This window comes from Brassica napus, chromosome A3, assembly GCF_020379485.1.
Source record: "Brassica napus cultivar Da-Ae chromosome A3, Da-Ae, whole genome shotgun sequence".
Lineage (NCBI taxonomy): Eukaryota > Viridiplantae > Streptophyta > Magnoliopsida > Brassicales > Brassicaceae > Brassica > Brassica napus.
This window is the reverse complement of record NC_063436.1, coordinates 35,999,359-36,071,447: the sequence shown is the minus strand read 5'-3', so window position 1 is coordinate 36,071,447 and position 72,089 is coordinate 35,999,359. Positions and strand designations below refer to the sequence as shown.

Genomic DNA, 72,089 nt, shown 5'->3' with positions numbered 1-72,089 from the left:
CATCGAACTGCACGTACTTCCTTCTTCACTTGTGTTTCCTTCATGAAAATCCTCTGTTCAACTGCCTCTTCGAAAAACACATAAATAGCAAGCATTAGATATGTGCACATAAGCACAAGTTTCATCTGGATCCAGCTTCAGCAAGCATTTTACTACTCTTTCAGCCATATCAACGTTACCCTTTTTCCTGCAAGTAGAAAAAAAAGAGCTCCATATAATAGTGGCTTCTTCCATTGTTATGTTCTTTGTCATTGCTTCGGCTTCCTCCAATAGCTCTGCTTCACCCAACACGTTAAGAGTAGTGTTTTATTGATGGCTCAACAAAATACTTGTATCTCATCGTTATCAAATAAACAGGTGTCTTCTCTAATTCACGACAAATTCAAATTTGCAGTTATCAAATCTCTGACCACCTTCCTAGCAAGTGACCATTGTTCTGCATGACGCACACATATAACCAGGTAACAAAATTTAAATAATGACAGAACCAATACAAAATATGTGTGCAAACCATATGAAAATAGGAACATCTAGTAATACGCAAGAAGAAATTTCTTACTTAAGCTTCACAAGCGTACCCAATAACAAACAAACTCACTAATATGAGTATCATGAAGGTTTTGGTTCTAACAAAATGATGCAAAGACACTAATAAGTTATCAAAACCCATCAACTTATATATATACGATACAAAAGCTTAAAAAACTAAGCACACCATAAAAAGCTTATCCATAGAGAATTTATGCTTAGTTTTTTCTTAAAAATAACTAATTAGTAATATATGATATTCAAAGCCATTGAGTAGAACCAATAACTGATACAAAAGATAGTGATAACTATCCAAACAATTGAATAAGCTTTTCAAAGCTAGAAGAAAAGACATATGATGTAAGAGCTTATTCACTGAAAAGTTGGAAAATTTGATCAACTTTAACTTGTGAGCTTTAGAAAGTTGCATGAGGCGGCCTAAAATTGAACCAATTAAACTGTAAGTTAAAAAGTAAAGATAATACTTATTGTTGAAAGATGATTCGTCGGTGACATCACACGCAAGCGAGATACCCATTGCTCCACGGTACTATGCTGCAATAAGAAGAAACCACATAGGTGAGTATTACAGGTTCCCACCATAGTGAGGAAAGAGAGAGAATGCATATATAACGTTAAGATGAATCGAGAAGGAAAATCCGGGATAGTCCGGAATCGCTCTTGTCTGGTAGTATCCCAGATTTGCAGCTCAATTCTCTTCTAATCCAGATCAGTAGCCTGTCTATATCTTGAATTTAATTATGCGAACAACAAAAAAAAACTTGAGTGAGACTATTGACCACTAAAAAGAGCACTTACGAAGAGTGTCATGTATCAGAGAGATCATACTTGATAGTTGTAATGAAAGAAATCAATACGGTTCTTGTCGTAAGTTGCATGATCGAAGTGAAGCATGCTATTTAATTATGGCTATGAACATATAGAGATGTAACACCCACCATTGACGAAACTGGACTGAGATGCGGCGCCACAATAGATAGAAAGAACATGAAAACAAAAAAAAACTAAACAGAACATTTTCTATGATTCGACTTCCATTGCAGAAGAACACCCTCTTTAATAGAAGTCAAATAATATGAGTGTTTTTGATAGAAACCGAATCGGTTCATCAAGCTGAGGAAGATAATTGGTTTTGGTACCAAAATGTTTTTCGCAAAAAGATAGATTAAAATAAAAGAAGTAATTGCATATAATTTAATGACATGATCTAAATATTTTCTTCAAAGGAATGACATGTAATTAAACTTTTATTTGATTGGTTGATTAAACATGCTGATGTGGACACTCTAGATGTTGATTATTTTTCCCTTTTAGAATTTTTTAAGATACCCTTTTTCAGTTTCTGACAGATGATTTCTAATGTTTGTGTCCAGGGAAAAGTGGCTTTTGTATCGTCGTACGGTATGCATCAGCTGCATATATTCATTTTTGTTTTGGCCGTTTGTCATGTGATCTACTGCATTGTTACTTATGCTTTGGGAAAGATCAAGGTAGTATACATCCACAATGTGTTCAAAACCGGTTGAGGTTTTGCTTCTTTTCACTAAAATATGTTTTGTTTTAATGTTTCTTTGTCTAACCTCAGATGAGAAGGTGGAAGAGGTGGGAAGAGGAGACAAAGACAATCGAATATCAGTATTCACATGGTATATTTATATATATGTATAGCTTACGAGCTTGGAAATGAAATTGAATGTGAAGCTTTAACAAGGCATCTTTTCAAATGTAATGCAGATCCTGAGAGGTTTAGGTTTGCAAGGGATACATCTTTCGGGCGTAGACATCTGAACTTCTGGAGCAAGTCAACTATTACTCTTTGGATTGCATGTTTCTTCAGACAGTTCTTTGGATCTGTTACCAAAGTTGATTACTTAACACTGAGACATGGTTTCATCATGGTAAATCCTTTTTTTGATTTTAGTACTTTTTTTCATTGTTTGAAAACAGCTTCTCTCTCTCAAGAGAAAGTTCTTACTGCGAAAATGCTTCTTCTTTAGGCCCATTTGGCTCCTGGGAGTGACGCGAGGTTCGATTTCCGGAAGTACATTCAAAGATCATTAGAGGAAGACTTCAAAACCATCGTCGAAATCAGGTTTGGGAATAATTAGTAATATTTAACAAACTCTAAATCAGTTTACTAATCACCCCTTAATCTTATGATTCATTTGCTTATATCTTACAGTCCTGTGATCTGGTTTGTGGCTGTGCTATTCCTCCTTACCACCACACACGGTACACTCATTTTCAAGACATTGCTACATTGATATTTCCTATACAACAGTCAAAAACTAATATATTTTCTCTGTTTTTCTTATAAACAGGATTGAATTCTTACCGCTGGCAACCATTCATTCCCTTAGTTGTAAGCAACAAAAACATTATATACAAAGAAACATTTTCTTTTGATTTGGGTTTTTGTTACATATACCAATGTATAAAACAAACTGCAGGTGATACTTATAGTTGGAACGAAACTTCAAATGATAATAACAAAACTAGGACTTCTAATCCAAGAGAAAGGAGAGATAGTGAAAGGTATGCCGCTTGTTCAGCCCGGTGATCATCTCTTCTGGTTTGGTCGTCCACGATTCATTCTCTTCCTCGTTCACTTGGTCCTTTTCACGGTACTATACACATACCTTCACGATCTATTTTCCTTCCTTCTTACAACAACAAAACTAAACATGTTTAACAATTTACAGAATGCGTTTCAACTAGCGTTCTTTGCGTGGAGTACGGTAAGCAACCAAATGCAATTCCACATTCTCCACTACCAATTTCCCAAGCAACCTTCACTTGACATCACATTTTGCTATTTCTGCAGTATGAGTTTGGGATTAAGAACTGTTTCCACAAAAGTACTGTAGATGTGGTCATCAGAATTTCAATTGGGTAAGTAACAGCTTTTTTAATCTTTAACCAATTATAGAAACAGAGAGAAAACATCAAATTAACATCTTTCTTCCTTCTCTATTAACTTGCAGACTTATTGTACAGTTTCTTTGCAGCTACGTTACTCTTCCTCTTTACGCTCTTGTTACTCAGGTAAGTCACAAACACATACACACAAAGAGATAACTAAGCAAAGAGTGATTCTAAAAGTTTTTGAGTTTGGTGGAATTCTATTTAGATGGGTTCGAAGATGAAACCGACAGTGTTCAACGAGAGAGTAGCAGTAGCTTTAAAGAGTTGGCATCACACTGCCAAGAAGCAGATCAAACATGGAAGAACCTCAGAGTCAACGACGCCTTTCTCTAGCCGTCCAGCTACACCTACGCACGGTTCTTCTCCGATACATCTCCTTCGCAACGTCCACAAACGAAGCAGAAGCGCCGATGAGAGCTTCGCTAACTCGCTGTCTCCGAGGAGAAACTCTGACTTCGATACGTGGGATGTTGAGTCGCAACAAGAACCTTCTTCTTCTTCCATAAAGTATCATTCTAGGTTTAGGGAAGAAGACTCAGAGAAGAAGAAGGCTTCTTCTTCTTCTTCTTCTTCTTCAGCTGTGGAGCTTCCTCCTGGACCTGGAATAATAAGAACTCAGCATGAGATTAGTACTATTAGCTTAAGAGATTTTTCATTTAAGCGATGATTTTTATTTATAAAAAAATTTATTATTACTATTAGTGATGATTTTTTTAATATGTTTATAATTTTATATTAAAACAATGTCCTTGTGCACGTAATTATTTCTCGTTTATGTAGAATCTGAAAATCATCATTAGTAGTCCCTAGAAGTTGTTGGTCTTTTGTCAATTGAAATGGTCATTTCTTACAAAATACGAATTTGTTTACACAGGGTGTTACAACACGAAGAAGCTGGTGGTACCAAGAAAAAACAAAAAGACTATAGCATACAAGAGAACGGGAGACCAATCCAAAACACCATGGGATGATACGATATTATCATCTCAGTGGAACTTGAGGCTGGTCAAGACATTGTTGTTGACTGGATCCGCCAAATGATCAAGAAGGTTCTGGTAAGGCCCCACACCGGTCACTAGTCCCTGGACAAAGTAGCCTAGGATGGCCAGCATTGCTAGTCTACCGTTCTTGACCTCCTTGAGTTTCAACTCCTTCATCGACTTCTCGTCTTTTCCAAACCCAAGAGGGTTGAAAAAAGGTCCACCGGGGTAAGCCGGGTCACCTGAACCGGCAAAACCTTTCTCTAAACCCAAGAAGTACTGTTTACCCATAGAGCCTGGGTTGTACCAGTCCTGCAACCTCCTATGCTCAGCAAATCCCATCAAAGCCATCTCGAGGACAAAGCGGGTGTAAGGGTCTGCCCAGTAGCTGTATGTTCCTGCAGGTGGAATCAAACAGGTTTGAAACCAGGGAAGAGCAGTGTCTGCTGGAATCAGACCGACCTTTCCTAGAATCTCAGGTGCAATAGTTCCAGCTGCGCCCAACATAGCGAACCGCCCGTTGATGATCTCTCCGTAGGCTAACCATCTTGGCTCGATGAACCCTCCAGTACCCTCTGGGTCTGAAAGACCAAGCGGGTCGAATCCAAAGTCCCCAGGTAAGCTGCAGATTCACAACATCTCCTGAGTTACAAGTCGTTTACTATAAAGTCTACACGTTTTGGAAGATCATAATGCTTATAGAAATTAAATATTTGGAATTACCTGCCATCCAAGTAAGAAAGACTCTGTGATGATGCAAACCACAATTGCCTGTTTGCTCCTTGCTGAAACCAAAACACACACAAATCCACGATCAGATTATTCAGTACAGAGAGATATAGAGGGAGAGAGATTTGTGAAAAAAGTATTAGGTATCATGAACCTTGACAGGTGGAGTTGAAGCAGCTTTAACAACAAAGGAAGTCTTCCTCACAGACACAGCTGTTTTGAGCCGAATATCTGTCTAGCTGTCTGAGCAGAGGAGGTGAGTGAAGAAGACACAAGTGCTTGTGCTGCCATTTTTTGCTCTGTTCCTTGAACTCCTCTCTTCTGTCACCAAGAGACGATGATTGTTCAGTAATGGTCTGCAGGGAAGGGTTAAGAGTACAAGGAACACGGTCCATTAGAACTACTTGTGGTTTTGAAATAGCCAACTTGTTTTACTCAGATTAGATTAGTATCTGCTTCACCAACTATATCTGCCCACGTTGCAACATGGGTTGAATAAGAGATTTTGTTTTCGTGTTATTCCTTATCTGCCAAACGAGAACAAAAAAAAATCTTTACATCTGAACCTATTATAACATTTATCACATGTTTTATGGATTGGAAAATTCAAATCTATAATATAATAGTACAGATTTCTCTTTCCTGAAGCCACACGTCAGCATTTTGGGAGGTCTCACTTTTAAAAAGTATGAAAAAGTGTCAAGTATGTGGTTCGAATCCGGGTTATTGAGATATAAACACTAATATTAATTTATACTACTAAATTAAAAGCTTCTTTGTACACTGATGGCCGAAACTAATATATATATATATATTTATGAAGGTCGGAAACCTTTGCTTCTTCGGTTTTCTCTGTGGGCCGGGCCTACAAGTGTATTATGAGTTTCATTTTTAAATGAGGTTCTTCACGTTATATGAAAAAAACAACAATTATAGTTTTTCCATATTGTAAATTGTCTTCGTTTAACATGAGTTAGGAGGGTTCTTTTCATTATTGTCTTAGACAAGTCTGAGTTACAGAGTTACGCTGTGTATCTGTTCATAATCTATTTTTTCACATGTGAACTCTTCATCTCCCCATCTTAAATCTCTTGATCTTAAATGTTCCTGATTTGTAGCCATTCTGTAAACCCTATAGATATGATTCTTATCTTTGATGAACCCAATCTGTATCTCCACTAAACTCATTGATTCCTCTTAGCTTTAACGATCTTCTAAAAAATGTCTCTCTGCCTTTCTAGTTCCTCAAACCGGCGTTCCCGGCATCCTTCACTTAACCTTTGAGTCTCCCCGTGTTAGTTGTAGTAGTCAGAGCAAGCCTCTAACCTCCTCGCTTATAGGATTCCTTGAACTTCAAGAAAGACAGTGAGTTTATGGGAATCACGGTTCTCTTCCTTGATGAAAAGGTAAGTTAATCTTCGATTTATCACGCTTATTTAATATTATTATTTTTAATTGATTTCATGATTCTTTGTTAAATAATATTATTTACAGATTCCGTGATTCATAGGTTTATTCCTGCCGGACGTGCTAATCATTACATGCCATCTTTGAAAGTCGGTTCCATTGTGAAAGTCGATCGTTTTGAGGTTGCTAGGTGCTCAAGCATGTACAACATAATTGATCATCCATTCTTCATTAGTTTCATCTCACCAACTATTATTGATGAAGTCATCACGGGTGCTCCTGAGATCAATCTCCAATCATAATTAGACTGACAATTTTCAAGTGATTACAAACACAAACCTAGAATTCCCAGGCATATTATCATATTGCATCAGGGTTTATAATATGTTTTGTTATCATAACTGATATTTAAACTCGTAGATGTGGTTGGGCAAATCCGTTCTGTCCCAGGCTCTGACCTTAGCAAGGAAACAACTCGAGTCGTTATCCGTCTCCTCATTGATCTGTAAGAAACAATCAACACACAATTCCCTTTATATTATTATCTATGTTGTGCTAACATCAATAATCAAAAATATTTCCTACCCAAATTATGTGGTCGTCTATTTATCTCTCTTACTTATCAAACTAATTTTACACAAACCTTTATTAAACAGCTTAAAAGAAACCACAACAACCCAAACAATAAAAACACCAAAAACTAGAATTCCAAAAAAGATGAATCATTAATGATCACCTTTTTTTTCTAATCTTAGAAATAAACTTCAAAACAAATAAACCAAACCAATCACCTCAACTAAAACCCAATGACACATACATCGAGTCAGCTAAACAAATACAAACTACACGGCCAGCTATTTAAGAATTTGCAAACTTACTTTCGCAATGACACATACATCGAGTCAGCTAAACAAATGCAAACTACACGGCCAGCTATTTAACAATTTACAAACTCACTTTCACAATGAAGAAAACGAAGACGACAACCAAGACCAGTGAAATTACCTAAACAAAAAAGCAGAGTACGTTATGAACTCTGATAAATACAACTAAAAAAGATTTTTGTTTACATATTACCCATCAAATAAAAGATAAACAAACACATCCACAACAGAAGATACAAGAGACAATCCCGACAGACACAAAGGCGGCAACAACAGCTCCACATGCTCACTTCTCTTGTTTTATAAAAATAGCTTACATGCCCAATGTCAACATGCCAATGCTATTTGTCTTCTTATATGAGAAATACATAAATTCGTTTAAAACTCATTAAAGTCCAAATACTCAGAACTGTCACTCATTTTATAGTTATTTCTACAAGTCTTCATGTATTTGTTTTAAAGGTCCGGTAAGAGCAACAAGTTTAAAAATAAAATAAAAACATATAACAAACATAATAAGGATAATAAAAATTATTACTCAATACACACAACTTACACAACTAAACTCGAGAAAAAATATCCAAAAACAAAAGGTACTCTCAGCAACTTTAATATAATTTATGAATTCTCAACAGTACAATAAACAAATTAAAAAGACAAATAAACAATAAGTCTCAGTAACACAGCAAACAACAACATGAACTATATCAATCACATTACTAACACAGTTTAGTCCTTCATTAGTGGAGAACAATGCATACACAGTTCATCATCACAACTCTAACCCTATAACAATAAACAAAACTTGAAAAACAACTCAAAACGCAAAATTCACAACTACAATAACCCTAGCAAATATTGAGATGAAACAAGAACCCTGTCCACAACCCCGCGCTTGCGTGGAGGCAATGCCCCTAGTTGATGTTTAAAAAATAATATATCAATTCTTTATTTAATAAGTGATTTTGCTGTTTTATTATGTTTTTCACAGTTTTAGGTAATTTTTCTTATTTGTCAGGTTAAGAAGTGATTTTGCTAATTTGTCATATTTTTCTATAGTTTTAGGTAATTTTGTTTATTTGTCAAGTTCTCCATGATTTTAGATAATTTTTTTATTTATCAATTTAAATTTGATTCTGATTATATGTCATATTCTCAACAACTTTAGGTAATTTTTTCATGTTTTCCATAATTTAAGATAATTTTTCTTATTTATTATTAATTCATTAATTTAAATTTTAAATTTGATAGTGATTATATGTCATGTTCTCAATAATATTTTGTTCTCCATATGTAACATAATCTATCTTATATAATAGTTAAATAATAGTATATGATATGTAAGTGATATTTATCGTAATCTATCTTATGTTATAATAATACGTTAGTATTAATACATTGAATCCATCTTTTTTTTTATACATATATAATACTGATTACTGATTATATTTTAGTATACATATCTTAATATTATATTATAGTAATACTGTACAGACTCTATATTAGTATATACAGTTGTCATTATATATTTAATTGACAATACAAACAAAATTTACAAAACTTTCTAGCACAAATTATAACTATCAAATGATGTTTTTAAGAGAAAACCCATTTCTCTTGTTCTTATTGGAAATATTGATATGGTAGAGACTGTTACAAGATTAAAGTTAGAGTATTGAAATCTTAAAATACATGGAAAAATTCAAAAATAGTTTCGATTGAATTGGTATTGGTTGGTACCATTATAAGTATAGTGTTTTCTATTTTGTTATTGATTTTCATTAATTAGTTGATTTGTTGTTGGTCACTTGTTTTTATTAAAATAAAAATTAGGGAATTAAGATTCATGCTTCTATTGATGAAAGTTTTTTTGGTACTTTCGATCTAAGTTATCTCAAAGAAATATTTTTATTCTGAGTAATTTCACTATCAGTGAGTAAACCACATAATATAGAATATGCTTTTAAGATAAACTTCTATAGAACAACTAAAATCACTCACTTTCATGATTTTTTGAAAACGTTGGAAAATAATTATTTATTTAAAGAAATATTAGAACGAATATGAAAAAGAAGTCTTAGTCGGTGAGTTTTCTATTTATATCATATTGTATTTTTAATTGATGTATCTTATTAATGCTCTCTTTTTTCATCAGTTCTTCGTCCAAATGTTGTGTATTTTAGATATTAATGGTGAGGTTGTGAATGTTGGACCTTCAGAAAAATCTTATGACAAAAGGAAGATCTTTAACTAAGTTAAATTAACTATTCGTGAGATAATATAGATTTTAATCACCATTTAATTGTATACTATTTTATTTTTATGATTTAGTGATATGCGTTTAAGGCCATGTTCGGTTGTACATCTGAAAGATGCATCGAGATGGTCCATCTAGATGCCTTATCCAGATGCTCCATTTGGGTATTGTTCGTTTGTGTATTTTGTCTATGCATCCATATAAATCAACTGAATGCAACTATGTTTGTTTGCTTTTTATTATTTTGAACCTGCATTAGCATCCAAATGGACTTTTTTTTTGCTAAACTGTAAATATCATATTAATGAAAGAAGATTTACAATGCAAACCTAGTGTCTGAGCCATCTCGGCAAAAAGAAATAAAAACAAGATGGATCACCTAATTTCCTTACAAGGGAAAGATTCTATCTCAACCACATAACCATAAGAGAACAGAAATGCTTTCTTTGTTTCCTGGCTGAAATAATGGTTCTCATCTCTCTATCAATGCCATGGTACACAGCAACAGCAGAGAGAGAAATCTGGTTGTGGGTAAGGTTGTTTCTTTGCTTCCACAAGTGAAAAATGATGGTTTGAGTGGCTAGTTTCCTCAGCAACTTAAGCTTTGTAGACGCTGCAGCTCGAATCCATGAAAGCAGTTCAGACCAGTCCGAGAGAGGAGATAAAGGAGGGTGGCACCTAACGAAGATCTCTCTCCAGACTTGTCTACTGTACTCACACCTCAAAAATAAATGGTCCCTGGTTTCTAGGCATTTTGAGCAGAAAGGACAGTCTGTAGTGACCAGGAGGCCCCACGAAGCTAGTCTATCTCTTGTTGGCAATCTGTCATAGTTTGTAACCCACATCGTGAAGGAGTGCTTCGGGACCGCACCCTTGAACCAGACCACATCGCACCAGTCAACTTCTTCTTGTCTAGGCCTGAGAATCTCCCATGTACTTGATGACCTGAAACATCGCAGAGAAGAGTCACCAGCAGACCATTCATACACATCATCTATATTATTTGGCAAAGGCAATGAAACAGTAGTAGGATAGGAGTGTAGATCAACTTCCTGTTGAGAACGCGGGTGAGGGAGTGACCATACTAATCCTTGAATTGCGTCTGCCACCACCGCGTCCTTCCTAATGCGGAGGCGTCTGGGACCAGACTCTCCGAGATAGTTGATCAACCGACCCAACGGAGACCAAGCGTCGAACCAGAAGCTGGCTGACTTCCCATTTCCAAGAGACAGTTTGCAGAACTGGATGGCCAACGGACGAAGCTTTAGAAGATTTTTCCATGCCATGAGTCGCTGTTTAAGGTTCAATACACCAAAAGGACTTTTCCAGTAGGTGCCTGCTCCGGTGCCAGTCTGCCCATAGCGAAGGTCCTTTAGACAGTAGTATCCAGATAAATTTCAGGCACAACACTTGGTTCCAAGTTAAAAAGCTACGAAGACCCAGCCCTCCCTCTTCCTTTGGAAGACATACTGTTGACCATGCTACCTTGGCTATGCTTCTCTTATCGATGTTACCTGACCATAGAAACCGGGAGCATAGCGCCTCAATGTTCTTCACACAACCTTTCGGTAGCATGATTGCTGAGGTCCAAAAGCTAACAGTTCCAAAGATAACAGTTTTAAGCAACTGCAGTCTTGAGGCGAATGATAGTAACTTTACTGACCACGCCTGAAAGCTCCTCGTGATCTTGTTCATTAGGGGAGCATACTCCGAGATCTTGAGTTTTCGACTCATCAGCGGGAGACCAAGGTAGCGTATAGGCAGATTACCCGCTGGGAAGCCGTATGATGCAATTGCTGTTGATTCACTCTAGTTAAGGCCAGAAGTAAAAAGCTCCGTTTTGGATGGGTTCATGTGAAGTCCTGACCAGGTAGCAAAATCATCAAGGCATTCTGAGATACCGTGGAGACTGTCGCTCGATCCATCAATGAACACCATCACGTCATCTGCAAACATGAGGTGTGAGATCTTTAATCGTTCCAAATGGACTTATTACTAAAATTACCAAAATAGACTTGTTTTTACATGTTTGGCGGAAACTAATGTTTTTAAGGTTTTGGCGGAAAATGTGTTTTGTGGTTTTAATGGAAAAAATGTTTTATGGTTTTGGCGGAAAAGTGAGTTTTTACGGTTTTGACGGAAAAGTGCATTTTTGTGATTTTGGCGGGAAAGTGCGTTTTATCAGTTTTGACATAAAAGTGTGTTTGCGGTTTGCCGGAAAATGCGCTTTTTGTGAGTTTGACGGGAAAATACGTTTTAACGGTTTTGACAGAAAAGTGCATTTTTGTGGTTTTGACAGAAAATGTGTTTAAAAAAGTGCATTTTGCGGTTTTGGCGAGAAAATGCGTTTTTGCGGTTTTGACGGAAAATGTGTTTTTAGGTTTTGACAGAAAAATTTTTTTTACGGTTTTGATGGGTAATTGCGTTTTTGCGGCTTTGGGGGGGAATGCATTTTCAATTTTGATGGAAAAGTTCATTTTTGCGGTTTGACAAAAAATGCATTTTTACGGTTTTAATGGAAAAATGCATTTTCAGTTTTGATGGAAAAGTGTGTGTTTTACGGTTTTGATGGAAAAGTGCTTTTTTGCGGAAATACGTTTTTACGGTTTGGACAGAAAATGCATTTTACGGTTTTAGCTAAAAATTGTGTTTTACGTTTTTTTACGAAAAATGTGTTTTTGCGGCTTTGGTGGGAAAATAGAGTTTTGCATTTTTGGCGGAAAAATGTATTTTTGGGATTTTGGCGGGAAAATGCATTTTTGTTGGAAAATGTGTTTTTATGGTCTTCGCGAAAAATGCATTGTTACAGTTTTCCGGAAAAGTGCCTTTTCGGTTTTGACGAAAAATATATTTTCATAAAATAGGATTTTGGTTTGAAAAAAAAATATTTTGGTTTTAAAAGGTCATTTTTGTCAATTATGATTTTGGACTGAACTAGATGCATCCATATGCACCATGAAAACCCACCTTCTGTTGGGTAAAAATTTGAAGTGAGTTTTCACAAATACAGTTGGGTGATCCATCTAGATGTTGCATTATAATGCACTAAACGAACATTGATTTGCATCTTCACCCATGATCACCTGGATGAGCAAACAAATAACACCTAACATGTATGATGTGGTCTGAGTACGAAAAATAAGTATCAAATTTCTTTAAATCTAATGAGGAATCATGTTTTGTATGTTATGCTTGGTTGCTTTGTGTACGATAATACAAAAAGATCTTTTTTGTTATTGTTTCTAAGATCTAAATTGTTGATAATATAGAGTAAACATGTTATTTTTCCACGAGAACTATTATATAGCATAAGATGTGAATCAAACTATGACCTCATGCTATATGTCCATAAAATGAATATTGTAAACGTATTTTTCCCCAAATTAAAAGTTACGATGTTATTTCTCCCCGAACCGATGATTCAAAACTTAATTACGGTTAACTATTTAGCAACCAAAACTCAATTTCAATTAAACCAAACCATCTGACTCAAAAAAATAAGAAAATAAAACAGACCCGTCAACCCGACCCATTCTCTTCTTTCTCTTCACCCGAACCCAATCCTTACCTCTCTCCAATCAAATTTCTGATCCTTAGACACAATGTTCACATGTCCGAACCCTTCGAACCCACCACTTCTCTGCCACAGATTCGTATTCTCTTCCACAGGAAGGTTGAAGAAATCTTGAACCTCTATCTCTAATTTTTCCAGGAAAGATGAATCTATTCCATGGTTGACTAGATGTAGACAGATTGGTACAAAGATAGCTTTTAATATAAATACAAAGCTTCAACATCTAAAAAAGTATTTTATTTGAAAAAATCCCTAATCTTGCAAGCTAGATTGAGGTTTTCGAGATTAGTATCCATGGCAGAAACAGAACACAAGCGTTTCATCTGATGACTGGAATCTTGAACTCAGACAAGTATCATCTAAAGTCTCTATTTTGTTTTGATCAGACCGGTTATACCTAGGATGAACAGTTGTATAAAGTCCTTCTCTTTCATGATCTCTAGGACAGAAGGTACAAGGAGAGACCTCCACTGTGTTTCTCCTCCATCGGGTTATACCACAAAAGAACAATCCTTGGAAAATTGGATCCACAACAACAAACAAATTTGGTTGGAGAGAGGTAAGGATTGGGTTCGAGTAAAGAAGAAGAGAACAATGGGTTGGGTTGCTTTTTTTTTTTTTTTTTTTTTTGAGTCAAATAGTTTGGCTTAATTAAAATTTTAATTTAAAACTGAGTTTTGGTTTGCTTTAAATGGTTAATATTATTGGTAAGTAGTAAACCGATTAAAATTATGGTTTATGTATAATTAAATTTTAAACTATCAGTTCGGGGTGAAATAAGATTATAACTTTTAATTCAGAGAGAAATACATTTACAATATTCATTTCATGGACATATAACATGATTTCATGGTTTGGTAGACATCTAATGCTATATGATAGTTCTCGTGGGAAAATAACACGTTTACCCGATAATATATAATGTTAATTGACTATTGTTATTTTGTTGATGTTTCAAGAGCAGTAATTGTTTCTTATAACTTCAATCTCACTGAAATTCTTTTTGATCCAAAACTATAAGAAGTGTTTGATTTCAAATTAAAGTTACCTAATGATCTCTTATATATTAATTGAGGAACATTTGAAAAGATGTAACCTCAATTTTGTATTAATTAAAAGAGGCCCCAATGCATAGGTGGCACTCAATTAGGTAGTCAATTACATTCAATTGAAAAATAAGTAGGTCCACATTCGATTTTTATATGTTGTTAGATACATAAGTTGGTCAAACTATATGATATAATGATATGTTATGATATTTTCTTTCCTTAAATAAAACCTACGGAATTACCATAAATGACTAATATATATATGACAATTAATGAGTTTAATAATAAAGATTTGATAACAATGTATATCTCCTCCATCATTTTTTGTTTAATTTTATATTATTAAAATAAATTAAACAATCAAATTAGCTATAAAAATAAAATTTAGATTTTTTCGTATATGTTATATTTTGAATTTTTAAAAACGACAATAAATGACTAAAACTATTAAAATTATTATGTTAAAAATTAATGATCAATGGTTTAACATTTTTATTATAAGAAGATACACATGATTTTAAAACCATATGAGTAAAAAATATCATTTAATAATAAAATAAATAAATAAATATATATATATATATATATTAAACACTATATACCATAAGAATACATAAATATTTTAATATTAAAACTTTCAATGAATTTTCAAGAACATTTATAAATTATAAACTTATTAAAGATTTCAGATTGAAAATTTTGTTATCGATGATTTAAATATTTTGTTATAAAACGATATGAATGATCATAGAACCGTATGATTATAAATTCTTATTTAATAAATAACTATACAAAATATACTATTCCTAGAAAAATAGGTTGGTCCATCTTAACTTATATTACACTTTTTATTAAACTAACTATCGAATTGATAAATAACGTACCAAAAAATGTTTTGCACTTTCCTTAAATAAAAGCTACGAAATTACCTAATATGATTAACGTATATATGAAAATTAATTATAATGAATAATAAATATTTGATAACAATTTTTGTATCTTAGTTCTTTTTTTAATTTTATATTATTAAAATATATTTAAAAATCACATTAAATATATAATAAAAACATTTATAATTTTTTTTATATGTTATATTTTGAATTTTTCAAAACGTCTATAAATTATTAGAAATTTGAAGATCCCCACTCTGAAAATTTTGTGATCAATAGATTATTTTTTTTGTCATAATAAATTACAAATGATCATAAAATTGTATTAATATGAACTTTTATTTAATATTATAAGAAGATACAAATTATTTTAAAACCATATGAGTAAAAAATATCATTTAATAATAAAACATATATATTTATATATATATATATATAGATTATACTATATACCATAAGATTACATAAATATTTTAATATTAAAACTTTCAATGAATTTTCAAAAACATTTATAAATTATAAACTAATTAAAGATTTCACATTGAAAATTTTGTTATCGATGATTTAAATATTCAGTTATAAAATGATATGAATGATCATAGAACTGTATGATTATAAATTTTCATTTAATAAATGACTATATAAAATATACTATTCTTAGAAAAATAGATTGGTCCATCTTGACTTACATTATATTTTGTATTAAACTAACTATCGAATTGATAAATAATCTACCAAAATTTTTTTTGCACTTTCCTTAATTAGAAGCTACGGAATTACCTAATATGATTAACGTATATATGAAAATTAATTATTATGAATAATAAATATTTGATAACAATTTTGGTATCTTAGTTCTTTTTTTTTAATTTTATATTATTGAAAGATATTAAAAAATCACATTAAATATATAATAAAAACATTTATATTTTTTCTTATATGTTATATTTGAATTTTTCAAAACGTCTATATATTATTAGAAATTTGAATATTGCCACTCTGAAAATTTTGTGATCAATAGATTATTTTTTTGTTATAATAAGTTACAAATGATCATAAAATATAACGCATATGAATTTTTATTTAATAAATATTCAAACTAAATAATATATATATATATATATATAAACACTAATTATTTAAAACAACAAGATTGGCTGATCAATTTAGTCGTCCAGTTGAAATCTTTCAAAAGTATGTGAAAGACTAAAGTCAAAGTAAATATGGATTTAGAATAGTAGTTATATTTTACTAAACAAATACCGAAAAAAACCGAACCGAACCGAAACCAACCCGATATCCGGATTGAACACCCGTAATCCAAATGAAGCCAAACTATTGTTTCATTCTCCAAAATATAATAAAAATAATAACTTAATCCCGCGCAAGGCGCGGATCTTATCCTAGTGATTTCATTATTCCTAGAGAAGACTTTGATCTATACCTTTTAAAATAGATTTACATTTTTTTCCGTTATTACTCCAATAAAAATTTTAAGCAGAAAGAATGTATCGAATGAGGTATGTTGTGCTTATTAAATATTTTGGTTATAACCCTCGATTCTTTTTTTTTTTTTAATTTAACATCTGCTCTTATTCAAAACATTATATAAAAAAGCAACTCTAAAACTACCGAACTTGAGGCAAGAAAAAAAATTAAAAAAATATCACCACTCTTCGATTCAACTTTCAAATAATTCAACTTTCAAATAGAAGAATTGTGTTTAAACCTAAAAGCCATTAGAATTGACTTAGATCGAATAAAATACACAAAAATGAATTTATTACGTATATATAATTAAATAAAATAGTTTGAATACAAAAACTAATATTACTTTTTTTATTGAGAATATATATTAATACGCACAAAGTACGGATCCACACTAGTATCCTCTTAAGCCAGCCTAAGCCCATGCCTATATGGTTACTATATCCTCTAACAAGTGGTTAGAAGTATCTCTTTCTTATTAATGGAGAAGCAATTTGAAAAAATAACCTTTGAAATGTAAATTGTTTACAAGGATGCCATGCTGAGGTGGCACTCTCACAATAAATTTCAGCCTAAATAATTATATCGCCTTTCTTTACTAGACTATTTACAAGATATGTCACTGTCATTCAACCCACATCCCCTTAAAAATAATTTCAGTCGTATATAAAAACTGCAAGTAATAAATAGATTAACAATTAAAAAGATTTTATGGTAAGAAACACTTAAAACATCGTTAAAAATAGAACAGCTATAGATACCATAGAAGAACATAAAAACATTTCTTAATCCCACATACGAAAAAGCGTAATCTTGGCGTACGAGTTATAACAGAGCTTCACTGACTTCACCTTTTTTCCTGCAAATATAATGAAAACGTACATAAGAGTTTTGAAACAAGCACCAATTGTAAATAGAGAAGAACATTGAACCATTACATTTGGACATCTCAATAGTTTAGAATACAGTATATGAAGAACATTAAACTCTTTCTCAGAGCTCCTAAATTGTTTAGTTCTACCATAGTGAATACCATTTCATGTGTCTGCATGTTCCAATATTTTTAGTTTTTTTTTGTGTACCATATGTTTTTAGTTGTTTTATATACTATGTTCATGTGTGTCCATACGGCATGTTCCAATGTTTTTTTTATGTTTTCCGGTTGTAATATAACCGAAGAACCCAATTGAATTAAAATTATAATGTAATTGGCTGCCCTTCGGTTTTAACATAACCGACTGTTATTGTGATGAAATATTATGTACGACAGTCAAGATGTTCATGTCTTCAATTTGGCAAATTACACAGTTACGTGATTACAATAAGTTTTTCCATTTCAAGAGTTTAGGAAATCAAATACTATGCATTAACTATATATATCTATATATATATACACTTTGTGTACACTGCAATCAATTATATTTGACAATAACATTTTTTGTTTCCTAAATTTAGCCGAAACGCCTAAGTTACTATAATATGATGGACTAATATACGGCTCAAATTAATGTCCTATGCCTTTATGACGAGATTAATACAAAGAGTGATTGTCAAGGTAAATCCCATGATTAATGGGCGTAAATATTCACAATTCTCTGTAGTGGTTTCTACAACCTATATAAACGAAGCACATATGTATGTGTAGTCATTCCCTATGCCAGACTCAAAGTATTTTGTGCTTCTTAAAAGTCCTATACTAAAATGGCTGGGATTAACCTCATCTCTGATTTGAAGCCTTTTATGTTTATGTAAACAATATTCTTCTGCGGATGGTGAAAGTATTGAGATGTTTTTGGTCGATTCTAGAGTAGGTTATAAAGTATATAGGATGATGTTTATGTATACGTTTTCTATATTATACTGCTTCCCATTAAGGTGCTTAGATAGGTTTTTGTTTTTGTTCTTCCTATTTGTAAGGTGCTTTGATAAGTTTTTGTTTTTATTTAACAAGGAGACAAGATTCATGGAACCATGAAAACAGTTTTACTTTCGGTTGCTTTTAAGATACTAAAGTGTTTACTTTTACCATCAGGAGTAATTCATTCGTTGTTGATCCCCTTTTCTCAATCGTATGTGAGAGATGACCAATTTTTTTGTTTCTAGATTTATTTCCATACAGATTTTGGAAATAATTTGTTTTTCGTTTTCAATATTATAGGGCCACTAAAATGACCAAAACCCATCAAATAATATCAAACCAACAAAGGTTTATCATCCCATTTATTTTGCTTAACTGTAAATATCATATAATGAATAAAGTTTACAAGCAAGAGTTTATAAACTAGACTTTGTTAGACATCGCAAAAAACAGGAAAAAACATGCTAACAAATTAGGATTGGGAAATTCGAAGCCGTTTAGCTAAACTAGCCAAAAGGACATAAGGTGCTTAAAAGCTTTCCTGGTCTTGCGAGCAGATATAGTGTTTCTGACATTTCTGTCAACACGCTTGAAGAGATCGGATGTTGTTTCCACCTGATTCTTGAAGATTCTGTTGTTTCTTTCAGCCCAGATGTTGTAGATGATAGCTTGGACTGCAATGCTTCTTAGAATTCGAAGAGACTTACTTGAAGAGGATGAGGTCCAAGCAAGTAAATCCAACCAAGAATCAAATTGTTGGCTAGAATCGGAGAACTTGAGAAGCATCATCTTCCAAATGTCCTTGGTATAGGAACAGTCGATAAAAAGATGGTCCCCTGTTTCATCTGAGTTTAAACAGAGGCAGCATGAGGTTGGTGTGAGCATACCCCACGAAGCCAGTCTACTCCGGGTGGGGAGCCTATCTTGAACTGCAACCCACATGGTGAAAGCGTGCTTTGGTATATGACCCTTAAACCAGACCGCCTTATACCAGCTGCGATTCGCTTGAGTTTCTCTCAAAATATTCCAGGTTTTCGAGGAAGAGAAGATGTTAGCCTTCTCTCCTTGAATTGTCCACGAGTAAACATCAGTGCCTGCATCAATAGAGGGTGCAGGAATTGTTGTCAAGTAGGTATGGAGATTCAGCGCCGGCTGGGATCTAGGATGAGGGAGACACCAGCGCTGATCACTAGAAGCTTTAGACACAACCGCAGAGAGGTGAATTCTCAAATCGCGTGGGCCCGAGATCCCCAGAGAATCGATCAGCGGCCCTAGGGGTGTCCACGAGTCAAACCAAAAACTAGCCGAGCGACCGTCATGTACAGTACACGTGAGGAAAGGTCTTGCTAGAGCTCTCAATTCCAAAAGGGACTTCCAGTGCCAGGAATCTTGCACGTGTTCAGAAAGAGACCAGAAACTTGCGGTGCGTAGATGGTAATGTTTGTGCCATGCTACCCACAGGGAACCTCCTTCCGCAAAGAGGAGCCAGATGAGTCTAAGACATAGGGTTTTGTTCCAGGTTTCGAAGCGACGCAAGCCTAGACCACCTTCCCTCTTTGGTAAGCAACAAGTAGCCCATGAGACCTTAGAAAAGGCTGGGCCCTCTATTTGTCCGGACCAGAGGAATTTGGAGCAAAGAGACTCAATTTTCTTGATACACCCCTTTGGGAGAATGAATGTTTGTATCCAGAAAACCACTGTTCCCGAAATGACTGATTTGATGAGCTCTAATCTTCCTGCGAAAGAAAGATTTTTTGCAGACCAAGCATTAAAATTTCTGGCAATCTTATCCAGCAGCATAGAGTATTCTGAAACCTTCAATCGACGGTGCATAAGCGGAAGGCCCAAGTAGCGGATTGGGAGAGAGCCAATGGGGAGACCGTAGCTAAGAATAGCAACTGTTTCTTGTTGGTTCAGACCCGCAGTAAAGATTTCTGACTTGCTCTGATTTATCATCCCATTTAACTTTTGCAACATTTCTGATCAAAATTAAATAAATCAAGAAAATGTTATGTTCATGGAAATTAAAATGGCAATTCAAATATGTTTCTCATTATTACACACTACATTCGTATGATTGTATAATACGTATTACTACAATTTTCAATGTTACAATTAACATGTGCGTTCTCTTTATTTAGGGATAAACGAAAATTTAGTTGTATTTTTACCAACTAATGTATATCAAAATTGGTTGCAATATCCAAGAAATGTAAAAAAAAACTGTTTAAACCAAAAAATGTAAATTATAAGATATTATTATCATTATAACTTTATTCTGCGCAAGGCGCAGGTCTCTACCTAGTATCTGTATATCTTCTAACAAGCGATCATAGGGCCCGACTTAACATTATTACAAGTCTTAGGGTAAAATGTTTTTTTCTACCATTTAAGATTTATATTATTTGATGTATAAAATATTTTTAAAATTTAATCAGTAATGTTTTGTATATTTTGTGATGAAAATATATTATATTTTTCATAGGGCCGATCATAGGGCCAACTTAACATTATTACAAGTTTTAGGGCAAAATGTCTTTTTCAATTTTATTTATTATATTTTTTGTATAAAAATATAGATTTCTAAAAAAACTGGACTCCTTAACTACTAATATACGGAAAACATGGACTTGGATCCGGAGCGGTTGCACCGTTGGTCCATAGCCTGCCCTGAAAGCGCCTACCAAGTGGCTAGAACACTAGTGGTTGCATGGATAATTTCGGATTCTTCAAAACTGAAATTTGAAAGAATTTGTCTACTCTGAAACATCAATTACACCATCCAACTTCAGCATCAACTTGATTGCAAGCTTATTTTCTGATTCTTTAAGAATTAAATTTGATCGTTAAATAGTGCTCTCCCCTATCACGATACATACACAAAGCAGCATCATTCGCCTCCTGGAAACCAAATGTGAGATTATTGTTCATTCATTTGTTTAATCAAGATATATTAAGAAACATAAGCATGTACACGTGCTTTATCTGAACTTGCTTTCAAAACAATGTTTGGCTCTAGGAGGAAGCTTATGAAAACAATCACGGATGACTTGATGAGATTGGGACTGAATCCTTTTATGTATTAGACATGACAGATTTGGTCCTTCATTTATTTAGCAAAGCAAATAAACCAAGTAAACGCTGTGTTATAGTTTGATAGAAGATAGCAAGGAACCAAAATCAAACTTGAAAAAAATGTGATGATTCCAACATAATCAATCAAGAAGAACAAAATCTAGATAATAAAAAGTCCTTTGGGTGCCTTTCAACACAGATGGAAGTCACGAGAGTAGAGTTTAGAAGAGATACTCAAATAACCAATCTTAGAATAATAAATCTAATGGTCTGGTCTGTGTTTAAAATAGCGACGCCTAGGCGAGCCTAGGCGTGAGGCGAGGTCAAAACTGGGTTTCTCGCCTTGAGGACCTGAGGCGAGGCTAATTCATGAGGCGCACGCCTCTTCACGCCTTGCACGCCTTGCACGCCTCAACGTCTCAACGCCTCAACGACTTGTAGTTAACGGTAAGATTATTATTTCTAATTTATTTGCCTACTTAAAACAAGCAATTATGATTAATATAAAATATTTAGTTTCTTTTTATGTTTCCAAAAAAACATTCACCTAAAATCTAATTTAATGACTTAACATTTTGATATATGGTCACGCTTGACGCTTCTCTTTCTTTTACGTCTGTCTTGTTCTGAGACAAGAGTCTCTAAATCTTCTGCTTCTTCTTTCTGCTCTCTTTCTCCTAATCTCCCACTCTTCTCTTATCACCATGTCAACTCCTTCTAAACAACTTGATCCAGCACACAAATATGCAACACCTGATCCTAAGAAGTATGGCTGTTTTCATTGTAACTTTTGTGGTAAAATCACAAATGGTGGAGTCTCACGTGCTAAACATCATCTGGCTGGAGGCTACAATGACGTAACTCTCTGTCCCAAGGTTCCAGATCACGTGAATGAAGAAGTTAAAACTTTCTTGAAAGGCAAGCAAGATGCAGTGAAAGCCAAAGCCAGTGTCCGAATGATGGAACCAGCCTTTGGTTATGATGATGAAGAAGATGACGTTTACCCAACTCAGCCTAACTTGAAGAAGCGTAAGGGTCCTATGGACAGGTTTGTTGCTCCAACTCCCCCTGATGTCTTGAAAGGAAGAAAAGATAGAAAAGAAGTTTTTGGAGGAGTATCTGATAAAGAAAGTAGAGACAAAGCTTGTAGAGCTATTGAGAGATGGTTCATAGATGCTGGAATTCCTTTCTATGCTATTACTTATGACAGTTTCAAAGAGGTGTGTGAGCTTATAGGGCAATATGGTTCTGGTTTTAAACCACCAAGCATGTATGAACTGCGAGTGCCTCTCTTGAAAAAAGAAGTGGAAGAAGCTGAGAAACAGTTGGTGGAATACAAAGCTGATTGGGTTGCTAAAGGTTGTTCAATCATGTCGGACGGATGGCGCGATTCAGTGGTTCAAAAAGACATCATCAACTTCCTTGTCAACTCTCCAAAAGGATCTGTTTTTCTGAAATCAGTTGATGTTTCAGAGGTTGTGAAAGATGCAAATCTGCTCTTTAACATGCTTGACAATGTGGTGGATGAAGTTGGAGAGTCTAACGTCGTCCAACTTGTTACTGACAATGCCTCAAATTATATTAAAGCTGGTATGTTTTTATTTCTATTCAATCTTATAGTTTCTGTTTTTTAGTTCTCTTGTTGCTAATCTGATAATATTTTGCTTATTCGCAGGGAAACTTCTAATGGCTAAGAGACCACATCTATATTGGTCTCCTTGTGCAGCACACTGCCTTGATCTCATGCTAGAAGATATAGGTCAGATTCCTTCAATTAAAGCTGCAATAAAAAGCAGCATCTTCATGAATGGCTACATCTACACTCGTCCGACTATGGTAAATACGATGAGAAGATTCACAGGCGGTGGAAATTTACATAGACCAGCAGTCACTCGGTTTGCAACGTCATTCATCACACTTTCATCGTACTACCGCCAGAAGAACAACTTGAGGAAGTTTGTAAATTCTCAAGAGTGGATTGATTCAAAGTGGTCAAAGGAATTAGGAGCAAAGAAGGTGAAGCAGATTATTATGCAGGACAGCTTCTGGAGAAATATTCTTTATGCACTAGGCTTGACTACCCCGTTAGTTAAAGTTCTTCGACTGGTAGATGGAGAGAAAAAACCAGCTATGGGGTACATTTATGAAGCAATGGACAGGGCTAAGGAAACCATTGCACAAACCTTCAACCATAGAGAAGATCAGTACCAGCGTGTCTTTGAAATAATAGATGAGCGATGGAACTGTCAACTCCACCAGCCGTTGCATGCTGCTGGTCACTTTCTGAATCCTGAATTTCAGTACAAAGGACCTGAGGTGAATTGTGAAGAAGTTATGAAAGGTTTATACGACGCCATTGGGAGGCTGGTTCCTAAAGTTACAACTCAAGATGTGATACTTAAGGAGCTAGAACAATTTAAGAATGCTTCTGGACTGTTTGGCCATCCCATGGCGATAAGACAAAGGGCAACAAAGGCGCCAGCAGAGTGGTGGTGGTCTTATGGAGCATCTACTCCAACACTTCGGGACTTTGCGGTTAAGGTTCTTAGTCTCACGTGTAGTGCAACCGGTTGTGAGAGGAATTGGAGCGTGTTTCAGCATCTCCATACTAAGAAAAGGAATCGTTTGACTCAAGAACGGTTGAACAGCATGGTCTTTGTTAAGTACAACCGAGCTCTGAAACGCCGTTACGATTTGAAAGACACGATTGATCCTGTCCTTTTAGATGAAATTGATGACTGTAACGAGTGGCTAGTAGGAAGAATGGAAGGAGATGATTCTGATGAGCATGTTGATCTAGTGTATGGAGATGATGATCTCACATGGGAAATGGTTAGCAGAGCTTCTGGAGCTGAGGAGCCTAGTTACCCTACTAGAGGATCTTTAAGTAGGAGTGAAAAAGGAAAGAATTCAGCTGCAAGCTCAACTCCAAGCCAAAGAGCTTCCCAAAGGCCATCATCATCATCATCTCCATTGGTGTTGATTGATGAGGATGATGAGAATGAAATTGAAGAAGATGTTGGAGATGTGGGGAATGTGTTAGCGGAAGAGGATCAGTACAATCAGTACGAGAACTTTCAGGAGTTGGACTTTCAGATTTGAAGTTTGTTTCTGAGTTTATTTGTTTCTGAGTTTATTTTTATGACTTTGTTTTGAAGACTGAAGTTCTGTTTGTTTCTGTTTGTTTCTGAGTTTTATGATGACGTTTTTTTTTACTCAGTTATTTTTTCTATAAGATTTGAACGTTTAATTGCATGTTTTATGTTTAGTTTTATACAGATATGATTATTTTTAATTTTAATGGTTTAGGATAAACATGAATGTATAAATATGAACAGATAACTACTAATCTTGCTTGTATTGTGTAGGTGGTGCGTCAAATCCTCAAGGCGAGCCTAGGCGATCGCTATAGCTAGAGGCGAGATTGACCTCTTCCTCGCCTCATGCTCTGAGGCGCTATTTTAACCACAGGGTCTGGTTGGGAAGCTTCAGCCATCTTTGCAATCGCATCATGAATGATACGGCTCTTTCTAGAGTAGAACTTGAATTCTTCAAGCGCCAATGCTTCCCATTCCTCCTCAAGACTCTTCTTATCCTCTGATGAAAGCCTACTCCAACCTTTTTTAGCAACAAGACCATCCATACCGAAACGAGTTACTGACTCAACAAGTGAAACAGACCCTTGCTTTGGCTCAACAAGCTTCAACACAGCAGGCTCAACTCCAATGGCATTAGCCGTGATACCATCATGATCTTTCCAAACAAACTTTGACAAACGAAAAGCCTCAAGATCGTGAGATTTAGAAAACACCAACTCTTCTCCTTTCTTCTTCTCTTTTCCAAGATTGCTGTCAAACTTCTTCTTTAAGCCCCTGATCTTCTCCAAGAACTGGATTTTGGTAGGATTAAAACTGACAGATTTCTTCAGGAGCTCATATAAAGCGTTCTTGTCATCAAAAGGGTTTGACCCAGTTTCGAATTGGTAGTCGATAATCCCTTGTAAAATAACAATCTCGTCTTCCTCGGTCCAAACTCTCTGGAAATAGTTTTTCTTAGTGTCCCTCTTTGCTTCTCCTTCATCTGTCTCAATAGATGGCTGCTTCTTCGAGGAAGCTTCAACCACCTTTCTGCTGGAATCTGCTGGAGGTTCCACAACTGGATTCGGGACAGGGGGATCAGTTTCTTCATCTCCCGACGAGGAAGAGGAATCTTCGTAGCTGGAAGAAACAGTTGCTACTTCCGACAAAGAGTTTGCCGTGGTCTTGGGCTTAGAGGAAGTCTCAACAATTTTGGAATCTGCGACCGACTCGGTTTCGGATTCAGAATCGGTTTCTTCTTCCGAGGAAGATGTACTCTTTTTGTTGTCGCCGTCTCCTGAAAGTGAAACCCTCTTAACCCTCTTCGCTTCTTCTCCTTCATCTGTCTCACTAGAGCGCTTCTTGGAAGTTTCAACCTTGTTCGAATCTGCGGGAGGTGGCTTGGTGACTGGAGACGAAGAGTTTGCCCTTGTCTTGGAAGTTTCACCCTTTTTGGAATCGGTTTCTTCTTCTTCTTCAGACGACAAAGAGTTTTCAACGGAATCTTCGTCGCTTGCAGACGCACTCTGCTGATCTTGGAGATGTTCGACAGTCATCACTTTTTCTTTTGTTTTCTTCTTCCGATTTTTGAGAGGTGTCACTTGTGAGTGAGTTTTGTTTGGCTTCATCGTTTCCTCTCTTTTTTATAGAAAGAAAACACAACAAATTTAAAACGTCTCTTGGTTTTCCATTGTATTTTAATTTTACTATTTTTATTTTCTGAACTATGTCTCTTGGATTTCCATTATCGTTTAGCCTGCCTTCATTTTATTATATGAAAAATTCTTACCCCAAGAAGAAAAAAAAGAAAGAAAAATACTATAATAAATATCAAAAAGTTTGAACTAATCAGAATATTAATATAAAGAATTTCTGTAAACAAAAGTTTATAAATACATGATGCATCGTTATTATACACTAGGGCCGGGCCCGCCCTACAGGCGGGATAAAAATTAGAAAATAATTTAAATAATTAAAATAAATATTTAATATAAATTTTTATTAATTAAAAATATACATATTAAATCAACCATGCTATCTCGAAAATTTAGATATGATTTCTAAGATAATATTACTTGTTATTTTTAAAAATATGATTTTTTTGTGGTTAAAAGTTTTAAAATGATTTTTCTTTTGTTAAGTAATCTATGTTTTAATTACATTAAGAATTGAATGTGGCATTACATTATTTATTGTGATTTTCTGGAGTTGGATGACCATAAATAAACCCGTGAAAAGCAAACTAACTTGTAAATATAAATTAGGAAAATATAGATGAGAAAAATATTGGGGTAATGTATGATTATTCTATATCTTGTTTGTGTGGTTTTTATGTAAGCTTTTGCAAGATTATTATATATTAACTTTTATGTTTTTTAAAATAATGTTAGGATATGTAGTGATTACGTATGAGATATATGTGGTGTTCTTATTGTATGTTTTCTGATAATTAGTAATCCATAATTGGTTGGTCAATTGTGTGTTGCTATAATTATTGAATGACTATTATAGTAGATAGCTTAGTTAAAGCTTCATGAGATTAAGGTACCCCGTGGTTTGGGTACATTGTCATTCAGTTTGACTAATTCACTTTTAACAATTGTTTCTGAAGTTTGAAATTTTTATGGTGTATTTTGTATATCTTTTTTTTTTACAAAATGGATACTTGTTTTGGGTTTTTAGAACATTATATGTTTTTAGAACAATTGTTTATATGTTATCATGTCTGAATTGAATTTGTGGTTGTTGTGAGCAATTTTTAATCATGTGAAACATTAAGTTAAACTCCATTGCGAGATCAATTGTGGGGCATAATTATGTTTAACGGAATGTTTTTATTAAAAAGAATTTCAATTTATTTATGGATGTTCAGAAAGTGTTTTCTAACCTTCTCAACTCTTTGAAAACTCATGGATGAGTTTACAACTGTTCTCCACTTCTCTTATATGCTTCCTACTCGATAAAAAATCGTGACATGTAATATAAGTTTATTCTCTCTTAAAAAAATCTTACAAAACTGATTAAACTTTTCTAAACACATTGACCAAAAATACATATCTTAAAACAAACACTCAAAGATCACTTTTTAATGCTTGAGAAGCCTATTTGCTTGAGAAGCCTATTGGCTTCCTTGAAACCATGAAAGTAAGCCCCATGAATTGTAGAGTAGTGGGTTATATATGTTGCTTCCCATGCAAACATGGCTTGAAGCTCATAAACCTTGGCTTGATCATGTAACTGACCCTACCACCCTTCTTGTTCACCCTTGGCAATGGCTCAGCCATGGTGTCTAGGTCATCCCCACTTAATCCAACCGTGACTTATGAATAGAGGTTGACCTCCTATTTTGTTCTTCAAGACCTTGTGATTTTCTCGACTTATTACATCATCGTTATCATGCACAATGCCTTTGTCACTTCCTTTCCTATCAAGCAAGCGATCATGGTTAAGACACCATATATGATCTTCTCATCGAAATCAAGAAAGCAACCCTTGATCCCTTTCTAAACATTTGATATTATATGTCTAGTAGATGCATTCTACTTAGATAAAAAGAGATAGAGTAAGAGACTAAAGGATTTTAGTAACCATGTCATGAGTAAAATGATCTTGTTGTCTTTTCCATCCGTCTTAACAGTTTTCTCTTCCTCTTCTTCAACATCCTTATCCTCACATAGTGTCGTTCATCTTCATCCTCATCCCTGCCCAAGTCATGGTCAAAATATTCTTCATAGAATTGATCGTCTGTCGTTCATCTTCATCCTCATCCCTGCCCAAGTCATGGTCAAAATATTCTTCATAGAATTGATCGTCTCATCTTCATCCTCATCCCTGCCCAAGTCATGGTCAAAATATTCTTCATAGAATTGATCGTCTGTCGTTCATCTTCATCCTCATCCCTGCCCAAGTCATGGTCAAAATATTCTTCATAGAATTGATCGTCTGCGTCATCATCCTCACCGTTCTCCAGTTTGTTTCTGGGAATTTTATGATTAACCTCCCTTGGATACCCCCTCTGATTGCAGTCCCCTGTTAACGTTTAAGGCCTTTGTTATTTAGAATCAAAGCTTAGACAGAACATTAGTATAAACTTGTAAATGTGTTGTTAGTTGAAAGTGCCTTCACAATTTGACTTACCTTCTTATGAAACCGTCTTCAAATATTTCCAGAAATCCAGCAACCCATCGATCTGCATTCTCTACCCACTCGTTGTGCAACCGTTTCACAATTTGGATCTGAAAATTTTGATTTAGACATTAGCAAAAGTGGTAAAAAGAGTTGGTTCATAAGAAGACAAAAACTGCAACATATATAATTCTTAGAACTTTTGGCTCAACATGATCATTACAATAATCACAATATCTCTAAAAACTAAGATACATAATTAATTGATTTGCAGAATCTTTTGCGGAACTCAAAACAAAAAAAAACAGTTTAAACTAAACCTTGTAGAGTTTATGCTTTCTATTATGTGTAACTTGTCGACAACGGATGAACACTTGCCGGACTTAAAATCGGAGAAAAACACCCTCGAGTTAGCCCTTAAACAGCGAATTAGTCTACTCTAAGAGAGATAAGAGAAGAGATATGAGGAGAGGATGATTCTAGCAGAAAAATACGGACATATTTATACCCAAATTTGTAGAGCTTCGCCGACGCAAACCACACATTGAAGAACTCGTAGTGGACGTCAGATTTAATGGGATTAAACACCAAAAAACCATACCGAAATCCGTTTCAGTAACGGTGAAGAAACTCGAGCATCATCATCGCGAAGAACACAGACTTTTCTTATCAGATTAGGGTTAGCATCATGGGATTATGGGTCGAAAATACAGTACAAACTTAAGGAGAATAGACTGTGTTGTCTGATGATTATTAAGTTAGATATATTTTCTACATAAGTCTGATAGTTACATTTTAATTTAAGTAGTTTCATATATAAATGTAATTTAATATGTTAAAGCTGTTATTAGAATGGTCCTCCTATGACTTTTTTGTAGTAGATAAAAAATAGGACCCTAAATTAATAGATTAGATTAGTTAATTTTGCATTTATATATGAGCATATATGATAACTACAATTAATTTTTTTTTTGTTCATACACTTGGACTGTTAATTAAAATATAAATCATTAGAGAAATACAAATTAATTTGTGAAGATTTTAGGGAACAACAAATTTTTTATTTTCTTATTAATATTATAGAATACAGATAAGTTGGTGAGTAAACTGAAAAAAATCGATAATTCAATCTTATAAGTTATGATCTAATTATTCTTTTGTTTTGTTTATTTGGATTTTATAAGAAGAAACTGGTAAACTGCAAAAAAAAATTATTTATTTATTTATTTTAAGATCAGCTGATATCTTTTTAATTAACAATCAAGGGATACTTATAATATTTAAAATGTTTTTTCAGTGCTTAACTTTCTTAATTTGGTTTCGTTTTGACCTTTATTAAGGGGGCGACTGGTTTTCCCGCTACCACCCGCAAACGCAGCTTTTGCGGTTGGTAGCGGTTGTTGGCGGTTTGCAACAATCACTCAAATCGGTCTAAACCGCTTCAAACCGCTCCGAACCTCATAAATTCAAAAGCTGGCTCCAGCTAAAATATATCTATTATATTTTAATTAATATTCTAAAATTTTATAGTAAAATAATTTCAATAAATTTTTTTATTATTAAAATTATAACTTTCTAAATATAAATTTTATATTTATTATAATTTTATGATTTTTGATATTTTTATAAGTATATTAAATATAAATATTATTAATTTATTATTTGACCGTTACCGCATTTGGTAGTTAACCAGTCATAAGTGTCCCACAAACGCACCAATTTTTAACCGCAGTACCAGTCATACAAATCTTTTAAAACCGCTAAAAACCGCAACCGTCCGCATCCACAAACTCCCGCAACCGCAACCGCTGCGTTTAAACCAGTCAGGTCCTAAATCAGTGAAACGCAACCGTAATGTGACAATGGATTAGTCCAAACAAAAACAACGTAATGTATACGATATAATAATCATAAGAATAGGTCTTAAAAATCATATCCAATTGTTTTTGTTTCTATGCAATAAAAGAAATCTCAAAATAACATATCAGTCATAGTCATATTTCCAAACATCTATTTTGAATGTTTCTTCATAGAATTCTGAGAGATTAGTTAGACAGTTTTTCATTAAAGCTGTTGAGGAGAAATAAATAAATTATTAACCTATATTTTTCAATTGGTATTCTCTTTAACATATTTTTCACTTTAACTACGTCAAACCGTAGCTTTTCACTTTAGCTACGTCGTCAAACCATAGCTCAAATAAATTTTTTGTATGAGAATTTTTAGCTCTTTTTCATAATTATTTTATTTATTGTAAGACTGTTTAAAAACAACCTCTCATTCATACCAAAAAAACATATATGCTATACAGAACGTTGTTTCATTTCTTTGTCTTTGAAAGTTTTTATTCCCATAATCAAATGGTGGATTTTTGTTTCCAAAATATGAAAGGTTAATTTTGGCACAATTTAACCATTTCTAGGAACTTTTTATTGGAAAATACTTTTTCGGTCAATAAGCTAAAAAGTGATGATTTTGTCATTCTGGTAGGAACATCTGAATTAGCAAACTTTTATCCCTAAGAGACGACGAAGATCAAGGTATAAATGGTTTCTTGCTTCCTTTGAGTAACTTAAGATCAAATATATCAGCCGATCCGCCACGGCTATGCTGGGAGAAGAACATCTAAGTAACCTAGCCGTTAAATTTGCTTATTTGGAAGGCAATATGTTCGACGTCACCAACGTACTCCCTGATGCGGTCATGTGTAAAGTGGATTGAGCGTCGATGTGCCAATAAACAGACAGAAAGTCCACATCACATGCCTGTGAATATCCCACTTATGCTGGTCTCACGTGGACATAAAGCCCTTAGCTTTCAATATTTCCTTTTGGTTGCTTGTTACTTCCTCGTCTTCCTGAGGGAGATCAATCCAGAAGTTACCATCATTTAATTCACCCGCAGCTTATATCAAACCACCGAGTTGAGTTAACCGTTCGTCTTGGGGGTGTACCAAGCCTGTACAAAAAGCTCTTCAGGGTGAAGTAAACCATTGGCTCTGTTAGCAACCGAAGGATTATGCAACCATGACCAAGGCAATGCAAAACCTTCTAGTATCCCCACAGGTTTGTAAATAGTGGCACATCTGCCACATTTCCAAACTTTATTGAAGTCAGTGTTTTGCACCACTTCAGTCTATCCGAGAATTATCCTTCCTGTAGCAAAACCTATGGCTAAAACCGCTAAAAACCGCAACCGTCCGCATCCACAAACTCCCGCAACCGCAACCGCTGCGTTTAAACCAGTCAGGCCCTAAATCAGTGAAACGCAACCGTAATGTGACAATGGATTAGTCCAAACAAAAACAACGTAATGTATACGATATAATAATCATAAGAATAGGTCTTAAAAATCACATCCAATTGTTTTTGTTTCTATGCAATAAAAGAAATCTCAAAATAACATATCAGTCATAGTCATATTTCCAAACATCTATTTTGAATGTTTCTTCATAGAATTCTGAGAGATTAGTTAGACAGTTTTTCATTAAAGCTGTTGAGGAGAAATAAATAAATTATTAACCTATATTTTTCAATTGGTATTCTCTTTAACATATTTTTCACTTTAACTACGTCAAACCGTAGCTTTTCACTTTAGCTACGTCGTCAAACCATAGCTCAAATAAATTTTTTGTATGAGAATTTTTAGCTCTTTTTCATAATTATTTTATTTATTGTAAGACTGTTTAAAAACAACCTCTCATTCATACCAAAAAACATATATGCTATACAGAACGTTGTTTCATTTCTTTGTCTTTGAAAGTTTTTATTCCCATAATCAAATGGTGGATTTTTGTTTCCAAAATATGAAAGGTTAATTTTGGCACAATTTAACCATTTCTAGGAACTTTTTATTGGAAAATACTTTTTCGGTCAATAAGCTAAAAAGTGATGATTTTGTCATTCTGGTAGGAACATCTGAATTAGCAAACTTTTATCCCTAAGAGACGACGAAGATCAAGGTATAAATGGTTTCTTGCTTCCTTTGAGTAACTTAAGATCAAATATATCAGCCGATCCGCCACGGCTATGCTGGGAGAAGAACATCTAAGTAACCTAGCCGTTAAATTTGCTTATTTGGAAGGCAATATGTTCGACGTCACCAACGTACTCCCTGATGCGGTCATGTGTAAAGTGGATTGAGCGTCGATGTGCCAATAAACAGACAGAAAGTCCACATCACATGCCTGTGAATATCCCACTTATGCTGGTCTCACGTGGACATAAAGCCCTTAGCTTTCAATATTTCCTTTTGGTTGCTTGTTACTTCCTCGTCTTCCTGAGGGAGATCAATCCAGAAGTTACCATCATTTAATTCACCCGCAGCTTATATCAAACCACCGAGTTGAGTTAACCGTTCGTCTTGGGGGTGTACCAAGCCTGTACAAAAAGTTCTTCAGGGTGAAGTAAACCATTGGCTCTGTTAGCAACCGAAGGATTATGCAACCATGACCAAGGCAATGCAAAACCTTCTAGTATCCCCACAGGTTTGTAAATAGTGGCACATCTGCCACATTTCCAAACTTTATTGAAGTCAGTGTTTTGCACCACTTCAGTCTATCCGAGAATTATCCTTCCTGTAGCAAAACCTATGGCTGAAACAAAGAGTAAAATTTGTTTTTGTCAGAGATTCCAAATTATCAGGAAGTTATTAGTAAGAAGGAGTTTACAGATGCCAAATTAAAAACAAAACATATTTAAAGCGTACATACCTTTCCATCAACCAGTAGCAAGAAGAATATGATAGTTTGACTTTACTCAGATCATAAACTGGATCAAATCTGTCGAAAAAAAAACTGGATCAAATCTTAATATCTATCTTTCAAGTATATGAATATTAATAATTGTGCAGATAACATTCAAAACAATGTAGAAGCCGAAGAAGAATTGGGTTCATTGCAAAGAAGAATTGGGTTCAATTAGATTTCCAAAGTTCGTAAGATCAAATCAATTCAACCCAGCCCAGATTAGATCACTCACCTTAGGTTTCAGATCCGATTGGTAATCGAATTTCCAATCACTGAAATAGGGAAATGAAGGGGCACGGCTCTGACCTAGAAGACCAAGGCCACATTTCTCGTGCGTTGAAGCCATTTCCGGGAACTTGTGATGATCCATAGACCAATGGGTAACTGGATCGTCGAGTTCGCCGCCATTGGGACGAAATTAAAACAATCGAGGGAGAGAGGAAGAAGGGTCATGAGCAAAGAAAGAAAATGCTCTCCTACCTCCATGGCAACTTCTATATATACTCAATCAGAGTGATAAAAAGGATTGAAGCTCATGGAGTGGAAGTCGTTGATTGATTTTCATAACTGCATACGTTTCTTGATGAGAAGGAGAACTGAAAGGGCAAGGGTTTCTAAGCGAAACAATTGAATCAAAACGCAACTTTAGACTCGTAAAAGAGAATGACACGTGGAAGGTTTTCCTCTCCGTATTATCTGACGTGGTACTCTCTAAGGAGAGATGAAGCTCTATCATTGGTTGATTATTTTTTCTGACGTGGAGGGCCTCTCCATTGAGGATATTTAGCTTTTAGTATTGTATTGATACTTAAGTTATTTCGTAAACAATAACAACAAAATCTATTAATAAATAACTAAATAATGGAATTTTTCAGTTTACGAAGTTTTGGGTTAATGATTTTATTCTCTGAAAATTATGCTTTCCCAAAAACTTAAATGAGAATGATGTAGAAGAAACCGAGTAAGAAAACCCTAACGTTTCGTCTTTTTTTCCTGGAAACAAATCCTTTTGAATTATCATCTTTGATTTAATTTAATTTTCATTTAATTTTCTTTATAAAATTTTCCAAATAACATATATAATATAAACAAAATATATATAAAGTTTAAAAAGCAAATTTAAAAACGAAAATTTATGTATATATAATACGATTTCATTAAAAAGGAAAGTTCGGAAAATAGTAAGAAAAAATTTATAAATAACATAAAATATACTTTTGAAGTAATAAAATAGTCTTTTATATCTATATTTTCTTATACGAAAATAGATATTTGTATATAATGTGAATACCAAAGCAAATCTAATAATTACATAGTATTTTAAAATAGCATAACACAATATACTTAAACAAGGGAGATATATTATATTTTATCATCATTAAAATCATATATGTTCTCTTAATATATAATTTGCTTCTAAATTTTAAACCCGACCCGGACACTGAAATCACACATGGGCTCACAGTGTTGTAGATACATCAATATGATTTATCTGGTTTAAAAAACTAAGGTATGCAATTTAAAAAAAAAGAGTGAATGTGCGAGATATATGATGTGAATGCATCTCCAGATCAGAACTGCTCAATATTGAAATATGAGCTAACCTTTCCTTCTAAGATTGTGCATATCGGTTTTTGTTCTCGGTTCAGTTTTTTTTTTCGGTTTTAGAGATCTGAAATCCGTGCAGATATTTATGATATTCGGTTTACTTTTAGTTTGTTTTTGGTTTTCAGTTCAGTCTGGATAACAATGTTGAAAAAACGCTAATAGTCGAGAAAATTTTGGGTTTAATTATGTTCCAATTTGTTTAGGTAAAGTTTTCAAATAATTATGGGTTTTAGAAGAATTTTTTTTGGTAAATCAAATTTTTAGAATAAAATATCGGATAGTCAGAAATATTTCGGATATAAAAACCATTTTGATAATTCATTTTTATGGTAATTCAGTTGCAAATAGTATCTCAGGGGAATCAAATCAAATGGCATTCCAAGAAGAATAAATGCATCTGCTAGACCTTGTACACCAATACCGATAGGCCTGCCTATGACGCATGTTTGAAGTTTTGGCGGTTGGCATTCCAAGAAGAATAAATGCATCTGCATCCACAGGATACTGATTCACATCAATTATCTTATTGAGATTAACAGTAACGGTTGCAGTAACCTGAAGAAATAGAATATATATATATATATTTTTCTAAATCAACATCAAATTACAGTAACTGTTGCAGCAAACTTATCAAAATAAACTTAAGTAATTAAGCGCTGACCTCTGCTAGTTTGTCGAAATCAAAGTAACGATTCTTTGTAAGACATGTCCAGAGTTATGCACAAGGTGACAAAGTAAAATCAATCAGCGCTGAAACACCTTTTTCAACTCACCTTCTCCCTAACGAATCGGAAAAAAAAAAATAAAGATGACAGACGCGCAGTTGTATATACGAAGAGGCAAAAGGGAAAGCAGTTGTATAATAATATAGGAAGGCAAAAATAATAAAGATGACAGACGACCAGTAAATTTGGGGAAAGTAAACTACACTAATTAGTCTTTGATTACTGTAAATGAAACTATTGAAAAGCAGTTGTATATAGGAAGAGGCAAAAGGAACATAATCGCTACTATATATAAAGAAACAAAGCTAAGTGACAAGATTATTCAAACACAAAATAAGAAGAAAATACTTGAAAAGCAACAAAGAGATGAATTTGAGACTATATCTAAAAGAGTTTGAAAGAAAATTCGATATGGAGAAAGCGGTATGTAACCATGGCTTCTTCATGATGGCTCCAAACGTGTGGGACCCCAAATCTAAGTCACTAACTCGACCTTTGACCCTTTCAAATTCCTCTTCTGTCAGTGTGACCATCTCTCACCCTCGCACTCTCTCTTTTCTTGTGATCCAAGTTCACGGCATCAACAATGTCTCAAGGGTCGACGAAGAACTCATCTTGCAACAAGTGGGAAGGATGCTGAGAATATCAGCTGAGGACGATCGTGATGTGACCGAGTTCCAACAACTTCATGAGGATGCAAAGAAGTATGGTTTCGGTCGAATTTTCCGCTCGCCCTTTCTCTTTGAAGATATGGTGAAATCCATCTTGTTGTCTAACATGACTTGGGAGAGGACACTAGGTATGGCTTCTAGCCTCTGCTTATTGCAATCTAAGCTAGCTGACGGAACCGTTAGTAGTCAAACTAATAAAAAAAGGAAACGAGTAGTCAAAGCAAGGAAAGAAACAAGTGGAAATTTCCCTAGTGCCAAGGAAATAGCTAGCCTTGACAAAGATTTGATAAACGAGCACTGTAAACTTGGGTATAGAGCAAAGTGGATCGTTAAATTAGCAAAGATGGTCGAAAGCGGGAAACTGAATCTTGAAGAGATGGAAAGGAGAGATATGAAAGCAGAAGAAGTGTCTGAGAAACTGAACAAATTGAAAGGCTTTGGTCCTTTTTCAACTGCAACAGTGCTTATGTGTATTGGTTATTACCACCTTGTTCCATCTGATACCGAGACCCTAAGACTCTTCCGAGAGGTATATATTTATATATATATATATTCCTTAATTCTGTTTATAAGTTATATTTCATTGATTAATCTAATCTAATGTTGTGTTTGGAGGTACATGTAAATGTGGAATGTTCGAAAGAGACGCTAGAGACAGCAGCACAATCCTTCTACGACAGATTCTCTCCATTCCAGTCTTTAGCCTACTGGTTTGCTTCTAGTATTTTGAATTTTTAAATCATATTCAGTTTCTTTTATATTTATATATATGCTTCTTCTTACACTATATATATATATATAGGTTTGATCTAATCCAAAACTATGAAACAAAACTTGGCAAGCTTAGCGAGTTGAGTCAGCTTGACTACAAGAGTGTTAGCGGATGCTCTCACATGAAGCAACTCAAGGCAGACTAGATGAATATCTCTCTCTAAAAAAACTCGGTTTTTCTTATTATTTAAGTAGCTTGGGTTCAATTTATTTTATGTTTTATTTTTTTCTTTTGGATTTTTGGCTTTTTGTGTTTTACATTACAGCTTTGTAACATTTTATTTTCATGACCTGAGAATTAAATGTTGGAGAAAGGCTCTGTGAAATAAATAAGGGAGAAAAGCTCTCTTATGTGGTGTGTTGTCTCTATAACGAAACTATCTGTTACTGAAGATCATATGTTTGTCCCTATTTATGTGTTGTTTTTACGCTTTAGCTGTCCATCGCTTTTAAAGCTAAGCAATCCAAAATACGGTAACTTGACAACCAATCCTTGGAATTTTTTTTTCAATTTTCACATTTCCAAACTAATGCTCAAAGGTTTCTTATGTTCCTACGACGTTCTTTGACATCTTCAGGTGCAATGCAACATATGCGGTTCCAAATCTTCCAAGTGTGTGTGAAAATGATTTCGTGATTTTCTTTAACTCTGCATAAGTGTACTGTTTTAGCAATACAATAAATACAACGACATTATTATTGTCCTTTTTATTCTTCCTCTTAGTTTGACGCATGAAGACAATGATGGTAGTCGCCAGCCCAGCTGCGGAACCAATGGCTATGAGGATGATCGCCAGAACATGTAAAGCTATTTGACATTTATTAGATCCGGAGAGATTTCCCTTGGAATCATTAAGCTTGAGAATCTCTATACCACTCTCAGAACAACCTCGAAATACTGTAGATTTTCCTTGTTTTGAGGATGCAAGTCAAGTCGTAGATTAGGTCTCTTTCCACTTTTGCGGGGTAAAAATGTTTTGAAGTCTAGATACATCGGAAGCATCGGGCCACCGCTCAGGTTTCTAACGTCGTCTTGTTACCGATGTAGATTGAGAACCTCGGCAAGGCTGCTGCCTTCGCTGTACTGTCACAGAAATGAAGCCTAAAAAGGTAGTTGAATCCAGCGTCCACTGCGAAGAGCCATGTCAAACCAAAATCTGGGTTTTAATTTGGTTAGGGTACTTCTCGTTATAGATTACGCGATAGGCGCTACGTAGTATAATTGATATATTCCTGTACAAAAGCATCTACCCTACCAATCATTCCGTTACCAACAAATTCTATTTTTTTTGTATGGCTTCAGAATCGGAAGGCCAATGTAGGAACATTCCAAGGTCGGTTATCTCAGGTACCCCATCTCCAGCGACCTTGACGCCGTAAACGGTCTCGAGTGCCGTGGTATCGTCTATCTCGAGTCACTGTTGCTACCAACATCTATTATGTGGTCATCAAATCCTCCGTTTGTGTAAAGCCGGTTAGGCATAGAAACAATCTCCAAGCCGTTAATGAAGGCGAGAGTGTGTGGAGACTTAACTCAACCCATGATCCTTCTGCTAGTCCCGCGTCCAGGCTCGGCCAGTGGTGTTGGAGGTAGCGCAGCAATTGATGAGGAAGACATCGGTGGGCTTGCGTGCAGCCGTTTCTCCTTATCCTCCGTTGGTGGAGGCGGAAATAAGAATAGAGATAACAAACAAAATAAAACAGATCATTGGAACTGAAAAAGAACAAAACAAAAAAAAAACAATGGAACTCTTGTTTTGGAGAAGATGAGAGATGAGTGTATAGTTGAAGTTTTGTGTGGTGAGTGAGTTATGTGGGTTCCATCGTTGAGTGAGATGTATACCAATCATATTGAATGATGCTTTACAAGCAAGCGACTCGTTTAATCAATGCGTAAACTGTAGCAACCTTTCATCCTACAATAACCATAGACATCAGTGATCATAAGTAAAACGAATCAGGACATCATATACATTAACTACGGTAGATCATTGGGACCATTATTCACTTACCACGATGACTCACAGAATCGTGACTCTTGGATAAAGAAATTTAATCTATGTAAAAATAAACAAACGCTGTATACTAAACTGTCTTTAGCACGTTAAGATGATTTTCCTCACTAATTTGACCAGAATTAAATGTTTTTTTTTGAATTGAATGTTAAAATTTAATTCAAAGAAAAGTGACCTTTTTACAACATGTGCATCATATTTTTTGAGTTTGCATATTTAAAAAGTCCAAAATTTCCTAACAAAGTCTCATCTCCTTTAAGACATTTGGCTATCTCGTATCAACCAATCTGCCATTCCACTTGCATACTCCTTATCTCCTTTTCGCTGAATCACAGTGATACATTTCACGCATTTTAGAGTTTGTCACACAAAAGCTAATCGAAGAAAATAATATATTTTATAGAAGACAATAGAAATGACGTGAAGAAAACTCCAAGATCTATAGACAATATTCAAACTATGTAAGCCGATCAACATTGTTAGTAGGGCTGGACATTTTTATCTATTAACTTTGATTCGATTAAAAATTAATATTCATTTAAACAAAGCAAATCATAAATACTATAAAAATTAGAGTCGGATATCCATTCCGATTCGAGTTTTATACAAATATATATATATATATATATATCTACAATTAAATATAGAATTTTAAATGTATAATTTTGTATAACTATTATTTTAACATACAATTTATAAATTTCATATAAAACTATTAAGCTAAGAAAGGAATATAAACCATTATAAATTATAATTTTCTAAATTTCATGTTTACCGAAACATTTTAACTAATTTAAAAAAATATAGAACATATAATTTCACTAATATTTTTTTTTTCACTTTATATTATGTAAAATATATTTTGTAAACAAAATTTTTTATAGTTTTTCTAGATTACTTGTATTGAACAAGTGGATAACTTATCTATAAATATACGTCGCAAATATATGTAAAATTTATGGATATCCAGTTTTTTGAATATCCGTATTTTTGAATAAAAAAAGCAAATAATTAGATATCCGTAAAATGTGAAGTTAGTCATATAAATACTGAAAATCCTCTATATATTAATTGAAAACTATTTAAAAAGTTGTAACACATATTTTTGTACTAATTACAAAAGAGACTTGATGATGTGTCATTTAATTAAAATTTCAATTTAGCTTACGTGGCCGCATAAAAATCAGTTGAATAATTTTTAGGTCCAAAATCCAATTGATAAGGAACATTATTTTAACAATTTTTGAATCCTTCCTCATTTTTGTTTATTTTTATATTATTAAAAGAAATTAAAAAATCACATTAAACATATAATTTGGATTTTTTTCTTATATGTTATATTTTGAATTTTTGAAAACGACTTTAAATTACCAAAAGTGTTAAAACTTCATTTGAAACTTTTGTGATTAATGGCTCAATTGTTTTTGTTATAGGAAGATACAATGATCATAAAGTCGTATTAATATGAATTTTTATTTAATAGATATTCATATTAAATAATATATATATATATATATATATATATTTAATATTGTTTAAATTAAACTAAGTACCATTTGAAATACATAAATATGTTGATTTTAAAATTTGAATTGAAAGTGTATTGAGACCTTAATATTTTAATTTTGAAATTTGCATCGAAAAAATATCACATCAAAAAGTTTTGGATTAATGTTTTAAATTTTTTGTTACATCAAATATACAAATGTTAATAAAACCATATGAGTATTAAGTCCCAATATTAAATATTTATATTAAAATATACTATATATTTATGTCAATATCATTAAAATATAATTATATACCATGCAAAATAAATAAAATGATTATTTTAATTTATTTACCATAAATATATTGTAAATAAACAAGAGGTATTATGTTGATTTATGTGATTAATCTAATCTCATAATATTAAATGAGAAACAATTAAGCATGTGTAAGGTTTTATTAATTGATATTGTTTGAAAATTTTAAAAGAAATCGATACAAGATTTATCTAGAAGCTACTGAAATCACCTAGTAAGAACATGGATTGCACAAAAAAATTGTTTTCCTAACCTTAACATCTTTTCTATTCATCACAACACCAACAAAGAATATTTAAAAGTGTCTATTGACAAACTGAAAAAAGTTTTTAATGATTAACTAAATGGGCCACATACATAATAAAATGTGTTTTGGTTTAAAAATTATTGCATACCCAAAATCAATATGAACCATCATCACTTTCGCTTATATTTTGTCATAATAAAAATATAGGTCTTGGCAAAAAAATCCGAATACAAAAAAATGAACCAAAACCGAACCAAAAAATAGTACAGAACTTTAACCAAAATTGGTTAGATATCCGAATGGGTTCAAAATTTTGGTATATAGAGAACGAGAACAAGCCCGATCCGAACCAAAATATTTCGGGTATCTGAACCAGCTTTATATACTTAAATATATATATTTTTAAAATTTTAATATCTAAAAGAATATATAAGTATATGTTTAAAATAGCTAGATGATACTTAGAGGTTGGTTGTTTTCAGTTTTTGAATTAATTTTTTGTTTTTGATTTTCTAAAATCTAGTTTTGATCCAATCATGATTTTAACAGAGTAGATTCCCTAATTTTTAGAGAAACTAAATTTTACATTGTTTTACAGGAAATTGCCACAACTACCACATTCATAATACCACTTTTCATGTTTACACTAACCACCTTTAATAAGGATAAAAGACACTTATACCTCTAGGGTTAACTAATCAGAACTTAGAATTTAGAATTGAGGGGAGGGGGGGGGGGGGGGGGGGGGGGGTAGGGGGTAGGGTTTTTGGAATGTGAAATTTAGTATTCTAATAAATATATATATATAAATAAATACTTAAAAAAATAAAATTTTTTAAAAATAGTTTCAAACATAAACTTCGATTTTCAAAAAGAAAATTTGAAAAAAAAAATTATAAAAAGTTTGAATTTGAAAAAAGTATAATTCGAAAACATAAAAAATAATATTTTTTATTTATCTAAATATTGATTTATTATATATATATATATAACAAAGGGTATAAGAGTATTTTGCCACTTAATGAAGAATATATTTTTGAAAATGTTTCTTTAATGGTGGTAAAGATGAAGAGTGGCACTATGAAAGTGGTAAACATAAAATTTCCCCTTGTTTTAATGTGTTAAGTATAAAAGCTATAATTTTTATTATATTTTTTATTTGTTTTTTTTTTGAAAAAAATTATTAACCTTAGGAAAACATCTACTATCTATATTTATTATACAAAGTACATGAATAAAAATAAAAAATAATAATATTATTCTTTAATAATTAAGTAATTGGATTTTTGTTTAGGTAAATTTTTTATTTAATATTTTTATTATAAAATTATATATAATTAATTGAATTTGTTGGTAATAATTATTATACACTTATTACATTGTAACTTTATTTTTATATAATATAAGGCATTTAGTTTTAGGATTTTTAACGTTAAAACCCCTCAACTGAGTTTGTTTTGGGTAAAAACCTCCAAACTAAGTATTTAATGAAAACACCCTAAACTAACTTTATTTAATGAATTAAAGCCTTGCAGGTCATAATTACCACTACTACCGGTAAATCTTTAGTTTAGGGGTTTCTACATTAAGTAAACATAGTTCAGGGGTTTTACCGTTAAAAAAAATAAAAAAAATCAAAATTTTATAATATTATCTAAAAATAGTAACTTAAATTTTCAAAATTAGCATTTTAAGTTTTAACATCAACATTTTATATGTAAAAATTAAAAATGTAAAATCCCAGAAAATATAATAAAAATTATCTAAAGATTTATTATTATATTTTTGTTAGATAAGATATATTTTTTATTACATTTTCTTGTTTTTTACATTTTTAATATTTTAGTAATTTTTGTACATGTAAATCTTTAGATAATTTTCTTGTTTTTTAAATTTTTAAAAATTATCTAAAGATTTATTATTACATGTTTATTAGATAGGATATAATTTTTTATCACATTTACTAGGTTTTTACATTTTTAATTTATACATATATAACGCTGATATTAAAAACACATCAAACTCATATATTTACAAAAAAAAAATCTAAGCTACTAATTTTTAGATAATATTATAAAATTTTGATTTTTTTTATTTATAATGGTAAAACTCTTCAACTATGTTTACTTAATGTAGAAACCCCTAACCTAAAAATTTACCTATAGTAATAGTAATTATGACATGTTAGGGTTTAATTTATTAAATAAAGTTAGTTTATGGGTTTTTTCGATAAATACTTAGTTTGAGCTTTTTACACAAAATAAACTTAGTTGAGGGGTTTTAACGTTAAAAATCCTTAGTTTTATGTTAAATGTTTGAATTACATAAATTTTATGTAAGAGTACCATTTTTAAAATATAATTATTTTAATTTTGTTGCTATAAATATAGTTATTAATTATCTAGAACTAAATGTGCTTTAAATTAATTTATTGATAAGTATTTTGTAATATTTTAATTTCATAATTTTATTAAAATGATCATATTAAAAAATATAATTAAATTTTATTTAATTTTTTAAAAGCTTAACAATTAATTTTGTATTTTCGTGGAGATTAAATTAAATGTGTATTTAATATGTAACTATTAGTTTTTATTTAATGATATATTTTAAGAGAAATTGTCAATAATACTATTTTCCTTATACCACTTTTCACTTATACACTAACCAACTATACCACCAGATTTTTAATGGTCAAACCTTAAATAATTAAACCTAAATTACTCTCCTTCTCCCCCACTACAGGTGTCTCTCGCCGGAGATATCAGACAGGTTTCTGTCGCCGGAGGTATCATCTCCGATCCGATCGGTGACTGTGAGATCGCAATTGAGTACGCCTCTCATTTCAGGTAACGATGAGTCATGGACTCGGACTGCTCTCTTCGCCACTGGTGCTTTTGGTCTATAGTAAGCCTTCTTCACACCTTTCATTGTATTGTTGGTTTTGATCTAATGATTTTAATTTTAATTTCCTGCTCTAGAAGTACAAGTCGGAGCACCAGAAATGAGAGAGAGCTTGATAGGTTTAGCTACCGTAAACTCTCAGAACTCTGTAACACTCTTTGTATTGAATCAAATAAGGAAAAGCTTTGTAGTATGATTCGGATTACACTCTCATGGCGAATGTAATTCAAATCAACGTTCTCATAGCGAACGAGTAGTCTAGACTCATAGCGTCTTTACTAACAACAACAAAGCATAAAAGAAAGTAAATGAACTCAACGGATATATAAACGACTTCGCTCTTCTCTCTCCTCTGTAACGGCAAAGCCTCCACGAGAGATAGAAGGTCTCTGTCTTTTATTCATATCCCACTCCCAGCAAAGCCTCTACGAGAAGTAGAAGGTCTTCGTCTTTTATTCAAATTCTAACTTCCTCGGTTTCCCTCTTCCATATCCAATGACTGCTTCCCTCCAATACTCTTCTTCTTGCGAACGTAAGCCCTTTGATACTTATTAATACCTCGCCCTTCGAAACCGAGCTTGTCCTCAAGCTCGTAAGAAGGAAAACACGCCATGAAATCTGTTAACAACATCCAAGAATCATCACTCGACTGTTTATTCTTCCAAGTCACCAGTAACTCCATCTCCCCCTTCTCATCATATCGTTTCGCCAACACATCCAATGGTTGTAAAGGAGCTTCTGCCTCAGTAGAATAAGCCGGAGGAACCGCGAGTACTTCTACCCTCTCGCCCACTGCTCTCTTAAGTTGTGAAACATGAAAGACATCATGAATCTTTGACCCCACCGGTAACTTCAATCGATAAGCAACTTTACCAATACACTCCACAATCTGATAAGGTCCATAGAACTTAGCAGCTAGTTTCTGACAGAAACGGTGAGCCACTGATGACTGCCTATAAGGCCTAAGCTTTAAGTAAACCATATCATTCACCGCAAAAGAGACATCACGGCGATGCTTATCGGCTTGTGACTTCATCAGTTTTTGTGCTCGCAACAAATAATTCTTCAGTTGAACTAACATCTCATCCCTCAACTTCAAAGATTCTTCTAACTCAAAATTATTCGGCGAACCTTCTTTAAATGGTAACAAAGCCGGAAGATCTCGACCATACACCACGACAAAAGGAGACGTCTTAAACGATGTATGAAACGTAGTATTAAACCAATACTCTGCCCAACACACGAACTTCGACCATCATAAACAAGCAATCCTATGATATCAAATGAATAAACATTAACGCAAAGAACGTAAACAAGAATTGAAAACCGCTGGGCTTCATTCATACCTTCTCTCCTAAGAAAGCTGGAGACAAACATGCTTAGACCTGATGGTCCAATGACATAACCAACAAGATTTGCCATCTGCAAATTGAGAAACTTTATAAATACTTTCATAAATATTTACTTATAATTTTTGTAAGAATTTATAAATGATCTATAAACTCTTCTAAATGATTTATAAATTGATTTATAAACTCTTATAAATTGTGTTATGAAGATTATTAAGTTCTTATAATCTTTGGAATAAACCCTTATAAATAGATTTATAAACTCTTATAAATAGATATATAACCTTGTAAATTAATTTATAAACACTTTTAAATAAATGTATAAACTCTTATAAATAGCTTATAAGTTCTTGTAAATAGTTTTATAAACTCTTTTAAATATTTTTATAAACCTTTATTAAATGTTTATATATTAGTTATAATGGTATATAAAATGTTTATATTAGTTATAATGGTTTATAAATTATTTGTAAGGAATTATATATAATTTATAAAGGTTTATAAATAATTCTGAAGATTTATAGATCATTTGTAATGGTTTCTAAGTTATTTATAATGGTTTATATATACTATGGTCTGGATGATCTTGCAGCAGCCTGCAAGGCAATGGAAGGTGTAGAAGTAATTAATGGCCTTGGGTGCAAGATGTCTTGCTCTTCCTACAAGGTAAAGAGCGAATCTATTCTTAAACCAAACCGGTATGAGGTTTCATGTTTTGATAATCTTGAACTAGAAGAACCAATATACACACATATATAAGGGCTGGTTGCTTCATCTAGCTCTTATGTATTCATAACATCTCTTGTAGATTTCGTATTTTTTGGACACGGAGGATTTCTTCCACAGGAAAAAGAAGCAGAAGAAGAAGAGCGAGAACTTGGCACAAGACAAATCATCATCGCAGCAACGCAACTTGTACAGAATAGAAAGATTCCACAACTTGTATAAGTAGATTTATAAATTCTTATAAATAGATATATAACCTTGTAGATTAATTTAAAAACACTTTTAAATAAATGTATAAACTCTTATAAATAGCTTAAAAGTTCTTGTAAATAGTTTTATAAACCCTTTTAAATAGTTTTATAAACCTTTATAAAATGTTTATATTTTAGTTATAATGGTTTAGAAAATGTTTATATATTAGTTATAATGGTTTATAAATTATTTATAAGGAATTATATATAATTTATAAAGGCTAATAAATAATCTAAGGATTTATAGATCATTTGTAATGGTTTCTAAGTTATTTATAATGATTTATATATCCTTTCTAAGAGGTATATATATCATTTATAAGGGTTTATATTATTTATAAAAATTCATAAACCATTTAAAATCATTTATAAGGGTTTATTCATTACTATAAGGATTAATGAATTGTTTATAAGATATTAAAAATCATTTGTAATGGTTTATAAATCATTTATAAGATGTTTATATATCACTTTAAAGGTTTATAAATAGATTATATAGTCTTATAAACAGTTAATATAATATTATAAATAACTTATAAAATCTTTAAAATTATTTAAATTCAAAAGAAACCATAAAATTATTTATAAAGGCTTATAAATCGTAATGCATCTCCATGTAAATAGCTTTCATCTAATGACTACGGTCGATTTGGATGCTTAACCTATTTATTATACTGGTGCATCCATCGATAAGCTCATAGAAGCATCCATAACCGGAAAATCTGCTACTAGCGTAGGCATTTGAGCAATGAAACACCTCTGAGAGCCTCGCGGTTTTTGTGTTGTCAGGGTCTAGCCACAAACTATGAGCTGATTCTCCGTTGCAGTCAATCTCTCCGGACAAGCCATTGAAAAGTGCAGTCTCGTATCCCAACGGAGAAAGAATGGTGTGGAGGAAACAAACCGGTTTGGTGAAGTTCTTTGCGTATCTGATCCCTGAAAACAAACCCGTCCATGTTTCTTCCAGCTGCGTCTGCAATAAAATGTTTCACAACATGGACATGAAAACTCATACTAGATTCATCTAACGAAAAGTAACTACAAAGAAGAGGAGTATACCGTGCAGTGTCCATCGATGAAAACAACGTGTGGACGATTAGGCGAACCAGTGACTCTAGAGGAAACATAAGCGCTGTACCAATCTGTCACGGTATGGAACATATTTGCATACTCGAATCGAGTGACAAGCAGAGTTGGCTACTCCATCCACTGGAGCCAAGGCAAAAACCAAAACTAAAACATCAATCAACAAGTACAATTTCAACGATTCATTACTGCATTTCTTTAATTGGATCTGATCTTTCCATGACAGTCTTTTGTTCCAAGAAAAAAGCTTTCTAATTATATAATTTTAAGTAAATCTTATAAATGATTTATAGACCCTTATAAAAAGTTTATATATTTTCATATAAATGATTTTTAAGACTTTATAAATGAATTACCTTTCTAAATATTTATAAATTATTTTATATAACCTTATAAATATTTGGTATATTCTTATAAGTGATTTTATAAAGGTTTATAAATCATTTATAGGAATGTATATATAAACTATTGATAAAGGTTTATAAATCATTTCTAAATCTTTAAAAATGATTTATAAACATTTATAAATTATTTATAATCCTTATAAAGCCTTATAGACTGATTTTATAAATTCTTATAAATGAATTATACTTTAATAATTTATTTAGAAAGCCTTATAGACTGATTTTATAAACTCTTATTAATTGTTTTATAAACCATTATAAATAATATTTTATTTCTTATAAATAATTTACAAACATTTATAATAGAATTATAGACAATTATAATAGCTTTTTGAATATTTACTTCTAAAGTTTTGTAAAGATTGATAAACTCTTATAAAAGATTTATAAACTCTTGAAAAAGATTTATTAACTCTTATAAATTGTGCTATGAAGGATATTAAACTCTTATAATATTTTTATAGATCCTTATATACAGATTCATAAACTTTTATTAATATATTTATAAAACTTTATAAATGATTTATAAGTTCTTATAAATGGTTTTATAAACCCTTATAAGAGGTTTCTAACATGCAAGATAATATAGATTAGCTAGAGCCCAAGCTGCAGCAAAACTACCTTCCTTTCCCTTGTATCAGAACTTTGCAATTGATCAACCTTCTCGGTGGGAAGATAAGGGCCAGTTTCATCCATCCTAGGACCAACAGAGCCTCTTCCACGTTTGTTCCTGTCATTTACAAAGAGACTCAGAAGATGAAGGAAGCTAAAGGTAACAGAAGCTATAGCAAATAGACATATATACCGTGATTGGAGAAACGACTCAATCTCATCATCTCCTAAACCTTCATCATCATCATCCAAGTACAATCTTTTGTCCGATGATGATTGATGAGTGATCTTTCTCTCATCATTAATGGAGCTACATCCAAACTCCTTTTCGAGAAACTACTACTCCGCTTCATTTGGCTACTGCTCCTGCTGCTTTCCTCTCTTGATTTTCTTTTGAGCCTTTCGTTTTCTAGCTCTCGAGCCTTCCCCATCTCATTGGTTTCTACCGCACTGTTTGCTGTATTATGGTCAAGAACCATGCAAAAGATTAGAGTAAATAATTAACAACATGTTGAGCTACATTGAGTACTAGACAGACACGTAAGTCACAACATTGAACTGTTAAGAAACGCAGAACCCAAAACAAAACTTTCAGATGCTGCCAACTTTTTTATCGTGAATCGACCATTCACCAAAAGTTAAAATAATCCTCTTCCAAAAACATACAGCTATTGCTTCAACGAACAAAAGAATATCACACACTATAGCAATGCAAAGGCTTATCCTTTTCAATCTTAACATTTGTAAAACGAAAATAAGTAAAGGGTGGAAAGAAAAGCATTACATTGTTTAACACCAAGGACAGTTGTTGTGAGAAACCTTGAGTTAGGTCGATGCCTTACATTAGGCTTCTCAAGATAAGCTCGGACACCATCTTTTTCAGCTTGTCTCCTCAACTCTGCCGCTTCTCTCAACAGAACCGAAGCTATTCGATTTTCAGTTTCCAGATCCATCTACACAAGCAGGCTGTTAAAGTAACCAAACACTCAAAATCTGATATAGAAAGCCTGAACATTTTCTGCCACAGAACCGCACCGGTAAAATGAGAGAGAGACGGTGGATGTCCGGTGAATCGGAGGCAGAGAGGAAGAAAAAAGATCGCGAGAGAGAGAGAGAGAGAGAGCGGAAGAGAAGAGGATCGTGAGAGAGAGATAAGGTTAGTGCTAGTATGGTCTTTTGGTCATTAATGAAAAGTGTATTTGTGAAAATGTCCCCATACTAGTGGTATACTTGAAATGTGGTACGAAAGAAAGTGTAGAACTAAAATTTCCCCATATTTTAAATAAAATTTAAAGTGTTTTTATTTTCATAATAATACTATTTTGTATTTTGTATTGTTTTCAAAATAATATTTTATTATTAATAGTATTATAGTTGAAAAGAAAAAACCAAAAATCTAAAATTACCATTCAAGTTTTTGAAAAACCAAAATCTACCGAAAAATCAAAAACCCAAAATTTAAAACCAAAATTTCAAATCTAAAAACTAAAATCCAAAAACCAAAAACTAAAATACAAAAACCACTTAAACAATCATCACTTTAATATATCTAAAATACTTAAAATATCTATTGATTTTCAATCCAAATATTTTATCTAAACCAATTTTTAGGTTAAGTTTAAGAATTTTGGCATACATTATTGTCGTGACAAAAAAAAGACATACATTATTCAAATTTATATGTTATAAATTATTTATATTTTTAGATTTTGAAATATTTAAAGTATATATGAACTTTAAATTTTGAAAAAAAAAATAAGTTATCTGAACCCAAACCCGAACCAGACCCGCAAAGATAAGAACCGAACCAAACCCGCAAGGAACCGAATCGAACCTAATCAAATGGTACTCGAATACTCACATCTAATCAAATGTAAAAAACGTTATCGATAATAAAATATATATTGTTTATAATATTTTAATACAATATATTTTAAAAAATTCACTCCGTGCAGGACACGAATTATTATCTAGTTTTCGTAGTATTCACTTCGTACCCATCCTTAATACCTTAATCATTAGTGGGAGCCAAAAATGCCAAAAAAAAATCAATCATAGAAATACAGGCAAGAGAATAATAAATCAAAGACCATATCTTTTTTCTCATCTTGATCTGTAGATTTTTCTTTGTTTCCTTCTTACCATAAAAGTGGTCAGAGAGTTACCAAATTTTCATCCAAGTTATGGTAGAGTATTCAATTCGTACCCATCCTTTTAATTTCTTAATCATTAGTGGGAGCCAAAAATGCCAAAAAAAAATCAATCATAGAAATACAGGCAAGAGTATAATAAATCAAAGACCATATCATTTTCTCAACTTGATCTGTAGATTTTTCTTTGTTTCCTTCTTACCAAAAAAGTGGTCAGAGAGTTACCAAATTTTCATCCAGTTAGTCAATAGTTTCGATCTTCTTACTTAAAATATGATTATTCAGGATATATACAAACATTCATTTGTTTGACTATGAATATTTTCCCCATTTTATATTGTTTATCTATTATTAATAGAGACAGTGTCTCTCTCCCACACACCCACACACAACACTCTTGAGTAGTCTCACTTTTCCACCTCACTTTCCCGCGAAAATGACAAGATCACATCTTTGCCTCCTCTGTCTCCTCCTCTCCCTAGTGAATTTGGCCGCTTCTCAAGACGATGCAACAATCATGCAATCCCTCAAATCTACTCTTCATCTCACACCAGACGTGGACTGGTCGAACCCTGACCCTTGCAAATGGGTCGCCGTCCAATGCGACGGAAGCAACCGCGTGACGAGGATCCAGCTTAAACAGAAAGGGATCAGCGGCACTCTCCCTCTGGATCTCCAGAAACTCTCCGAGCTCATCGTCCTCGAGTTCTTCTCCAACAAAATCTCCGGCCCGGTTCCTGACCTCTCGGGGCTAACACATCTACAGAGGCTGAATCTGCACGACAATCTCTTCGATTCGACTCCTAAGAATCTCTTCTCGGGGATGAACTCGTTACAAGAAGCTTACCTCGACAACAACCCTTTCGCTTCTTGGGAGATTCCAGAAACCGTTAAAGAAGCCACGTCACTCAAGAACCTCTCTCTCGTCAACTGCAACCTCACGGGTTCGATTCCTGATTTCTTCAGCTCCCATACGCTCCCGAGCCTCGTTTCTTTAAAGCTATCTCGGAACAATATGCAGGGAGGGCTGCCTGCAAGCTTTGGAGCTTCGTCGTTACAGCAACTCTATCTTAACGGACAGAACCTCAGCGGGTCAATCTCGGTGTTACAGAATATGACTTCTCTCGTCGAGGTTGATCTGCAAGCTAACGCCTTTTCGGGTCCCATCCCTGATCTATCTGGTTTACAGTCTCTCAGGTTGTTCAATTTAAGAGAGAATCAGCTCACTGGCCTTGTCCCACCCTCTTTTACTGGTCTCAAATCCCTTACTGTCGTGAATTTAACTAATAACTGCTTTCAAGGACCGACTCCGTTATTCAAAAACTCAGTCGCTGTTGATGTAATAGCCAACACGAATAGCTTCTGTCTGGAGACTCCTGGTACTCCCTGCGATCCTCGTGTCGAGGCCTTGCTTTCTGTAGCTGAGTCGTTTGGATATCCGGTGAAGCTAGCCAAGAGTTGGAAAGGGAATGATCCGTGTGGTGGTAGCTGGCTTGGGATTTCTTGTTCTGCAAGTAATGAAGTTACAGTGGTTGATCTTGGGAGGCAGGAGCTCACGGGTACGATATCTCCGAGTTTTGCTAAGCTTACTTCCTTGGAAACCATCAATCTTTCTAATAACCAACTCACCGGGAGTATACCGACAGAGCTTACCAGTTTGCCTAGGCTTAGGACACTCGATGTGTCGAACAATGACATCCACGGTGATGTGCCCAAGTTCCGCGCAAGTGTGAGTGTGGTGACTACTGGTAACGTTAACATCGGACGTGTCTCACCGACTAGTTGGAAATCCTTCAGAAATAGAATATAGATCATTTTTTGAAAAGCACATTTAAAAACTAAATGAAATTAATAAAGGAAATTGAAAATTTGACCTATTTGTACTACACCCACGTCTTCTTTCTTTATCTAAAATTATAAATCAAATTATCTGCTGAGAGCATCTCCAACTCTACTTCATTTTTTACTTTTTGCTTTATTTTGAAATAAGTTTTGCTTCAAATTTACTTCATTTTTTGCTTCAAAATGAAGTAATGAACATTGTTGTTTCAAATTTGAAAATCTACTGTACATATCTTCATTATATGATAATACTAAATTTATATGAAATAATAATTATGATGGATTATTGTTGAAACAAAATAGTTAGGTAAAATAAGTAAATATAAAAAAAGTATAAGGTATCTATTAGTAATTAATGATAAAGTAGAGATGAAATATACTTGGAATATTCTTTTTATAAGAAATAGATGAAGCATGCCATTAAAGTGATTGTTACTTCATTTTGAAAAAAAAAATGAATTGTTTAAGATAAAAATGTGAAGCAAATCATTAGAGATGCTCTAACTACAAAACAACAAGCACAGAAATACAAAGTTTGTGGATAACGAGCTCAAAAGAAAAGCTAAAAAGTTAAAACTAAATGAAAATTTTGATTTATATGATATAAATAACACGAGTCATGAGTATTCATGAAATGTTTTTAGCGAATTAAACCCCTAACTATTTTTAGATCGGATGGAAAACCCCCAACTAAAATTTTATGTTTAAACTATTAAGCTGTTAGTGCCGTTAACCCAACATTAATATCGTTAACATTCTGTTAACAACCGATGGATATTTTAGTGATTTAAACCTCCAACTATTTTTAAATCAAATAAAAACTCATTTTTTGGTCTTGGAGAAATTTAAAGTTGCGGTTTTGGCGGAAAAACGTGATTTTCAGTTTTTGCAGGAAAATTCGATTTTAAGTTTTTTTGCGAGAAAATTTGATTTCGTGGTTTTGGCAGGAAAACCCAATTATTAGTTTTGGCGGAAACTTGATTTTTGATGTTTTGGCGAAAAAATGTGTTTTTGGTTTTACGAGAAAATTTGATTTTTGGTTTTGGTAGAAAACCCATTTTAAGGTTTTGGAAAAACAACTCATTTTACGGAGTTTTATGTGAAAGCTCGATCTTTTGGTTTTGGCAAGAAAACTCGTTTTGAAGTTTTGGCGTGAAAAAATTAATTTTACGGAGTGGTGATAAAACTTTATTCTGCATAATCGAACAAATTTAAAAATTCAGTATACAATTAAACTTTGCATACAAATTATATAAAGCAAAATAAAAGAGCTACAATTAAGCCCTATAAATTTAAGGTTAATTATGTTCAAGCCTTTTAAGCTTTATGTCAATGTAAGGGTTTGTGCTAAAAGTTTGCCTACAAGGTCAAGGATAACCCTGTTAGGTTGAGCCATATTAATATTTCTACTGATAGTGTTGAATACACGCCGAATATAATATCTTTGTTACTATTCTATTCAGAACCGACTATAAAATAGAGACAAAGGAGAAAAAGGGATCCAAGCCTCAGAATCACATACCAAAATTATACTATTTTTACAATCAAATCCCCTATATATTAAAAGAGAAGCATTACAACATATTTTTGTAGCCACATGTCATCACCACAATCATTCTTAGAATCCTTAGAAAAATATGTTGGTCCGTATAAATATATAATAAGCTTTTTATTAAACTAACCATAAATTAATCATAAATGTTCTTCATTGTTTCCTTAAATAAAAACTATGGAATTACCTAATGTGGCTAAAGTATATATGACAATTAATGATTTTGAATAATAAAGATTTGATAAAAATCAGTCTACTCTCTATCATTTTTAATTCATTTTAAAATAAATTAAACAACCACATTAACTATATAATAAAATTTAGATTTTCTCGTATATGTTATATTTTGAATTAAAAAAAGAATTATAAATGACTAAGTTGTTAAAAATCTCACACTGAAATTTTTGTGATCCATAGTTTAAAATTTATGTTATAACAAGATATAAATGATTATAAAATTACATAAGTAGGAAGTCTCATTTAATAAATATTATATATATGCATATTATTATTATTTTTAAAATAAATTATATATAGTATTTTAATTTCGAATTTGATTAGAAATTTTTTGATAAACATTTTGAACAATTATTGACAACTTAATATTTAGATTTTAAACTTTGCATTGAATGTTTTTAAAATTATAAATTATTAAAACTATTAAACATCCCATAAATGTTTTACTGTTATCATTGATTTAAAATTTTTGTTATACAGAAATACAAACAATCAAAAATAATATGAGTATAAAATATTTTTTAACAAATGTCAATATTAAAAATGTACTATATATCTATGTTAATATCATTTAAACTTAATTTTATAACATATAAAATAGAAAAAAGTGTTTGTCTAGATAAATAAAATTTATTAAGTATTTGTACCAATTTAACTATATACATAATAGTTACTAAATTTTTAATTATTCAATATATATTTATTATTTTATAATATGTAAAAAATATATAATACTTAAATATAATTTATATATAATATTTATCCCGCGCAAGGCGAGGGTCTTAACCTAGTTCACTTGTATTCTTACATATCTTGTTCTTCATCATTAAATCAACTTTGAGTATCACTAAGAAACTTTTTTCCATCTTTAAGTCTCATATGCTTATCATCTTGTTCATTACTTGTTCAACATCTTAGATTAAAGCATAACCATAACTTATGAGTGGGTCATCTGGTCCATCATTTGGCGCGCTGAAGGAAGGAGTTGGGAATTAATACAATAACCCTCTACAGATCCGGCGTGAAAACCAAATAAAATTGACTGGAACACACACATCTGATTTATCCGGAGCAACAAAACTCACGGGTTCCACCCTGCATGTCGTAGGACAGCAATTCAACGCGGATGGAACTCACATCACCGTAACACCACCGACATCACTAATTTCCAATCTGGACGAAACTCTATCCCATGAACCAGGCGACTTACGAAATGTTTCCTTTATCTTGATTCAACATGCAGGTGAGCCGGAGGTTATGGGACATCAAGCTTTACAAATCTTAAAGCAACTCACAAAAATCTTGGGTGAATAGCTGGAGCATATCGATTTTCAAATTGCTTCATCACCAAGAAGCCCGCGAGAATAATAGTTTAGACAATAGTAACCATGAATCCATTTCAGACAACATACCGCAAGCTTGAAAAATGAGATCATCATCTTGAAACAAACATTAGCCCAAGCTACAACTTATCTCCGGTTGATGAAATCAAAGATCCACAAAGCCACCAGCTCGGTCCTGAAGTTGACAACGTCATTGAAGAAACACAGAAATACGTTATTCACGGACCGCTTAGCCAACGTTCCCATCTCGAACATCTAACCAAAGATCTCTTCTTACAAAGGGAAAACAAATTCATGAGCTCATATGACAGTTTTCTGCATTACAATGGGACAAACTTCCTTTGACGACAGATAGATATACCATATATTTGCCTACTCTTTGTCAAGAACCTAATAAGAGCAGTAATATCGTTAAAAATTGGACCATATCAACATGCTTATCTTTTTCAGAATGAGACAAATGTTTGTGTCATTTAATCATTGAATAATGATACCATTAAATAAGAATTCATTGATTATACGAGTCAAATCTCCTTTCACTATGTCCTAAAACTTCTGAAAAAATAAAGCGCTCATTCCATCAGGGTGCATCGCAAATGTAAGTTTTACCTCTCATTGTGTAACTGAAGCTGTGAGTTCCTGATTTATCGCATATGTGATTGTTGTAAAGATATTTTCCAAAAAACGTCATTTATTTTTTCTGAATTTGATGATTCGAATGAATATGATGATTCAGAAAGTGTTCTAAAGTAACATGTAGCAATGGCTCTCATTCTCTCCGCATCTAGTTGTCTTCCATAATTTTTCTGAATTGTCTTCAGCAGTCCTGTTATATTTTAATAGATTAGGGCATAATTAACGGGGATATTTAAGTGGGTTTCTTAGTGGTGGGTCCCATTATTTTTGTAAAAATCGGTTCTTAGAAGTGTGAAATAAGGACCGATCTTGGAGGGGTTTTTTGCATTTTTCGCAGGCTCCACCGACACGTGGCTGCCCGCGATTGGTTTGCTTTTTAATTTTTTTTTCAAATAGAAAAAAATAAAAAAAATTCTAAGAAACCGGTTCACGGTTTCAGAGTTAATGATGGTCTTAGTTTGAAGGACAGTATGAGAATGGACTATATTATAACATACCCTGGACTTATATTTGGACTGAAGGAGAATAGACTATAGTTTAGAATGAAGACAGTATATTTGCGTACCATATGCCCATTCATCAGGCCCAAATAATAATTATACGGGAATCTGTATATTAGGGTTTGCGTAGCTTCTTTTAATTTTCTCTCACTGTGCCGTCTGAAGAGAACATAGATCAGACGGAAATGGAGAAAGGCAAGGGAAGAAAGGAGGAGATTGTTACCAGGGAGTACACTATCAACCTCTACAGGCGCCTGCATAGTTGGTAACAATGTCGTGACATCTCATTGTTTGTAGAAGAAGATTATCATCTCCTTCCTTATTGCTCCATGTACATTTTCGTTAAGGTTTTAGAGATGCTGATTGATTTGATCGATTATCAATATATGTACACAGCACCTTCAAGAAGAAGGCACCCAATGCCATCAAAGAGATTAGGAAGTTTGCGTTGAAAGCAATGGGAACAAAGGACGTTAGAGTGGATGTTAAGCTGAACAAGCAGATATGGAGCAGAGGAATCCGTGGTCCTCCTAGGAGAGTCAGAGTTCATGTTGCACGTAAGAGAAATGATGATGAAGACGCCAAGGAGGAGTTTTACTCTCTTGTCACTGTCGCTGAGATTCCTGCTGAAGGATTGTCTGGTCTGGGCACCAAGGTCATCGATGAAGACGAGTGAAAAAAATGGTAGTTTTATTTACTCATAAACCCTCTTATCATTGCAACATTTAATTTTTGTTTGTTAAATCGTTAGATGAAAGACATAAGACTTTGCTTGTTTTTGATCACTTACCTATTTTGGTAATTTATATCTTATATTATAAGTTCCAGGGACGAGAACAGATTCGAGTTTGATCTTGTTATTTTGTGAGTCCTTACCTGACTGGTTTTCCATCTCCGTTACGTTTTGGACTCTTGAATTGGTACAACATTAAATTTGAATTGAGTGTATAATCCATAAAAAATCATAGACTAATTTCATTTACAAAAACAAAAGTAAGAAAAAATGAATCTCTGACTTCATAAACAGCCGACCATCCATGGTCCAAACAAATATAACTGATGGATTGTACCGATTCCAATGGTAATGTAAAGATCGCCAATGTCTTCCGTGTGAATAGTTTGCATTATGGGCACGACAGTGATTACAGAGCTTGTTTGTAAGAACCTCAAACGAAAGCAAATGGTTGCCAGTTAGACCGGTAGAAAACGGACCAGTTCGGTTGTAAGAACCTTGAACCAAAGCTCAAGTAACTTGGTAATATAAGGCCCATTTTAAACCCAAAATGTCCCTTATAGCCTATTAAACGAGTATGTATAATATATAAACCGACGGTATTATTCCTAACCCTAAAAAAAAGTGTCACCTAACGTCGGCGCATCCAGCAACAAAGCAGAGAAGCCAGAAGTGTCGATTCTTCTCGTATCAATTCTTCTTTTATATATGCAATTCTTCTTATATCGATTCCGCCTATGATGAAATCTAGCATTAGCATATCTGCAAATGATAGAAACTGCAGCAACAACCATCGAAGGTGATGGAAACAACATCAATGGCGAGTTCTTCTTCTTTTCGCGCTTAAGATCTGTTCTAAACGACGACGGCTCAACCTATTCTTACGAGGAATTCTAGGGGTTTATGGATTTAGAGTTTTGTTGTTTTGGATGATTTTTTGATTAAGGATTGTTAGAAATAATTTTGGGTTTTTTTTAATATATTGTTCTGGTTGTTGTGTGTCTTTTCGATTTAGGGTTGTTAAAGAAGATTCTGGGAATTGTACAAAGTTAGGGTTCTTCGTGTTTCTTCCTTTTCAAGGAATTTTCGTGTATTTCATTCATTTCACCTATAGATCTGAACTCAGTATAACTATAACTTATTATAACTTGGTCTAACTCATTATAATTTGGTATACTAGTATAACTAGTAAAACTCATTATAACTTGGTATATTTGGCATAACTCATTATAATTTGGTATAACTAACTCAGTATAACCAGTATAACTCAGTTCAACTAATAAAACTCAGCATAACTAAGAGCACCTCCAAAGGGGGTTCTACTCATTGGAGTTTTAAACTTGCTATATATGTATATGTATATATGGCAAGTTTAGAACTCCAATGGGTAGAACCCCAGTGGATCCCATTGGAGGTGCTCTAAGTATAACTAACTCAGTAGTACCTAGTATAACAAAGTATAACTCAGTACAACTAAGTAACACTATAACCAATTGTATATCGATAATTAAAATCTGAAATTAAAAAAAATTGAAAATTCAAATATTCTTTTCCCTCTTATATTAGTGAGGGCAGCCAAGATGATGGTCCGGATAACTTCTTCATTGTTTCTTTTTTTTTTTTATTATCAAATATTCTCTTCCCTCTCGTATTAATGTTTTGTTATTACTAAAAGTGTTTCTATTTTCTGTGGACAGTAGCATATAATAGTCTTGGTCTCTTCTTTAATTTTATTTCACTTTTCTCGCATCAGTCAATACGGTTTACCTTGGCAATGACCCTTCCAATACGCAAAGAATAGAAGAAGAGTCTAAAAGTTCAATATTAAGAGGATAACTAGATCTTGATCCGCGCTTGAAAAGCGCGGGTATTTTTTCGAATTAAATAATTTTAAAAAAATAAATTTTAATATAATATTGTGTATAAGTTTGGGTACATATATCCGGAATCGAGAACTGAATCGTACCGAACTAAAATAAAAGGATATTTAGTATTTTCATATTTGACCCAAACCTACGGTTGAACCAGTAAATCCGATGATTCGTATATAGTTTAGTTCAAATTTAATGAAAATTTAAATCTGTTAAAACCAAAAAAAAAAAATCATTAACCTGTGACCTAAACCTGGTCGACCCATTAAAACTCCAAAAATTGATATTATTTATAATTTAGAATTTTAAATATCTTTAAATTTTACTTTGATGATTTTTACTATTCTAAAATAAAGAAATGCTATTAGAGAAAATCAACATTTATTTATATGACAATATTAGTTTGTTTTTGTTGTTTATAATTTTTGAGAAATAAGCTTAGAGATGTTGGATCGTATAAGAAATATTTCAAATATTTATTTATTACTATTGTGAATATGTAAATTTAAATGGTTAGAGAAAATTAAGATATGTCAACAACCTATTTAAAAACAATTCGTATAATTAAGTTAAGAATTAGTTTATACCAAATCTTATAGATATTTTACTTGTTGTACTGGTAAAATATCACATGAACAATTTGAGTATGTTTTAGCAATAATGATTATAGTTGATTGTTGGGGATAAAATATTCTCAAATCTTACTTCTTACTTTATAATTACATGAATAATTAGATTAACATTACTGTTAGAATGAATGATGGAGTCGATTTTTTAGGAACAAAAATATTTGCAAATCTAATTTAGTTACTAAGAATCTTACCATCAATCCGCATATAACTAATTTTTATTCGAATTTAGTTGTTCAAGTAATTAAGACTAAAAAAATTTGTCATCAAAAACAAAAAAAATTAAATCGATGATGAATGTTGATGTTATTGATCATGGATGGATTTTTATTGAATACAAAAAATTACAGAAAGAGCTTTACATGTACGTGAATTAAAATTCACATTTGGTTTCTGTGTTTCATGATTTGAGTAAAATGTTGATTTGATTACATTAAAAGATAAAACATTCAGAACAAAGGTACAATTAATCTTTATAGGTAACATTGTGTTTCTGTGAATATATAATAACGCAGGTGAAGAAGTACTCCTTCTACATTTGATAGAAGCAAAATCCATAACAGAGGACTAACAGATAAAATTTAAACTTGCACTTTAAAACGTCATAACTCTCATAAAAAACGCAGGTTGAAGAAGAATTATACATTCAACATTCAATAGAAGCATAAACCCTGAAAGAGGAACTTGATTTCTTCTTACTCAGAAACATTTTAATTGTGTAACTAAATGTAATTGTAACATGTAATGTTAGTTTGGTTTACATGGTACAAATATAAAATAATGTAACCGATTTATGGTTAGAGTTAAAACCAGGTACATCTATAGGGTTAAATATTTGTCATGTGTTGTATTATATTATTATATAGGAAAGACCAAAATAAATTTAAGTTTAATGAAAGGGTCCAACAACCTTGTATAAGTAAATTTTTTAGGACTCCTTCCCTTTTAATAATATTGATTTCTCATATGGAAAGATGAGAATGATTTTTTGACAATCGAATAGAACTCAGATTACCACTAACCGAGAATGAATTCAACAACAGCACTGGAAGACGATTACAAAGAGAGATAAGAGAGACTGATTACAATCTGTAAAATGTATTAATGAATCTAAAATGTTCGTTCCCTCCTTTGTTATTGATGACGACTTGAACATACTTCTCATCTGACCATTGATTTTACTCCACGTGTCTCAGTCCCCTGCTTGAGCTAGATCACCAATTCGTTACGCCTCTTCCACTCATTTATGAACATGTGTCCCTTCTCCTCTGTATTCAAATCAAAGTAACAAATCCTTCCATCTTGAAAGACTTTGACATCAAGGTATAAGTCTGGGAAACTTTAACTAAAGATCATAGAGAAATTCCCAAGTGTTTTTTTTCCTCTGGTTGATTATACCATTGCACTAATACCTTAAGCAAAAGAGGATGGAGTATAAAGGTATTGTAGAGCAATGAAGTGTCCTGCCTTATTGAGCATGTCCACTTCCACAAAAATGGCAGATTCCCGAAAGATGGAGGCAGTCCATCTATGAAAGCTATCAAGATATCTGTCCAGAATGTCTCCGGTATTGGTAAAGGTTCTAAGAGTACTACTGGAGACCCCACTCTGCAATTTTATATGAAACTCAAGATATATTTCGTTCTTCCTTTCCATTAAAACAAACTCTTAACACATTCATGTGTTACATCTCTTCCCGAATGACAACCACTTCCTAAACCATGAAGCCAGTCCATCAAAAGTTCCCCAATGCAGAACCAGAAGAAATAACAATCTTACTTTTTTATGCGTAATATCTCTTGTTCCGATGAAAAGTGCTTCTTCACTTTCTATTTCGCCTTTAATTTCTCAGTCAACTCTGTTAACTCCTGATCTTTCTCATACCCTTTTTTTATTGGATTCATCAAATCACATTCAACCACTGATAAGAAGACCATATGTAATTCTGTTGCACCACCAACTCGAGACACTGCGTCTGCTGCCGCGATATTGTCTTTTCCTTACTTATATTTGATTTCATAATCAAATTCCAAAAGCTTGGGGAAATTGTATAACTCAGCCAAGTTCCCCATCGCTTTCTCGGTCGGTATGTAAGGTCCAGGGATGATTGTAAAATTCATGTCTTCTAACTGTTCGATAAAATGCCTTGAACGAGATATACAGTTTCATAGGAGTTGAGGTGATCTTCAAACCCATGGAATGTCTTCTTCTTCTAAGTAATTTTGTAGCTTGCACGTTGTTTTTTAAATTAAAATAAATCAACTTTCAGCTCTGTATTGTTCGTCTTGAACATTTCAAAAGCTCCAAACTTATTTGATTTCTAGAAAGTTGACTTATGATTACAACATGGAACATGTAAGGTGGGGGCATTTCTAGTTCTGTATTCTTTTTCTTTTTGACTTGTTTTATTAGTTAAATATTAGTTGTCTTGTCACTGACTGACACGTCAAAATGGTTTTTATGTTAGTGCTTGTAATATTCCAAGCATCAATATGAACCAATAGCATCAGCAGCAAAGAGAGATTATGTGCGCTTCTCAACAATGATAAAATAATAACAGTTATTTTTATAATTATATTTGATTTATCTTTTAACACCTAGCCAATAAATGAGTTACATCTGTAGAAATGTCTTTTACTCTTGCATTTGTAGTACCTTTAAGACGAAACGATTCTAAAGTTTTTGGCTCTCTCTCTCTTACTATTGTTTAATTTATTATTTTTTTGGAGAAGAGACTCACGTAGAAAAAGACCAATGCGGATGCTCTTATGAAGTTCCTGATATAGAAATAGAAATTAACACAAGAGAAAGACGAGTATGGTTTTATTTGCGTGCTCTCTCTTACTAATCATCTTCCCAACTTGTGGTTGGTTACGCAGCTATGAACACCTCAAGCCCTTTGTCAATAGGACAAACTCTTAGCTCCCCTGGTGGGTTTTATGAGTTAGGCTTCTTCACTCCTAATAATACCCGGAATCTCTACGTTGGGATCTGGTTCAAGAAAATTGTTCCTCGGGTAGTGGTGTGGGTGGCAAACAGAGATACGCTAGTTACAAACTCTCCGGCAAATCCAAACATCAGCATTAATGGGAGCCTGATCCTGCTTGATGGGGAACAAGATGTTATTTGGTCAACATGAGAGGCGTTCACATCCAACAAATGTCATGCCGAGCTTCAAGACACCGAAAACCTTGTTGTTATTGATGATGTGTCAAGAACAACGATATGGCAAAGCTTCAAGAATATTGGTGATACTATGCTGCCTCATTCATCGTTGATGTATGATCTTTCCCATGTCAAGAAGCGTGTATTGACTTCATGGAAAAGTAACAGCGATCCATCTCCTGGGAGCCTCTCACTAGAGATTACACCACTGGTCCATGGGTAAAAACAAGATTCACTGGGTTTACACAGTTTGAGGAAACATATGTAAGTCCATTTACCGTTGTCCAAGATTTAGCAACCAGCACAGGATCTGTCTCTTATTACATGCTAAGAAACTTTAATCTATCGTATAATACCCTAACATCAGAGGGAGAAATGAAGATATACTGGGATCAAGGCAAAAAATGGATGCATCACCTTACGGAACCAGAACACCCATGTGATTTATATGGTACTTGTGGGCCTTTCGGCTTGTGTGTGAGATCCAGTACCCCAAAGTGTATATGCATGAAAGGGTTTGTACCGAAGTCAGATGAGGAGTGGAGAAGAAGGAACTGGACAAGTGGGTGTGTGAGACGTTAACAATTATCTTTCCAGGCAAACTCTCAAGCCAAAGAGACAGACGGCTTCTATCGTGTGACAAATGAAAAGACTCCGGATATGCACTAATTTGCATGCTTCCTCGATGCAAAAATGTGCTACCAAGGTTGCATGCCCAACTGTTCTTGCACATCATTTGCTATATAAGTGGGATTGGATGATTAGTATGGAATGGAAAGCTAGTGGACACAGTTCAGTTTTTGTCTAATGGGGAAACTCTCTCCCTCCGTCTTGCACGTTTGGAATTGGGTAAGAATCAAACATATTTCTTCTAGAGATGTTACTACTCTGAAGAATCAACTTTCTTCATAATGTTATGTACCAGCTGAAAGCAGTCAAGCCAAGATTATCGTTGGTACTGCTGCTAGCCTTTCCATTTTCGTGATATTGGTTGTTGCTGCATATATGTTATGGATATACAAAAATGGGGAAAATGGTGAGACAGTGAAAAACTTAGCAGCTTTATTTCTCTTTGCCACTCTCTTTCCTTGTCCCAATATTTTGTTCTTAATCAGTTTTACACTAACTGGTGCAAGATGCATCGAAGAATGATTTCGAGCCACAAGATATATTAGGCATAAATTTCTTTCAGATGCATACCATACAGACTGCCACCAATAACTTCAGTCCCTCAAACGAACTTGGTCAAGGTGGATTTGGTCCAGTGTACAAGGTATGTGATGTTATGTTATATTTTCTTCCTTTCATCGCCTCTGTATTTATCTGAAACTATTCTTCTAGGGAAACCTGCTAGATGAGAAGGAAATAGCCGTTAAACACCTTTCTAGTAGATCTGGTCAGGGTACAGAGGAATTCATGAATGAGATAACATAAATCTCAAAAACTACAACATCAAAATTTGGTTTGTCTTTTGGGATACTACTAAGAAAGGGAAGAGAAGCTCTTGATTTAAGAGTTTATGGTGAACAAAAGCCTTGATATATTCCTCTTTGGTATGTCCTTTTATTTCATTTACATTCTCATTATATGGTAATAGTTGGTGTGTTACTGTCACTAATATTATTCAATGTTATTGGCTAGATTAAACTCTAAAGCTTGAGATCGATTGGCCGAAGAGATTCGACATCATTCAAGGAATTGCACGTGGACTTCTCTATCACTGTGACTCCCGCCTTAGGGCCATTCACCGAGATCTGAAGGTTAGCAATATTCTTCTGGATGAGAAGATGAACCCAAAAATATCGGATTTTTGATTGGCTCGGATGTTCCAGGGAACCCAGTTTCAGGACAACACTCTAGGGGTTGCAGGAACTTTCTAAGAACCTGTCTTCAACTACCACCTTAACAAGGATTCATTCTTTATCATCCCATATTCAACAATCACTGTTTGATATTTGAACAGCAGATATATATATGTCTCCAAGGTATGCAATGGCAGGGTTATTCTTTGAGAAGTCTGACATCTATAGCTTTGGAGTTCTGATGTTGGAAATCATCTGCGGAAAGAATATTTCAAGGTTCGCCTTTGGTGATGATGAGAGCAAAGGCCTTCTAGCATATGTAAGTAAAATGATTTTGTTTTTTCTTCAATTGTAGACATTTCCAGGCACCCTTACAAATTTGTTATTAGTATAATCAGGCTTGGGAATCTTGGTGCAAGTCCAGGGGAACTAATCTTCTGGATATACATCTTGATTATTCTTGGAACGCCATTGAAGTTGCAAGATGTGTTCAGGTTGGTATTCTATGTGTTCAGCAGGAAGATGCAGATAGACCAAACATTCTTGACGTACTGTCTATGATTACTTCAACAACAGATCTTCCAATTACAAAGCAGCCAATATTTGCGGTGCAAACTCAAAATGTGGAAACTTCTAACTATGTGTCATCGTCTAAAGATCTTTTCTCTGTCAATGACTTGACACACTATGTGATCCAAGGACAACAAGTTCTTATTGTATATACTTCAGTCTATAGATTCATGAGCCTAAGATTTTGATATCTCATGTTTTGTTATCCTTAAATACAATGTTTTGTTGACTTGGTCAAATACTCAAAACAGGTTAATGTTGTTATTCATTGTGCATCACAGGCATTTGTACTTGTTGATATCATCTTCTTTTGAGTTTGCGGCAGTGAAACTCTGCTGACTTTGGTTACACTCTTCAATGTCAAGTTCGGAAGTCTAGCAGTAGGGACCAATAGTTAAAGCCGTCCATCAAAGTCATACCTCCAGTATCTGCAATTAAGATAAGGTTTTTAATGGTATTTTTTATCTTCCAAATACCATTGCTTACGCTTTCAGAGTTTTTAAATCACTTGAAACATATTGGTTTATGTGTCAGAGCTGATGAACCTACAAAGATATTGTTGAATCCTTGTAATAATGCAAGTAGGATGTTGCATAATCTAGCCCTGTTTTGTTTTTGTCTTTTGGTTACTTTCCTAGAAAATGTGGAATGTGAGTGCTTTATTTTTAATGTGATTGGTTAGATGGAAGGTTGTTGGCTTCTATTCTATTATAACTAATATTCAAATTTCTCTGCCAAGGCAACGTGAAATATAAAATACAAAAAATAATAAATATGTTTTTTGTTTTATTTGGTGTGAGTGGAGAGATAGTGATTCTAGAGGTCAATGTGGTCTAGATGATTTTTTCATAAACTTAAATCTGTAGAAAAACTCTTGTACGTATGGGCAAGATTGATATTGTTTTATTTGCTTCCTTTCTCTTCTTGCTGATCATATTCCCAAGTAGTGGCTATACAGCTATATCCAAAGCAAATCCTTATGAGTTAGGAAACTTCAGTTGTATGTTGGGATATGGTTCAAGAACATTACTCAGATCATTGTTTAGGTTGCTAATAGAGATAAGCAAGTCACAAAAACAAACGTAAATCTAACTATCAGTAGCAATGGGAGCCTTATTTTACATGAGGAGAAGAACAAGATAAGGCTTCCATTGCTACTGATAGTGAAAAGCCAGTCACTCTGCGAGTGTTGGATTGGCTCGGATGTTCTAAGGAACACAACATCAAGCCAACACTCACAGAGTTGTTGAAACTATGAATGTATCTATATGCCTCCTTTATTTATATGGATAACATCTCAAACCAACTCTTTACTTGCTTACATTATCAACCAGAGTAAGTAGTTTGGTAAAATGAACCCGGGATACATATGCCTCCAGAGTATGAATGAACATGAATGATCTCTGAAAAATCCGACATCTATGCATTTGGAGTAATAGTACTAGAAACCATAACATGAAAGAGGATTTCAAAAACTTCACTATTGGAGAGGAAGGAAAAAGTCTTCTCGATTATCTACGTCAAATTACTTTTTTCTATTGTTCTTAAATCTTGATTTATGGATCAAATGTTTCTTATATGTTTGTGTTTATCAAATTTCAAAATATATCCAGTTCCGGTTCTGAAACCGAAGTACCGAGATGTATACATATTGGTTTGTTCTACACTCAACAACAAGCTGTGGATAGACCCAACATTGCACAATTCATGTCAATGCTTACTACAACAATGGATCTTTTGAGACCAAAACAACCAATTTTCGCATTGCAGATCCAAGAGAATGATTCAGAGTCTTAAATGTGAATGATAATAACACAAAGTGCTATATTTGGTAGATAAAAGAACATTGCTTTTGCAAATGATAAACCATGTTTACAAATTGAAACGATTGTGAAGATATTAGTGCTTAATATAAGCTGGTTATGTATTGAATCACCTAAAACATTAAATTTTGTTGTTTGTTGCCTGCCACTCTTGGAGTCTGATTTTTTAAAGTGAATTAATACAAGAAATTCAAAAAAATTTAAAAATAAAAAAATTTTAGGGTCTTATTTTTTCAAGAATTTTAGGGTCTTATAAAACTATGAAGTAGAAACTTCACCTTTCGTTTTTTTTTTTAACTCAACTTCAAACTTTTCATTCACCAATTGAAATATACTCCATAGGCATATCAGCCTCTATTACATATTTCAACTACAATGGTGTTACAGAATATAACTTGGGAACATAATTCAAAAAAGAAGAAGTCTTCTTCGCTATTCTGTCTGCCACCTTATTGCCCTCTCTCTGACAATACTCCACTTTAAATTCAGGATTTGCTCTCAGCATATGTAAAATACACTGACGTTTTGGTAATATGTTAGGCCATAGAACCAGAGAATCGGTTTCCATAATCACTTTCCTATAACCAAAACCAGATAACCTTTTTGCTGCCCATTGGATCGCTTCTGCTTCACATTAAATGGCTGATCCCATATGCTGAACTGCTTTAGCACCTTCCCATACCAACCTGCCTTCGTGATCTGTACCCACCCAGCCAACTCCACTGTAGTCTCTGTCTTTGTGCCAAGACCCGTCAGAGTTGCATTTCAGCCATGTTGATGGTGGAGGTTTCCATTTATGATAGTGGCCTATTGGAACCCTTTGTTTCACCTCTTTCATTTCACCCTCGTTACGTCGCTTCCAATCCCTGCATCTTCTCTAGCTTTGTTCAAAGTACTTATCACATCATAATCCCTCCCTTTATACTGAAAATCATTCCTATTCTTCCAAATTCTCCAAAGAATCCACGGCACTAACTCTACTGGGACTTCATCTTTTCGGTATTTCTTATGAGAATTAAATACGTGATAGAGGTTAGAGTAGAGAGAATTTTCAGTGATACCTTCGGGAGGAGCAGGGATTGGTGACATTGCCCATATTAATCAAGCATAGGGACATTAGAATAGAACATGGTTGACTGATTCAGTCCCTGCTTCGCATCTGAGATATGTCTATAGCTCAGATTGTGAGCCACAGGGAGGTAGTCGCTTATACATCTCCATAAAAAGTGCCTGATGTGTGGACTCGTTTCCAGCTTCCATATCATCTGAAACAGGGGCTCTAGGCTCGGTTGTAACACCTGATTCCGGGTTTCATCCTTTTTTAGAACATTCTGGTAATCATCCTTTTTTAGAACATTCTGGTAAACCCAGTAACCGGATTTAACTGTGTAGTGACCTGTTTTTGTGTAGTCCCAAATGTAAGTATCTTCACTCATCTCCCTACATGGCCTGATCCGCTGTATCCAGTGTCATCTTCCTCAGGAAATAAGCTCTCCAAGGTCTGAACATTCCACTCTCTCCCCGGACTTCGTAACAGATCACTGACCTTCTTTATAGTTGACACTTGTGTCTGCTGCTGCTCTGTCAGAATGTTGATAGCTTACACTTTCCTCCCCGGTTTAAACTTGATCCATTGATCTAGCCAAATGTTTGTGTTTATTCCATTTCCAATGATCACTCTAGCCCCTTGCTTGATCAGCTTTTGAGCCGCATGGATACTTTTCCAAGCATATGACGGATTTGACCCCAACTCAGCATTTAAAGGATCAGACTTTGAGTAGTATCGACTTTTGTAGATTTGAGCAAGTAGGCTTGTTTTCTTTGTCACTAGCCTCCATAACTGCTTACCTAACAAGCCAAGATTGAATGCTTCTATGTCCTTGAAACCTACACCGTCGAGCTCCTTTGGCTTGGTTAGTTGGTCCCAGCTTTTGCAGTGCATGCCTCTAGACTCTTCTTTGTTCTTCCACCAGAAATCAGACATAATTGCAGCAATCTTCCTACAGACAGTCTTTGGCAAGAGGAAACAAGACATAGTATAGGTAGGTAGTGCCATTGCTACTGCCTTGAGAAGGACTTCTTTTCCACTCGGTGATAAGAACTTGGTCTGCCATCCTTGCACTCTTTGTCTCAGCTTTTCCTGGAGATAGCTGAGAATTGAAACTTTGGAGCCATTAAAAGATTCAGGGAGCCACAAATAAATTCCTTCTCCACTTTGTTCAACTCCCAGTTTGGCTTTTATTTCTTCTCTCCTCTCCGCAGGAAGTAATTTACCAAAGTAAATACTCGATTTTTGATAATTCACTCGTTGTCCTGAGGCCATATAGATCTCTGAATAAAATCAACCAGTTACTGAAGTTCCTCCTCCGTACAGTAGAACGTGCTGTCGTCGGCATACATCAGATGCGTGACCGCAGGGGCTCCTCTTGCGAATTTTAAACCCGACAGCTTCCTGTCCTCTTCAGCCTTTCTCATCATTTGGACCAGGATCTCAGTGCATATCACAAACAGATATGGAGACAAAGGATCTTCCTGTCTCAAAACTTTGGAAGGGACCACTTCACCGTATGGTGTTCCATTGATAAGGATCTGATACCTTACTGAGTTAACACACTTCATTATTAAATTGCACCACTTATCGGAGAAACCCAGCACTTTCATCGCTTTGAGTAGAAATGACCACTCCACCCGATCGTATGCTTTCGAGATGTCTGCTTTTACTGCAATGAACTCCTTTGCACAATTATTCCTCGAGCTCAAAGCATGAAGAAGTTCATGTGCGACCATGATACTGTCCGATATAAGTTTGCCTTCAATGAACGCGGCTTGGGTGTCTGATATAACTGAGCCCATGATCTTTTTCAACCGTTTTGCTAAGATCTTTGAAATGATTTTGAAGCCTACTTTGCATAGACTTATTGGCATGAATGAGCTTCTTTGAGTTGATCTTCTTCGGTAAGAGACAGATATTGGTGTTGTTGAGTCCTTCCTCGATAGATTCATTCCTAACAAAGCTCTGTACCATCTCAGTGACCTCTTCCCCCACGGTATCCCAAAAGTTTTGGTAAAATTGTAGGGGATGGATTTCACCATCCCTCAAGGCCCGAAGAATAGACGGCCCGGCCCGTATAAGGCACAGCAACAGCTCGGCTTAACGGCTTGGAGCGCCAACTCCTCGGTGCGACCCGAGAGTGCTTTCGGTCGACCGCGCGTCGACTAGGTGCATCCGCCTCAACGGCTCTTTGAAGCAATGTGGATCTCTCGGCCCAACGAGTTAGAAAGCCCATGAAGACGACGCGAGCTAGGTCACGAAAGAGCACCAGGTCGGCTATATACAGAGAAAGGTATGCGACGTAAAAGGGATCCGAAATAACTCACACACACTAGGCGGCTATATTAGGGTTTTACCTTTATTATCTCGCCGTATTGCGCGCCTCGCGGCAAGCTCTCCGAGCTCTGGTTTCCTTTCTGTTGCGCATCTCCTTTCCTTGTAACCGGCTAAACGCTTTTCCGACCATTAATAAGACGTCTTTGCTTAACCCACCTCTGAAATCAAACGTTTCACTACTTAGTACCGTTTCCCATTGAAACAGTTGGCGCCCACCGTGGGGCCTCTAGCAAAGTAGCGTCGAGAAGATGGCGACAAGCAACGACGGTTCTTCCTCCGGAGTAGAGCGTGAAGCTCCCAAAATGACGCCTACACCCTTTCCTACGACTCCAGCGCCGTTACCACCCGCGTCCATAGACTCAATCATGGCGCGCCTCGTTCAGCAAGACGCAGCCCAAAAGGCGGCGACCGACCAAATCGCAGCTCTCGCAAAGATCCTCGCCCCTCTCGCCGCGAATGTGGAAGCCTCGACGGCGTAGTACCGGCGACATCTGTTTCACATAGATCGAGCGACCGGCGCGATACCGGCGCAAGGTGACGACCAAGATATCAACGACGGCGATACGGCTCAAACCTCTGGGGGTCTCGTCGCCCAGACCATAAACGAACTCGCCACGTTGAAACAATCAGTGCTCAATATTAACTCTAAGATCCACAACGTGATGACGCTTGCGCCAGAAATCAAGCGCGTCCTCGTAGAATCTCTTCAAACGCCGTTCATAGAAAAAATAACGGGGATTCAACTCCGGAAAATGGAAAAACTTCGTCTTCCAACCTTCGATGGTGTTTCCGACCCCTCCGCCCACGTCACATCCTTCAAAATCGCGATGCGACGTGCAAATCTCTCCACGAAGAGAAAGACGCTGATTTTTGCCAGCTTTTCGTCGAAACCCTCGAAGGACCGGCCCTCAACTGGTTCACCGGTCTCCAAGAAAACTCCGTCAACTGCTTTCACGACCTCTCGACGGCCTTCCTCATGAACTATATCATGTTCACTCGCCAGGAAGCTACCGCCGCAGACCTCTGGAATCTCAATCATGCTAATGGGCAGAGCCTCCGG

The 72,089-nt window shown here is 34.1% G+C and overlaps 6 protein-coding genes, 1 long non-coding RNA gene and 3 pseudogenes across 9 annotated transcripts in view; 6 read left to right on the top strand and 4 right to left on the bottom strand.

The window, feature by feature from the left end:
- The window catches only part of LOC106422140 (MLO-like protein 6), a 6,304-nt gene extending 2,037 nt beyond the window's left edge, over nt 1–4,267 (top strand). Inside the window, exons 4-14 of one of the 2 annotated variants that reach the window (XM_013862997.3) lie at nt 1,923–2,039; nt 2,135–2,195; nt 2,284–2,447; nt 2,547–2,641; nt 2,732–2,781; nt 2,871–2,911; nt 3,000–3,173; nt 3,252–3,287; nt 3,374–3,441; nt 3,534–3,594; nt 3,680–4,267. In XM_013862997.3, the coding sequence (XP_013718451.1) occupies nt 1,923–2,039; nt 2,135–2,195; nt 2,284–2,447; nt 2,547–2,641; nt 2,732–2,781; nt 2,871–2,911; nt 3,000–3,173; nt 3,252–3,287; nt 3,374–3,441; nt 3,534–3,594; nt 3,680–4,141 (1,329 nt within the window). In that variant the 3' untranslated portion in view covers nt 4,142–4,267. Of the gene's footprint in view, nt 1–1,922; nt 2,040–2,134; nt 2,196–2,283; nt 2,448–2,546; nt 2,642–2,731; nt 2,782–2,870; nt 2,912–2,999; nt 3,288–3,373; nt 3,442–3,533; nt 3,595–3,679 lie in introns of both variants that reach the window. The other variant, XM_048762500.1, reaches the window with a different exon arrangement.
- A 7-nt stretch (nt 4,268–4,274) lies between these two features.
- On the bottom strand, nt 4,275–5,602 carry LOC106348440 (annotated as a pseudogene).
- A 16,114-nt stretch (nt 5,603–21,716) lies between these two features.
- Nucleotides 21,717–26,426, bottom strand: LOC106422387 (probable transcription factor At1g44810). The gene is made up of 2 exons (XM_048776957.1): nt 25,143–26,426; nt 21,717–21,938 (listed from the first exon to the last, which is right to left on the bottom strand). Exons 1-2 carry the CDS (start codon nt 26,368–26,370, stop codon nt 21,928–21,930), a joined length of 1,239 nt encoding a protein of 412 aa, XP_048632914.1. The 5' UTR covers nt 26,371–26,426; the 3' UTR covers nt 21,717–21,927.
- On the top strand, nt 21,945–24,920 carry LOC125575425. Of its 2 annotated transcripts, XM_048776956.1 has the most exons (3): nt 21,945–22,112; nt 22,401–23,255; nt 23,341–24,920. In XM_048776956.1, the coding sequence occupies exons 2-3, from the start codon at nt 22,622–22,624 to the stop codon at nt 24,765–24,767; spliced, it is 2,061 nt and encodes a 686-aa protein (XP_048632913.1). In that variant the 5' UTR covers nt 21,945–22,112; nt 22,401–22,621; the 3' UTR covers nt 24,768–24,920. The 2 variants fall into 2 exon arrangements, with proteins under 2 accessions (XP_048632913.1, XP_048632912.1); XM_048776955.1 differs by having other exon boundaries at nt 21,945–23,255.
- Nucleotides 26,427–35,274: 8,848 nt separating the features above from the next.
- LOC106357315 lies at nt 35,275–39,119 on the top strand. The gene is made up of 3 exons (XM_022692503.2): nt 35,275–37,147; nt 37,234–37,328; nt 37,421–39,119. The coding sequence occupies exons 1-3, from the start codon at nt 36,314–36,316 to the stop codon at nt 37,533–37,535; spliced, it is 1,044 nt and encodes a 347-aa protein (XP_022548224.2). The 5' UTR covers nt 35,275–36,313; the 3' UTR covers nt 37,536–39,119.
- Nucleotides 38,004–39,764, bottom strand: LOC125607318. Its single transcript, XR_007338482.1, has 2 exons — nt 38,646–39,764; nt 38,004–38,519 (listed from the first exon to the last, which is right to left on the bottom strand). It is a non-coding gene; the product is annotated as an uncharacterized LOC125607318 (long non-coding RNA).
- Nucleotides 39,765–48,325: 8,561 nt separating this feature from the next.
- Nucleotides 48,326–50,072, bottom strand: LOC106357324 (annotated as a pseudogene).
- Nucleotides 50,073–51,374: 1,302 nt separating this feature from the next.
- LOC106357336 (receptor-like kinase TMK3) lies at nt 51,375–52,748 on the top strand. The gene has a single exon (XM_013797019.1). It carries the CDS (start codon nt 51,375–51,377, stop codon nt 52,746–52,748), a length of 1,374 nt encoding a protein of 457 aa, XP_013652473.1.
- Nucleotides 52,749–56,932: 4,184 nt separating this feature from the next.
- Nucleotides 56,933–57,879, top strand: LOC106422566 (60S ribosomal protein L31-1-like). The gene is made up of 2 exons (XM_013863377.3): nt 56,933–57,313; nt 57,445–57,879. The coding sequence occupies exons 1-2, from the start codon at nt 57,234–57,236 to the stop codon at nt 57,722–57,724; spliced, it is 360 nt and encodes a 119-aa protein (XP_013718831.2). The 5' UTR covers nt 56,933–57,233; the 3' UTR covers nt 57,725–57,879.
- A 1,127-nt stretch (nt 57,880–59,006) lies between these two features.
- LOC125589903 lies at nt 59,007–68,675 on the top strand (annotated as a pseudogene).
- The last annotated feature ends 3,414 nt before the right edge of the window (nt 68,676–72,089 follow it).

Bases quoted from the DNA above. Each gene is read 5' to 3' on its own strand.
- LOC125575425 (XM_048776955.1), top strand. From the start codon at position 22,370: ATGTCAACTCCTTCTAAACAACTTGATCCAGCACACAAATATGCAACA. The intron at 23,256-23,340 runs GTATGTTTTTAT...GCTTATTCGCAG, and splicing joins CTCAAATTATATTAAAGCTG to GGAAACTTCTAATGGCTAAG.
- LOC106422387 (XM_048776957.1), bottom strand. From the start codon at position 26,370: ATGAAGCCAAACAAAACTCACTCACAAGTGACACCTCTCAAAAATCGG.
- LOC106357315 (XM_022692503.2), top strand. From the start codon at position 36,314: ATGAATTTGAGACTATATCTAAAAGAGTTTGAAAGAAAATTCGATATG. The intron at 37,148-37,233 runs GTATATATTTAT...TTGTGTTTGGAG, and splicing joins CCCTAAGACTCTTCCGAGAG to GTACATGTAAATGTGGAATG. The intron at 37,329-37,420 runs GTTTGCTTCTAG...ATATATATATAG, and splicing joins TTCCAGTCTTTAGCCTACTG to GTTTGATCTAATCCAAAACT.
- LOC106357336 (XM_013797019.1), top strand. From the start codon at position 51,375: ATGACAAGATCACATCTTTGCCTCCTCTGTCTCCTCCTCTCCCTAGTG.
- LOC106422566 (XM_013863377.3), top strand. From the start codon at position 57,234: ATGGAGAAAGGCAAGGGAAGAAAGGAGGAGATTGTTACCAGGGAGTAC. The intron at 57,314-57,444 runs GTAACAATGTCG...ATATGTACACAG, and splicing joins TACAGGCGCCTGCATAGTTG to CACCTTCAAGAAGAAGGCAC.